The sequence below is a fragment of the Brassica napus genome, chromosome C3 (assembly GCF_020379485.1).
Source record: "Brassica napus cultivar Da-Ae chromosome C3, Da-Ae, whole genome shotgun sequence".
Taxonomy (NCBI): domain Eukaryota; kingdom Viridiplantae; phylum Streptophyta; class Magnoliopsida; order Brassicales; family Brassicaceae; genus Brassica; species Brassica napus.
The window spans coordinates 28738918-28797193 of NC_063446.1; the positions used below are offsets into that span (position 1 = coordinate 28738918).

The 58276-nt window shown below is 35.7% G+C and overlaps 6 protein-coding genes and 1 non-coding gene across 8 annotated transcripts; 2 read left to right on the forward strand and 5 right to left on the reverse strand.

Annotated features, from left to right (window-relative positions):
• The first annotated feature begins 5299 nt into the window (after nucleotides 1-5299).
• LOC125584676 lies at nucleotides 5300-5406 on the forward strand. Its single transcript, XR_007321586.1, has one exon. It is a non-coding gene; the product is annotated as a small nucleolar RNA R71 (small nucleolar RNA).
• A 1358-nt stretch (nucleotides 5407-6764) lies between these two features.
• LOC106387381 lies at nucleotides 6765-11792 on the reverse strand. The gene is made up of 5 exons (XM_022699568.2): nucleotides 10794-11792; nucleotides 10534-10684; nucleotides 10341-10445; nucleotides 10225-10271; nucleotides 6765-10131 (listed from the first exon to the last, which is right to left on the reverse strand). Exon 5 carries the CDS (start codon nucleotides 9402-9404, stop codon nucleotides 8037-8039), a length of 1368 nt encoding a protein of 455 aa, XP_022555289.2. The 5' UTR covers nucleotides 9405-10131; nucleotides 10225-10271; nucleotides 10341-10445; nucleotides 10534-10684; nucleotides 10794-11792; the 3' UTR covers nucleotides 6765-8036.
• Nucleotides 9958-10910, reverse strand: LOC125575477 (50S ribosomal protein L3-2, mitochondrial-like). Its single transcript, XM_048749522.1, has 4 exons — nucleotides 10794-10910; nucleotides 10534-10722; nucleotides 10341-10445; nucleotides 9958-10131 (listed from the first exon to the last, which is right to left on the reverse strand). Exons 1-4 carry the CDS (start codon nucleotides 10908-10910, stop codon nucleotides 9958-9960), a joined length of 585 nt encoding a protein of 194 aa, XP_048605479.1.
• A 659-nt stretch (nucleotides 11793-12451) lies between the features above and the next one.
• On the reverse strand, nucleotides 12452-16467 carry LOC106384338 (peroxidase 1). Its single transcript, XM_013824319.2, has 4 exons — nucleotides 13941-16467; nucleotides 13665-13850; nucleotides 13415-13574; nucleotides 12452-13332 (listed from the first exon to the last, which is right to left on the reverse strand). The coding sequence occupies exons 1-4, from the start codon at nucleotides 14145-14147 to the stop codon at nucleotides 12911-12913; spliced, it is 975 nt and encodes a 324-aa protein (XP_013679773.1). The 5' UTR covers nucleotides 14148-16467; the 3' UTR covers nucleotides 12452-12910.
• Nucleotides 16468-20870: 4403 nt separating this feature from the next.
• LOC106389210 (probable GTP diphosphokinase CRSH, chloroplastic) lies at nucleotides 20871-23606 on the forward strand. Its single transcript, XM_048753141.1, has 3 exons — nucleotides 20871-21399; nucleotides 22026-23237; nucleotides 23333-23606. Exons 1-3 carry the CDS (start codon nucleotides 21016-21018, stop codon nucleotides 23477-23479), a joined length of 1743 nt encoding a protein of 580 aa, XP_048609098.1. The 5' UTR covers nucleotides 20871-21015; the 3' UTR covers nucleotides 23480-23606.
• Nucleotides 23607-24044: 438 nt separating this feature from the next.
• LOC106389209 (CBL-interacting serine/threonine-protein kinase 1-like) lies at nucleotides 24045-27784 on the reverse strand. 2 transcript variants are annotated; one of them, XM_013829417.3, is made up of 12 exons: nucleotides 27599-27774; nucleotides 27401-27463; nucleotides 26197-26298; nucleotides 25995-26102; nucleotides 25832-25912; nucleotides 25326-25505; nucleotides 25024-25245; nucleotides 24844-24948; nucleotides 24635-24751; nucleotides 24481-24543; nucleotides 24306-24380; nucleotides 24045-24219 (listed from the first exon to the last, which is right to left on the reverse strand). In XM_013829417.3, the coding sequence occupies exons 3-12, from the start codon at nucleotides 26275-26277 to the stop codon at nucleotides 24157-24159; spliced, it is 1095 nt and encodes a 364-aa protein (XP_013684871.1). In that variant the 5' UTR covers nucleotides 26278-26298; nucleotides 27401-27463; nucleotides 27599-27774; the 3' UTR covers nucleotides 24045-24156.
• Nucleotides 27785-48982: 21198 nt separating this feature from the next.
• On the reverse strand, nucleotides 48983-50147 carry LOC106385814 (late embryogenesis abundant protein, group 3-like). Its single transcript, XM_013825712.3, has one exon. It carries the CDS (start codon nucleotides 50020-50022, stop codon nucleotides 49162-49164), a length of 861 nt encoding a protein of 286 aa, XP_013681166.1. The 5' UTR covers nucleotides 50023-50147; the 3' UTR covers nucleotides 48983-49161.
• Between the last annotated feature and the right edge of the window lie 8129 nt (nucleotides 50148-58276).

Genomic DNA, 58276 nt, shown 5'->3' on the forward strand with positions numbered 1-58276 from the left:
ATTTCCATCAGATTCATGATGCTCTATATTGTCGTTCGATTCACAATTCGCTTCTTCCAAAATATTTTCCGCTATTTTGGGAGTATCATGCTTTTCACATTCCTTACGTTTTCTAGGAAGTTTATCCTTTGAACCAATAGGTCTACCGCGCTTTAAACGTGTTCCTGATTCACGTGTATCAACTGCCGTTCCACCATTTTGTGGTATTTCAATACGAGCAGGAGTATTTGCAGCGGGTATATGTGATTTAGTTACCATTTTGGTATCAGCAAATGCATCTGGTAGCTGATTTGCTATATTTTGTAAATGCATGATACGTCGAACTTCTAGTTCTGACTGTTTCGTAGGAGGATCAAGGTGTAATAACGATGGTACACTCCATTTGATCTCTTTTCCTACTTGTTTATTGTCTCCCCCTAGAGTTGGGAATTCTTTCTCATTGAAATGACAATCGGCAAATCGTGCCGTAAACACATCACCAGTTTGTGGTTCTAGGTATCTTATTATTGATGGAGAATCATAGCCAATATATATTCCCAACCGTCTTTGCGGTCCCATCTTTGTACGTTGTGGTGGTGCTATTGGAATATAAACCGCACAACCAAAGATTTTTAGATGAGAGATATTTGGTTCTTTTCCAAATGCTAACTGTAATGGGGAATATCTATGGTATGCACTTGGTCTTATCCGAATTAGTGCTTCTGCATGCAAAATAGCATGTCCCCATACAGAGGTTGGGAGTTTTGATCTCATGATCAATGGCCTTGCAATTAGTTGCAGCCGTTTAATTAATGATTCTGCCAAACCATTTTGTGTATGAACATGAGCAACAGAATGCTCTACTTCAATCCCTGATACCATACAATAATCATTAAAAGCTTGGGATGTGAATTCACCAGCGTTATCTAATCTAACTCTTTTAATTGGATAATCTGAGAACTGTGCTCTTAATTTGATTATCTGAGTTAGAAATCTCGCAAATGCCATATTTCGAGATGATAACAAACAAACATGTGACCATCTACTCGATGCATCGATTAATACCATAAAGTAGTAGAATGGTCCACACGGTGGATGTATTGGTCCACAAATATCACCTTGGATTCTTTCCAAAAACTTTGGTGATTCTTTGTCAACTTTGGTTGGTGATGGTCTTATGATTAATTTCCCAAGAGCACACGCATCACATGTCATTTTATTACTTTGGTATATATCTTGGGTTTTTATTGAATGACCATGTGAGCTTTCAATGATTTTTCGCATCATTGTAGTGCCTGGATGACCAAGGCGATCATGCCATAATGTAACATCTTCTGGATTTCTTTTTATCACAAGATGTGATTCTATAGCATCAATATAAGTGTGATGCAATCCAGAAGGAAGTTCTGGAAATTTTTCCAGTACAAGGCCTTTGCCTGATTTTTCAGAAGTTATATACAAATACTTCTTTCCATTCTCAGTTGCAGACTGAGTGTTATACCCTTGACGGTATATATCTTTGAAACTCAACAAATTTCTCTTAGAATTTGGAGAATATAAGGCATTATCTATGGAAAACTTTGTTCCATTAGGCAACATAAAGTTGCCTTGCCAATTCCTTCGATCAGGTCTGTAGGACCTGATATTGTGTTTATAGTCATTTTTACTGACTTTAAAGTAGAGAAATATCTCTTATCCTTCAGTATAGTGTGCGTTGTGCCACTATCTGGTATGCAAACTTCTCTACCAATTTGTTTAGTTGTTGTTCCATTTGCTTTCTTATCCATTTCTGTAACACACAGTTAATATTAATAAAGAAAATAAACTTTCATAAGTAAACATATTATTCATCAATAACAAGTACACAATAATTATACATTATATATTTTGAAATACAACATTATTTTGAAAGTGAAATACATAATATTTTATGGCATCACTAGGCATTATTAAGCTTGATCAGTACAAGCACTTCAATTATTTTGATGAGTGGCCTCGTCGAAATCTCCCATAAAGTCAGAGGATTCGAGGTATGTCGATGTTGTACCCACAAGGTGTTCATTGAGATTTACTTCCTTTGCCTTGCCTTTAATAGATTCTTGGTACAATTGGCATAGATGCCGAGGAGTTCGACATACTTGAGACCAGTGTCCCTTCGATCCACATCTGTAACAGACGTTCTCATTTTTATGAGTAGGGTTTTCTTGGGTTTCTTTCCCTTTTACCCGATCAGATCGATTCCATGTGTTGGATCCCCTTCCTCTTGGGTTGTTACTCCTTTCATGGTTGCGGTTAAATCGATAACCACGACCACGACCAAAACCACGATTGTGACCACGGCCACGACCACGCCCACGATAGGAATAATTTCCTTTTTCCGGATTTTTTATATCCGTTGCATTTACCTCAGGAAATGCTTTGGTTCCCGTGGGTCGGGCATTGTGGTTTTTAATGAGGAGTTCATTATTTCTCTCCGCTATTATAAGCGCCACAGCGAGTTCAGAGAACCTCGTATACCCACAATTTCTATATTGTTCTTGTAGAACATAATGATTTTTGTGGAACGTTTGGTAAGTTTTCTCGAGCATTTCTGCTTCCGAGACAGGCTTACCGCAATAATCTAATTGCGCCGCTATTCTCAATATAGCGGAATTGTACGTTTCCACTTTTTCAAAATCTTGAAATCGTAGATTTTTTCCACTCATCGAGTGCATGGGGAGAGTAATTTTCTTTTGGTTATCAAACCTCTCCTTCAGAGCTTTCCAAAGATCTAAGGGATCTTTGGTTCTCGCATAATCATGCGTAAGATTTTCATCTAGATGCCTTCTCAGAAATATCACGGCCTTAGCCTTTTCATGAGAGGTTGATATATTGCCGTCTTTTATTGTTCCGAGTATTTCCTCGGAATCTAGATGAAGCTCCATGTTTGTAACCCATGCCGTGTAGTTTGTCCCAGTTACTTCCAATGCCGGAAACTGAAGTTTCTCGATTTTTGCCATTTGTATTTCTAAAGCACATAAATAAAAATTATTAGAATATTATTAATATTAAAAGAAACCGTTTACATTGATCATGCAAGCAATTACAAGGAGAAGCGATGTAAAGAAAATTAAACCGATATTCATCTTAAATTCACTTGGAGTAAATTCTCCAACGAATAAACCATAAATAGAAACACAAATAAAAATGGCACATAAAAACAAAAGTGCGCGAATCATCTTTCTTGAAATGAAAAATCGGAGGAGAGCGATTTGAAATTTTTGAGAGAAGATGAAATGTTTTGGATGATGAAATGAAGTGAAAATGAGTTGTATTTATAGATGAAAATTACTGTTCATGACCGTTGGAGAAAGGGGAAATTTTTTAAAAATTTTCTTTGTGACCGTTGGGGTTAAATCGAGTGCACCAAAAATTAGTCTGAAAATATCGTATTAAACGGTCAATCAAATCTATAAAATTTCATAAAAGTGAAAAATTATGACAATGAAATATTTATGTTATATGACAACAAATCATGCGACGGCTCAGCCGATCAATGCAGAATAATAAATAAATTATACGGCGGCTCGGCCGACCAATTAATAATAAACAGAATATAAGGCGGCTCGGCCGACCAATAAATAATAAACAGGATATAAGGCGGTTCGGCCGACCAATAAATAATAAACAGGATATAAGGCGGCTCGGCCGACCAATAAATAAATTAAATTACTAGTAAATAATATAGGCGGTATTCCGGCCATTATAACATGATAGAAATAATAGTAGAGGCGGTATACCGACCATTATAACATGGTATAAATGATACAAATAAATTTTACCGAATCGCAGAGTGATCGTGCTGATAACGTGTTATAAAAAGAACTGGAATTTATTTGTATCGCAGGAATTTAAATAAGGGCAATATTTTATACCCGTAGAAATCTTAACACTGATAGAAAGATTATTATTAGAGAGAAGAGAAGAGTGAAATGGTGTGTTTCTAAACGATCGAACTCGATCGTATATATAGAAAAAAAATCTACTGTGCAAATTGTGCAACGAGACCCACATCTTTAATTATTTCAACATTTTCGGTGGCCGCTGCTTTTGACTTTCATAACAATTCTTTTATTGTTGTTTATTAATTTATTTTAAGTTATCAGTTTATTTTGGTATTGTTTTCATTATTATGTATTTAAACTACAAATTCATCAATAATATAGTGATCAATGTTGAAACTTTTGAGATGACAAATTAATAATTAATTAAGCCAAAAGTTTGATGATAAATTAGCGACGAAATATAAAAATTAATATGAATTAGTGACAATTATTTAGTAATAAAATGTTACAAAGTTTAAGGGCACGAATAGTTACAATGAAGATGGATTAGTAATTATTTTTTGTATTTTTTTGCGACGGTTTGAAACTTTATTTTAGTGGTAACTAGAGACGAAATTAAGACATGTAGACTGGTCACGTAATATGACAATTTTGTGATGTTAACTGTAGTTGGTAATTGTAACGTTTTTCTTACTTTTGTAAATAGTAGCTATCTGTGGCGAAATAGTTACAATATATATCGTCATAAACAGAGTGACGTTTTTTGTTACCAACAAAATTTGTGACGATCATATTGTCACTGTTTTAAGAACGTCACAAACCGGTCACAATATTTTTATTGTTACGAATTATTCTTTATTGTGATAAAAAAGATCGTAACAATATGACTATTTTTTTGTAGTGTATAACCAACATGCTTCTCACTTCTAGTCTGAGATTCCAAGATTTGTTTCAGTAAGGGATTAGTGCTGCTCTCTTGAGGAGCAGAGGAACCAGACGAGGGGTTTTGCTAAGGCTGATAGCTGTCTTGCTGGTTGTTTCTAGGCGGATAACCACTCTGTCGGTTGTTGGGATATGATTTATGTTGGTAGTTGTTGTACTGAAAGTTGGGCTCTTTTTTGTACCAGCTACCATTGTTGTTGATGAAACACAGCTCTTCCTGACCTTCCAAACCCTCAACCTCATGGACAACAGGTGGTGTCTCTTGGCTTGGGTTACCAACAAAGTGCAGCTGCTCTTGGGTGGCTTTATCAGCAGTGAGGATGTCTATCTTATCCTGTAGAGCTTTCAACTCCTTCCTCGTCTGCTTATCATCTGTTCGACTGCTTCTGCCGTGGTCTCCACTGTAGACTGCATCACTCTTTACCATGTTATCAACCAGCTCCTCTGCATCTTCCTCAGTTCTCCCAAAGAAGAACCCATTAGCTGTATCCAGTCTGGCCCTGTACTTAGGAAGAGCACCACGGTAGAATGTGCTCAGCAAACTCTCCTTAGAGAAACCATGGTGTGGGCATTGAGCTTGGTAGCCTTTAAATCTCTCACAGGCTTCACTGAAGCCTTCCAAGTTCTTCTGTTGAAAGCTGGAAATCTCATTTCTCAGCTTAGCAGTTCTTGAAGTAGAGAAGAACTTCTCCAAGAATGCTTTCTTGCAGTCATCCCAAGTGGTGATAGAGTCGCTGGGTAGAGACTTCTCCCACTGATGTGCCTTATCCTCCAAAGAGAAAGGGAATAACTTGAGCTTTAAGGCATCTTCGGACACACCATTGGTTTTTGACAACCCACAGTAGCTGTCGAACTTGTCCAAGTGATCAAATGGTTCCTCTAGAGCCAAGCCATGATACTTGTTGTTCTCGATCACGTTGAGGAGTCCTGATTTGATCTCAAAGTTGTTGGAGGCCACAGCGGGTGCTCGGATTCCCAATCTATGACCATGAATGTTGGGGCGGTCATAAGTGCCAATGGGTCGAGCTGCTCGCTGTGGTGGAACGTTGTTAGCTCCATTGGCGTTCGCATCATTTTGAGGTATGTCTCCCATATCAGTATTCAATCTTTGCAAGTGAGCATGTTGCTCTTCTTCTCTTCTCTTTCTAGCACTCTCTCTCTCTAAAGCTCTGATGTCTGCTGCTCTTGGAAGTAGGTTTGATGGACCCCTGCTCCGCAAGTTCATACACCTGTAGATGAAAAGGGAGGTGAAGAAGGAGAATCAGTAACAAAATAAAATAAAAATGACTTAGTCTCAAGTAAGTGACTAAATCTCAATGTTCAAATCTACTCAGAATTTGGCAACGACGCCAATTTGATGTTAGGAGTTTTCAAGGCTCCTAAGACAAATGTTGTAGTATAAAAGATTGTCGAACCAGTTCTGAGGGATATCAAAGCACCGAGAATGCAAGTTCTCACTTAATATAAGTGCAACCAATGATTTAGATGGGTTTTAAACTACTACTAATACTAGAAAGCAATTACAGAATGATACTTTCTTGACTAAGGGAAAAGAGAACTCATGGGCATAGGGATTAGACCTTGGGTGATCAAGTATCGAACTAAGGATGGCAAATGATCAATCAAACTATCGATCTTAAGCCTAGACACAATTCTAACAAGTCTATTAGCTAACATATCTCAAACATCAAATGTCTTTGGTTGAATAATGTGAAAGCAATCATTACTAACAAGTCTATTAGCTATCTTAGCACCTTTAACAAGAAATGTCTTTGGCAAAGTATACTAAAACCCTAGGAGAGTTGTCTCAGACATTTCATCAAACACCTTTTGGGTGGGAAATGCCTATTGATCAACTTTTGAGTGGCCAACTCAGAAGATGCATTATGAATACTCTGCTAGCAAGGAACAAGAATGATCTACACTAAAACATCCTAGAACTAACTTAATCACCCTTAATCTCCCTAACCCATGAATTCAAAAGGTGATTACTCACTAATCTCCATGATTCCTCTTAAACTCATATTGGATTTCAGATTAATCATGTAGAGAAATAGATAAGAAATCAACAAGAACACAAGATGAAAGCAATGAAATCTGAATCAAAAGAAGTTTTACTAGTTGTTCTCCAGAAAGGAGATTCCTGCCTCGGTGGCTACAAAAGGTCCTTAAAACATAGGTTTAGAAAGTGTAAAACTTGCATAATAAAATGACCAAAAAGCCCTTGATAAATCATAAATTCGACCAAATAGACGACGCGGAGTGACCTCGGCACGTCGCTGCAAGAGGTCGCTCCCGGGTCGTTTCTTCGCGAGCGACCTGGCTGTATCGCTCCGAAGACGTCGCTCCCGGGTCGTCTCCTCGCGAGCGACCTGGCTGTGTCGCTCTGAAGACGTCGCTCCCGGCTTGCTCAGAAACCATAGACGCGAGCGACCTTAGGGTGTCGCTCTAGGAGGTCGCTTCCGGCTTGTTCGTCGCTCTCAAATCGACACAACCCGAGCGACTTCTGGGTGTCACTGTGGTGAGGTCGCTCTAGGAGCTGGAGCGACTTCGCCTTGTCGCTCTAGGAGGTCGCTCCAAAGCGTAAATGGCGAGCGAGTTCATGGCGTCGCTCCGGTAGGTCGCTCCCATGCATTGCTCGTCCAATGATCACCTTAATCACCTCTTTTGAGCTCCAAACGCATCCAAATATCTCCAAGAACTCCATGTGGTACTCCAATACCTAATAGAGACATATGTATGCAAAATGCAACCTAGACATGGCTAAATCCTAATCTATATGATGAAAATGCACATGAATAAATGGATAAAATAATGTAAATATGCAAGATATCAGAGTTTAACTCTGATTCATGGAAATTTTTTCATGACAATGTTATTAATCGGGGAAGAATATCATCTCTTGGAGTGTCTTTAAAGGGAAATACCTACTGGTTAGGTTCAGATGATGAAGACTTAAAAGGAAATAGTTACTGGTTAGATTCAGATGTCTTCAATCCCGAGTCAGAGCACTATCTGGTTAATTTTATTCTCAGATTTGATTTCACAACAGAGAGATTTGAACGTCTGTCTCTTCCTTCTCAGAGTGATGATTCTGAAGCGGGTGAAGTTATATCCCACTGGGTTCTATCAGTTGTCAGAGAAGAGAAACTTGCCTTGTTATCTCAGAACTTTGTTTATTATAGTCCATTAGAGATGAAGATATGGATGACCAATACTAAGGCTGATGAGGTCAAAGATTTGTCGTGGAGCAAATTCTTTTTTTTTTGTCACAGAACTTTCATTAAAAACTCAGAAATAGAGAATGGACCCAAAGATGGCCCAACTCATGAAGTCCATTACAAAGATAAGAAGACTTGAAGAGCTTTTTTTCGCTACAACTGCGGGTAAAGTAGAAAAATGATAAACGTAGATTGATGCAAAACCAGAGGAGATCGATCGGATGTCTTTCACAATTCCGATGATTTCTTTAAACTGGAGTTTGCCGGAAATAGCTCTGACGAGCGTTGAAATAGCGGAGAAAACCTTGAGCTTTTGGAACTCGAGGGTTAGCACCATGGGCGATCGCATCGCCAAGAACCAAAGTCCAACATGACTTGATTTGACATTGAAGAACAAAGAAGATGGTCCAGAAGCTGAATAATAAAGCAAGAAACCATGTAGCCCCGTTAAGAACCAATTCTGTACTTGGGCTATGTGAACCCGGATGAAAGGACGTGAAAGGCTCTCAACAGCCATAAAATGGGCCAGGCCCATTGGAGACAAAGTATTGGTCTTTCTGATTAGGTCACGGCTCTTGAATATGACGAGGAAGTACGGATAACGGCGGCGTGACGGAGAGGAACTAAACTCAGGCAAATACCTTACGGTGGTGAAGAGGTTGTGGGATGCAACAAACATACCCGACAGAATTGTTGTCCTGGCGGTGGAGGATGTACTGCAGTAGGGTTGAAGCGGCGGAGAGTAGACTTCTCGTCCAGAAACAATTTGTATGAGTTTGATACGGTGCTGAAGAGGCTGAGGTTGTGTTGACTTTGGATGAGTCACGGGGGCGGCGGTTTGAATTCGTACTGATTGAACAGACCTGGACCTTGCATCCGCTTGTGAGGAGGGAGTGGTGGCTAGGATGGTAGCAGGGGTTGCAGTGACGACGAGTGAAGCGGAAGGAGCGGTGGTACTGGCGAGGATGGTAGAGGACGCGGTGGCAGAAGAGTAGGTCTGACGGATTGAGACGAACCAAGAAGCAGAGTAACCTATGAATTGAGATCTGGCTTGTAGCCGCTGACTCGATTTCAACCCTTGTCGTGACACTAAATCTCGTCGGTGGCGGGAGAGTGGAGATCCATGAGACCAAGTCACCAACTCGTCAGAGTATGCTGATGTGCGGTACGGTTTCGGTGAGAGGGTGAGGTGCTGTCGGAGAGTGTCTTTATACATAGATGTAAGCGTTGATGTTTTTGACAGAGAGCAATCCACAGCTCTAGAAGCCGACCTAGGAGAGGTGGTTCTCGGAACTGCAGATTTGATGGAGCTCAAAACACGACGGAAGACGGTCAACGTCTCGTCAAACACTGGTGGGAGGAGAGACGAACCGGTGAGCCTTAGACGGTCCGAAGGAGTCGGACGAGAATCCAAGAGAAACAAAAAAGGAAGAAGCATGGTTGCGGCGGAACGGAGGCGACGCCGGCAAGCTCTCAAGCCGCCGGCATCGATTTTGAAACTCAGATATGGGCACAGATATATCTGTGCCCGAGAGTGTCCGCTTTGTTTCGTGGAGCAAATTCTTAGTAGTGGATTTGAGTAATATATATCTTATGATGAGGGTGGTGAGTTTTTTGGTGGACGAGGAGAATGAAAAGGTCATGTGTTTGTCATCAAGAGGATGACGATCAAGAGAGTACCAGAATATACGTTGCTGGACAAGATATATATAAACCAGTCTATAGTGATTTTAAGGAAACTCACTATGACAGGAGAAGGAAACCCCTTAGTCCACTTCTCCTCAGTTATGTTCCGAGTTTGGTCCAAATTCCGGCAAAGCAAAGAATATATGATCCATTTTAACAAATGCTGAGACTAAATTCCTCTCTGTTCATCCTTTTGAATTTCATGCATCCAAACAACTAAATAAATAAATATATAAAAAGGCTTTAGCTCTGTGACTCTACAAATAAAGCCAAAATCAAGATCAAGATCATGACCTTTTTCATCATCATTCTGCCAACATAAAAGGGTCAACTTCTCCGAGATCTGCGACCAATGGTTCTAATTCTGGCTGGTCCTCGTCTTCTGGTACTAAGTACGTTGGAAAGGGAAGCTTCGAGATGTCTGGTTTCTTGTAATACGCGTCTTTTATGAATACAAAGTTTCCTTCTGCACCAGGAACCTGCAAACAAACACCAATTCACAATCTTGACCTACTAAGAAGTAGACCCAGTGACACTCACATAGACACCCACTCGCAGATTGAGATACTTACTTCTCCTCTGCACCCATTCTCCCAGGCATCTTTTGTCCCTTGAACACCTGCCTCAGCGTGTTCAACAAGTCAGTTCTTGTGAATATGCTTCATTAGGAAGCAGTTTCGACACATACCTTTCCCGGAGCATCTCTTTGACCTGTGGAACCAATTGTTCGTTGCGCCTTTGAACAACCATGTGATGCATCCCCTCCAGCCGCATCAAATCTCTTCATGACTCGCTGCAAAATCACATAACAAAAAAAAAAGACATCAATAACACATCCATTGCTCAGACATTGTGACACATTGTTACTTAAAAGGATTCACCTGAAAACCTTTCCGACGAGTGATCCCCGTGACATCGGCATACTGTCCCGGAACAAAATGTTGGACACCGAGTGAAGTCCCAACGGGAAGCATAGCGTCTTCCGTCACAGGAAACTCTCTCAACTTCCTTTTCAACGCCACACCTTGAGCTCTGAAATGACCCAACACAGGCATTGTCAAATGTTTAGCCTTCTTGTGCCCACATCAGATCTAAACCAGCCACACTTATCTTCATAACTAAACTAGAGAATGAAAACTACCTGTAACGCAAAGATTCCTTCTTTCTCAACAGTTTTGACCTGAGAGACGATGTTGTAATCGACCCAGAGGATAGAAATAGGAACCCTAGCTCCCCATTTGTCCCAGAGTGCAGTCATCCCCCCACTTGGACGGCGATTATCCCTGTCCTTTTAGAGCTCCGGGACATTTCACCGGGTTTCGCCTAGATGATCCGACTCGGAGCCCCGGTTATATCGGATTCCCTAACGTCGAGCAACCCAGCATCGGAGCTGAATCGTTTGAGGAGAAAGAAGCTACAATGAAAAAGAGATTGGGAGGATGAAGGGGTTATAGACCGGGTTGATAGAGACTGACTGATCCGAGAAATGAAGCCTCTTGGTATGACCTTCATGGCTTCGACCGAAGTAAAGTAACCTTCAATGTCGGAATAAGGAGCAGAGATGCAGAAACCGGAACTCGTAGGGTTTTAGTTGCTACGTAATAACAAACCCTCTAACCGGAAAAGAGGCTCCAGAATGCTACTTGTAACAACCTCGCTAACCGAAAGAGAGCGTCCAAAACGCTACTAGTGACAAACCCCCTAAGCGAAAGAGTAATGTTGATTTATTTACTCACTTGAGCTATATTGTTGAATCAAAATATAGCCAAACCAAACCATGCATCTTAGAACATCATTATCCCACCAACCGTGAAAGGTTGCTTAATATATATATTTTTTTTGTCAGAATAAAAAAAAAAAAAATTTAAAACGCACCGATCGTAGGCCGCCACGTGTTGGTGGAGCCCGCGAACAGTACAAGCAACGAAAAAAGCTCGGTGCTTATTTTGCATGCGGAAACGACGATGCTTGTGTTTTTGGTGGGCTCCAGGCCATAAGCAATATTTTTTTGCTCGCGATAAAAATGCTCTTAAACAGGTGTCAAACAGAGTTTTTTTTTTCTTTTTTCTTTGAAAAAATGGCATTCAATTAAAAATAAAAATATAATGGTTTTGTAACCATAAAGTTTTAGAAAGTATGATAAGATAAGCCTCATATCTAGCCAACCAATAGCTTAGAAAAAGAGAAACTTATAATACATAAGCTTAACGAAACAAGACAAGGAGCAAACACAAGGGAGTTTGGTATCCGCGCCTCGACGACCTCGTTTACCTTTCTCTCATATTGTTCCAATCCATATCTTGATATTTTTGAAGTGGTTTTATTGGCCTTCCACCTCTTGACATGCTGAAATTTGCCGTAGCATCACTCAAAAACCCATCTCGATTATCCTGCTCAGTTTGCTGATCAGTTTGGCTATGAGAGAGGCTGTCATGTATAGGTGAATGCATAAAGGCCAATGAATTTTTCCTTGAAACCAAATTGGTCTCAGAAACAATAATAGGTGATGGAATTTCTTCCGTAATAGGATTTTGAGTTGGAGCAGGTAAGGTCCCTGCTAATGGTGATGAAGTAGACTGAAAGTTGGAGCTGGCTACTGTTACCTTAGAGTAAGTGGGGAAGTTTGCTGGCGTTGTAGGATCATTCGGTTCAACACCCTCTTGTGTTTGCATCTCTTCAAACTCTGTTTCAGTAGTGCCTTTTACACTAGAATGACCTTGTGCTTTTTCAGCTGAAACCAAATTAGCTTCTGAATTTTCTTCTTGTACCACCATATGACCTGATGCAATATTGATCTGAGTTTGTCACACAGAGTTGGCTTTAACCTTTTATTTGCATCGGAAACGAAGGACATAACTCAAGTGACATTCTACACAGCCTTCACAGGAATTCTTAGCATGGATTGTACCCATATGAGTTTATTTTTATGCCTCATTTCTTTGAAGGAATGTTAGAATTTGGGAACTCATAAGGAAGATCCTTATTTACTAGATGCATGTATCGCTAAACTCATAAGGATAAAACGTTGACGTCTATTAGATGTATCGCTAAAATATAAGAAAACGAACATGTGAACAAACAACAACGAGGAGAATTGTTAAAGAAACGAAATATTACATTTCAAAACGTCATACAAAGGAAAATGAAATAGTCTTTGTCTGAAAACAGACTTGAAGGAAGGAAAGAAAGAAAACATTCAAACTGAAGGACAAATGTGAAACTGCTGAATCAATCATCCAAAGAGAGAGAGAGCTTATATTATACTGATGAATCTTTGTTTACGGAGGAGCACCTCTTCCTGATCTCACCCTTGTTCCCGGTGAGGATTTCAACGAAGCCAAGGTTAACCATTGACTCAGAGAAATCTTCGTTGAAAGAAGATCCAGCAGTAGCAACTTGTGTGTCAATGTAACTTTTGGTCTCAGGGTCATCAAGAAGTGCTGAGTCAGATGAGAACAAACCCTTCCTCTGAGCCACAATATTGAAGTAATTAGAGTCAAACGTCTTGACATTGCCTGGGTCCATCTCAACCGAGGACGTGAAATCAGTTGGCTTGCACCTTCTCTTCAATTCCCTAACGTAGCTAGGTTTCATCGAAGTGTCAAAATCGCCTTTCCCAGTGAAGTTGTAGATACGGCGGTTGATGAGACCACAATTAGAGATTCCAATGGTGTGACCCGCTGCGCAGGAAACCGTTCTAATTCAGCTTATATGGTAACATCTAATTATTGTCAACTTTCAGAAAGAAAAAATTGTACATACCTGAGAGAACGACAAGGTCTTTACTGGTAAGACCCTTGTCCGAGAAATTCTGTTTCAGTGCAGCTATTCCGGTGAATGGGGATGGTAAATTAACCTCAGATTTTCTTGAGAAACGTCCATCCCTCCGGCCCAGTGGTACCGCCCACCCGGGTCCGTTGATCTATAAAAAACCATTACAAAGTTATATATTAATCTGATTTCAAAGGTTCTCTTAGAACGAAAAGAAGTCAGTGCAGTGCTAAAATGATACCGCTAAGACAGCGTCTCTGGCGACCAAGGCAAGTACATCAGCGCATGAAACCACACCAGGACACTTCTTCTCTAACGCTGTCTTGGCAGCATCGACCACTTGGTAGCCTCTAAGAGACAAACTAGGGAGAGCGTCTCTTTCTGCATCCTTGTTTGGAGATTTCAGAAGAACGGAACCATCACATCCCTATATGGATCATAACAAGTGTTAATATTGTTCTTCATATATCTATTGCTATAGTTTAAGAAAAGAAATAGAGAAGTGAAGTAAGTTTACTCTGACGAAACAATCATGAAAATGCAACCTTAGAAGCGCGGCGGCAAGACTAGGTTGGTGAGAAACATACTGATCAGTGATACGACGGACAATGGCTTCTGCATCCGGACACCTGTTTTTGTAGAAGTTAAGGTCAAGATTCTGAGAAACTGAAACTCCAAGAACGCTCATAAGAACCACAAGGACAAGAAGGTTCTTGTTCGTCATCACTCTCTCTCTCTCCCCTTTCTTAGGTCGTTTGCTTTTGTTGAGTATTACCAAAGAAAAGTAAGAACAAGCTTGGAGATGATATTGAAGAGAGTCTTAGGCCTTTTATAGATCATCCAGAGACATGAAAACGTCCATGGAGAAGTGTCAAGTGGGAGTTAGATAAAAGCCCATTTGCAGTATTCCTCTCTTTCTTAATTTTAGTTTTAAAAATAGGAGGAGGAGGTAAACATTGCGAGTACTCCACTATCTTTACTAGGTGAATAGTCTCCGCGCAAGCACGGGGTCGGCTACATTATAGGTGCATTGTATAGTTTTGTTTACGGAATTTTATTGTTTTTTTGTCTATAATGTGATGGATGAGACTTTGGAAATTACATAGGTTGATGAGTTTGATATAAGAATGAATGACGAAGTCATATGTTGATATTTTTATATCTTATATGTTCAAAGTTGAGGGTGATGGAACTTGTTAGTGTTTACTTAGTTAGTTGTTTGTATATAAATCAAATAGGGCATGAAAAAAGATAATAAATTTAGATTTAAAAATTTAACAATTTAAATAACAATAAAATAAAATTTTCCTCTTATTTCACCAATTGTTTTTAGAAAAAAATAGAATTGTAATATATTTTAAAAAAAATTATAACATTTTTAGAATTACATACTTAGAAAATTATTTTATTTATATATTTTTTTTCTGGACTTTGTTATAGATGATTTGGGGGTGACAAAAAAGTCTGAAATATGGCCAAATATAATTTTTTTTAAAAGCATGACTTTAAAATGTTAGGGTTTCAAAATAGATGAGCCCTGAATCTGTGGTTTAGTCTGATACTGAGAAAACTGTTAGGACTTCAACTCATTTTTTTCTCTATGTTGGGAATGTGGGCACTAATTTCCCGATTCATGTAGGTAAAATTGTTTCTTAGTTTGTGAAATTGAAAAACGTAGATTGATTTTAAGCATGATTGATGAGAGGTTTACTTGCATCAGCTTCGTCTGCCGTGGGTGTTGAGTTTCGTCGGCGCCAGATGTTAGACATGTAAGAGAGAATGTCTGAATATGTTAATTTCTTGTTTTGTTTTTTCTTCTCTTGTGTTTTGTAGGTTCCACTCTTTGCTCAGGTTGTACAAAAGATGAAGTCTGGCTAGACCGTCTCACTTCTCTGAAGTATTCCTTTGATCAACCTCCCACTAACATATATCTTCTGATTTGTCTTGAAGTCAAGGAGCTTCCAGAAAAATTAGCTTCCATCTGCAGTTCCGCTTGGAATGGAGAAATTAGTTCTGAAATACCGCATAAAAAACATATTGGCAAATGACTAATGATTGTCAACAACTATTACTATACTAAATAGAAAAGAAATCAAGGTTTTTTGTTCTGCGCAAACTAAAATCTTACAACAGGGTTGTCACAGTCTTTTTTTCAGGAGCAAGATCTTTTTCTTCCCAGAAACCATAGTCAATGCAATCCTTGGGAGATAGCTATCCATGACAGAGGCTAAAATTGCGTAGATGAAAAAATAGATCAGAAACATAGTGGATTTTTTAGGAATAAGGAAAATATGGGATAAGTTGTTGACTAATTACCAGTTTCAGTTGTTGGTATGTCATTACACTTGAATTTGTCTGATTGTAATCTTGCTTTGAGCTGCCAAATATGCTATGTTTACCAGTTTCTAGGTTTGTGTTCGCAATCACTTGGCAATTGTCGAACATTCTAATCTTGACTGGAGATTGATCTCAGGAGCACCTGTGATGACTTCACCAATAATGGTTAGTGAGATGAAACGAATGAGAAATGGATAATCAGTTGTCGTGTACATCCTTGAGCACCTAGCAACCTCAAAATGATCGACTTTCACAATGGAACCTTCTTTCAAAGATGTCATGTAATGATTAGCACGTCTGACGGGAGTAAACCCATAAATCACGGAATCTGCAAATAATATTATTCAACAAAGAATTAGAAAATCAATTAAAATAATTATGTTAAATAAGTGTGATAGATCGAAGATTAACTTACTTTTTCATCAAGAAAGAGAACCGTGATTCCCACAAACTCCTTGTCTTTCTTGAAGTTCAGGGAATCCCAGAAGCGGAGGAAGCCAAAGGCTATGCTTTGACTACTACGACCAAGACGGAGAGACTCGAAGGTTGAGTTACGGACGCCGGGACGCCGGTTTGAGAAACTGGAGAGGCAGAGAGAAACATTTTCTAGAAGATGAAGATTGGATTCATCAAAGATGAGAATCATATATATAGGGTTTACAAAGGGGCTACAAATCAGGAACATTTATGATAAAGCGATTTAAGATGGGGACATGAAGAGTTCACCGGTGAAAAAATAGATTACGAACACACACGGCGCAACTCTGTAACTCAGACTTGTTTGAGACAATGATGAAAAGAACCTGAATTCATGTTAAACGACAACAGTTTACAATATAGGAAAACCATAATTGTTGCAAACTTGAGTTTTTTTCATATAACGTGATGAATCCCATTAAAAAATGAAACCCATAATACACTTGTAGGTCCGATCCTCAGAGGAAGCCGAAGAAACAAGGGCTTCCGACCTTCATAAATATATATTAGGTTCGGCCATCAATGTACAAAGTATCAGTTAGTTTAGTGGTATAAATGTTGGTGTTTATATCTCAATAACCCGGGTTCGAGCCATGAGCTTGATATTTTTTCACACTTTTTAAAAGTGGGGTCATCGAAATGCTGACGTGGCGCGCTGAGGAGTGAACAAAAAATCAACTATTATAATATAGATTTTTTGTGTTTGAGTATAAACTTTTCGGAGCATGTTTATTGTAGGTCTCTTAAGTTGAGTTTCTTATCGTAATATAAGATACGTCTTTTAATATAAGAGACATCTCTTAGTTTTTTTAGTTAAAATCTAAGAGACCATATCTTATATCTTATATTATGCTAACAGACCTAACCTAAGAGACCTGTAATAAACATGTTTTCATAGACAAGAACAACTCAAAATCATGCAACGACTAAGAAAGCTTCAAACCCTCTTTTGCTCTTTGAAAAGCTATTGACATTGGGCAACCTGTAGTTTAGGGCTGCACTTTTATTAGTACTAAGCTCTATAAACTGTTATCGTATGTGGAATTCACGTTCTAGTATTATCTTAGAAAATGATCCAAGTTGCTAATATACTGCACTCTCCTGTGCGGCAACTAGCGGCGAATCAAATGCTAAGATACTTCTACCGTTCTACACATAAAAAATATGCTCAAAGAACAATAATTTATGTATTTATTTATTTATCTTTGATGTTAAAAATAATGAAAAGTCTTGTTAACCTTTGATGAATTCAATTTTCCTAAATCCATACTTACTCATTTCTCATTCACTTCTCTTTCTTCTTGCATTTTTTTCTTCAATAATTTTCTTTATTTTTCTTCTTTTATATATCGTCTCTTCTCATCTTTTTTTTTTAATTCTCTTTTTATTCTTTTGTTTCCTTCTCTTCCCTTATAAATTCACTTTGATTCGCCATTTTCTTCCTTCGAATTGCAGATATTATTATTTTCCTTATTTTAACATTATTAGGGTTCACTTTTTGTATTTCTTCTTCTTAGTTTTTTTTAATCAATTTCTTCATTAATTTTTATTTTTTTTTCGTTCTATATATTCCCATCTACAGATCTGTACAGTTACAATAACATATGGAAAATGAAGTAAAAATACAATCCAAAATATAATTTTACCAAGCTGTAGGATCTTTTTTTTTGAGCAACTACCAAGTTGTATGATCAACGAATATAACTTGGTATAATTGTATAAATTAGTATGACTAGGTTATAGTTTTACCAAGAGAAAACAATTAAATAATTATTGGACTTCGTATAACTGAACTTTTATTTTTATTAATTCTACTTCAAAACTTAAAATTATATAAAAAAAAATCATATCTGAAGTTTAAAATTTTTATTTCGAAATATAAAACCAAAAATTCTCTTAATTTGTTAAGAGTATGCCAGATTAATTTTCCATTAAGAACACTAGTTCCTTTTGATCTTGTTTTTATCTGTTCAAGACCACCCCCTAGATGTTTAGGCTTCGAATGGTGATGAATCGCCCCGAACCGCACCGCTGCTAATATTAACAAAAATTTCTACATATACATATGTACCCTGTTCGAAACTACGCTAGGCGTGAGTCGGGCGCTCGGTTGGCGCCTAGCGAGTTAACGAAAAATCGGAGATTAATCGGGGAGTATTCGGGGCCTAGTTTAATTTATTTTTTATTTAATTTAATATTTTTATTTAAATATATATGGTTAAAATGATAAAAATATGATAATATTGTAATATTTTATATAATTATTAAAATTTATATTACTACTTATTTCTAATAAAATTAATTGTATATTTATTTGATACAATACAAATATTTAAACTCAAGAAACGTGAGACCTATGTTGTTTTATTTAAATCATTCATAATATATTTATAAAAGCTGATGAAATGTTACACATCATCCAAATCTAAAAGGTCCAGCAATAAATCTTGGACAGTAAATAACGATAAAGAAGAAAAATATAAAAGGTTAATAAGAAAGTCCCACATCGACAACAATGGAAAAGCTGATACCTCATGTACTCTATAAATAGAGGCACTTTGTCCACATTTAGCTTGCAAGGTGGGCTTTTATTTATTTATTAAAAAACGGTAACTTGCCAAAGTAATAAAAAAATTGCCTATTTGGCGCTTAAAAATCGGCGTAGAGACGATTTTTTACTCTAGGCGGCCGATTACATGGTTGGCCGAGTAGGTGCTCCGATTTGGGCTAAATCGCCACAGAACATTCACGCTGAGCGTCTAGCCGGCCGATTATGCGGCTAGACGCCCGCGTTTTTGAACAGGGCATATGTATCTATATGTTTTGTTACTATTACAACCACACCGCAGTTGTTCCGCACGTCACCATTCGCATATTGGATGATCAAATGACGATGACGATATGTTTTCTTAAGGGTTTAGAATTGTTTCTAAAAGGTTCATAATTGTTTCTGGAGGATTCAGAATTGTTTTTAATGATTCAAAAAAATAAAATTTAACCATAATTTTTAATTTATTTCAAAAAGCATCCTTTTTCCACACCAAAAATTAGCTAAATTCCAAAACAAATTCTGCCAATTTGATATGATATTTCAGTGAGGAAAAAAAAACAGGAACATTGACATGGGGTTATTTCCTCTTATTTGCAAGAGAGATTTTACATTTTATTGTTTGTTTCTTTGTTTGTTTTAACAAGATTTTGGAGGATCAAGACTTGTGAAGCCGTTTTAAAATTTTATAAGTGATATGTCGCCCAACTAGTGACGACGAAACAATGCAAAATCCGTTTTGTTTGTCCTTTTTTTTTAAAAAAAAACTGAAAGACGGGTATATTTTTTGTTTTACAATTTTTATAGAAATTTAATTTCATATTTGTGTTTTTATTTATAATTATATTTATATGTTTATTTGTAATTCTATTTAGTAAATAAATGGGTTTTGTAAATTTTGAACCAATGTAAATAAAAATCACGTTACCTTTGAAAGCGCGGCATTAATTTTTGACGATAACCTTTTTTGTTTAAAAAAATTATGAATATTTCTATGCATTGGTTGATTTAATTTATAACAAAGTCTCACCTTTTGATGCGTATATGATTTTACTTATACACGAAAAGTATGTATTTTAGAAATTTTCTATGTATAGAAATATTCCTCATTTTGAAATTATTAATTCTGATATACTTAAATTATCTTTCTTTTTTATGTTTAGAATATATTGATTAAAATACTAAATATATTGATTAGATATTATTTGGAGTAATGTAAATGAAACAAATATATTGAAAAAAAACAAAAATCTTAAGATTAATATTTGATGTATTAGGCATACTAGATATCTTTATATATTAGTTTAGTATAATAAAAGAATTTGTTAGTATATTTGTTTATATATCCAAATTTATTTATTTTTGTTGTATTGAAGATTTCATATTGTAATTTTAGAACTTAAAATATTAATCAAAACCTGTTCTAATGACTTTTGTTATTTAGATCTCATTTTCAAAATTCTCACAAAACGAATAGTTAACTACTTATAATATTGCAGTTCTAATAATAATCTATAAAAATTTAACCCCTCTGTAAAAAATACATAATACGAAATCTCTCAAGTGTCCACAATGTCTGATATAGTTTGTTTTTAATAGTGTTGATATTTGATATAGTACGTGAATTAATGGTAGAAGTCAACCTATTATAATTTTTTGCTCTGATATACTTCATCCGTTTCTTAAAGATACATATTTTATAGAAAAAAATTTATTTCTAAATGATTCATTTTTTACATTTTCAACGCATGTTTTATTAATTAATTGTAAACTTTAAAAATCTTAATTGCATTAATTGATTTTTTATTAACTTTAAATTGTGGAAAAAAATAAACACAAAAAATTATGTAAATTTAATGTATTTTATTAAAATGCGTAAAAAATATAAAATATGGGTTTTTTTAGGAATGCTCCTTTTAACGTAGGGTCATTGGGTTAGTTTACAAAAAAAAAAAGAATATACATTAGTGGATTACCGTTATATTATTTGCTTACAATTAATATGGATGTTCACTTATATAAAGAGAATAATAAGTGACTTTTTTTAATTAAAAAAACTGAATAGTTAGACATAATATTTATTTATCTTATTATTAATAGAATAGATAAAATATGTGGACGACAACACAAAATCCTACGTGGCTTATCCATAACTGCAAATTAAATAAAGGTAATGGTAGATTATAAATTCAAATAATTATTTTCTTCTTTTTTCACAAAATGTACTTGAATGTCTGCGATTCGTCCATCTCCGATTCCAATCCCGAGATGCAGATCCCAGACGCTGTACCTTCGCCTTCACTCGATCCACTTTATTCATCAACGCCGACGTCGACGGTGGAATCCGAGGTCCGAAGCGGAGGACACCGCGGTTGAATCGACAGCTCGGTCTCCGGAGGCAGCGGGAGGGAAAATGGTGGTGGAGCTAGTCGGAGCTTTCAATGAAGTGACGGAGAGGATGAATTCGGTTTGGTTGTCTACGTCTTCGTCTAGGTTGCTCTTTAAGGCTCTGAAGCTCTCGATCCCGATCTTGCAGTCTCTCCCTCTCGCCTCTGATGGTCGCTCTCCCCTATCCAAGGCTCTTTCCCTTTCTATCCTCCTCGCTGATCTCCAGGTTCCCCTCTCCTTGGATTTAGGATTGGGTATTCGGATAATTGGGTCGGGTTTTTGGGTTCAATCTCATTACCCTCACTCGGATCTTATAGTATTTATGTTCGGTCCAGTTTGGTTAATAATATTTCAGGTTTCAAACAAATTTTATTACTACTTAATATCTATTTTGGATCCGAAATTGAGTTCGGTTAATGATATTCCTGAGTAGAATATTTTGCAATTGAATCAAAATAAACATGTAACTAAATATTTGAATTAGTTATTTAAGCTTCACAATTCAAATCTTCTTACATTTATTGGGTTTGGTCTTTTATGGTTGTTTATGATTTTCGGGTATCCATTCGGGTCGGGTCGGGTCTACCCAAAATTCCACTTTAGAAGATTCGTTCGGTTATTTTTATATATTGAATCGGGTGCGGATTTAGGTTTTTGGGTATGGTTTCGAGACGAATCTCGGATTCAGTTACAAATGCTCGGACATAGTTTTATGTTCGGATGCTTAGGTTCTGTTATTGCTTCTGTGGCAAGAATTGGAGGTCAATTTGTTAGGAAACATAGAATGTGTTACTCATCAGAATACATCTCTGTTCACTAATACTTTGAGTTACTATCCTACTATAATGTCAGATGGATGCTGAAGTTATCTCAGCGAGCATATTGAGTGAAGCCGTGGAGGCCAATGCGATATCCATACACGAAGTCAGAGACCAGATCGGTACAGGAACTGCTCATCTGCTTCACGAGATCTTCCGCGTCAAAAACATCCCTTTCAAAGTCGATGTCCTGGACGACGAAACAGCTGCTTCCCTTAGAAAATTCTACCTCACCTACTACGACATCAGAGCTGTGATCATGGACCTCGTTTCGAAGCTCGATGAGATGAGGCATTTAGACCACTTGCCGAGGTATCGCCAGCAGATTCTCTCCCTCCAAGTGTTGAAGATCTACTCTCCTCTGGCTCATGCAGTGGGAGCTAATCACCTCTCGCTTGAGCTTGAGGACATCTCTTTCCGTTACCTTTTCCCGTGCTCGTACCTCTACTTAGACTCTTGGTTAAGAGGCCATGAAAACGGGTCTAAACCGTTGATAGACGTGTACAAAGAGCAGCTTCTTTGCTCTTTGAAAGGTGATTTGGTTTTGTCTGGAATGGTAGATGATGTATACGTGAAAGGGAGGTATAAAAGCCGGTACAGCATGATGAAGAAGCTTCTTAGAGATGGGCGTAAACCGGAGGAAGTGAACGACGTTCTCGGTCTCCGTGTCATACTGATGCCTAACGATGATGAAGTCGGCGAAAAGGCTTGTTACAGGACGAGCGAGATTGTTCGGTCTATATGGAAAGAGATCCCACGTAGAACGAAAGACTACATCGCTAAGCCGAAAGCGAATGGGTATAGGAGTTTGCATATGGCGGTTGATGTTAGCGATAGTGATCAGACGAGGCCTTTGATGGAGATTCAGATACGGACAGTGGATATGGATGGGTCTGCTAACGCTGGAACAGCGTCGCATTCTTTGTACAAAGGCGGTTTAACGGATCCAAAAGAGGCGAAGCGGCTTAAGGCGATTATGATGGCAGCAGCGGATTTAGCAGCTATTCGTCTTAAGGATCTCTCGTGTAATAAACAGCAAAGTCTGAAGACGACAACGAACCAGAGAGACAGAGTGTTTTGTCTTTTGGATAAAAACGGCGACGGGATGATCAGCATAGAGGAATTAATGGAAGTGATGGAGGAGCTTGGAGCTCCGGGTGAGGATGCAGAGGAGATGATGCAGCTTCTTGACTCTAACAGTGATGGATCTCTTAGCTCAGACGAGTTCGATACGTTTCAGAAACAAGTCGGTGTTCAGTTTTTTTGTTCTCATCGCATAATCTTATACTTCTGTTTTTGTCTGTAATAATTAATGATTGATGTGGTTTGTGTGTGTTTCAGGTGGAGTTTATGCGTAAATGGGAAGATAGAGATAACGAGTATAAGAGTATTTTAGATGAGAAGCTTCATGATCTCCCACATCAAGATGCGACCGGTTTGATTCAGTTATACAACAAAGAGCTTGAGGATCGGCTCTCTAGCCATTGAATACCAAACCATTTTGTCGACAATGTGTATGATTTATCAATATATTTAACGTAAATCTTTTATATTTGTTTGTCAGAAGTTTCTTGTGTTATTCCCAATGGTGATTTAAATGTTGCGTTCCAGTAAATGGTCACTTTCATTAGGTGATCTTGAGAAAAAACCGGGAAGGTGGAGCTGGTTAACGATGTTGGATCAGTTGAAGACTTGTTGATATTAACCAGTCTTGGTTTAACAGTCGGTTCAATGAAGATTCTTGTTAAACACGGAACCAAGTCGTTAAGAGTTTATCTTTGCATTACACTCAAATTTCAACTAAACCAAAATAAAACCAGTTTGTAATAAATTGACTAATTGTTCTCAAGGACATAAGACCAACCAAAACGTGAGACGTACTATGATACTAGCATACATGTATATTAACACGTGATTTTGTAATGTGCATCCCAAATGGAAATGAATTTTATATAGTGCATACATATTTACAAACTTATATACATGTATATTAACAGGTGATTTTCCGCTAACTTTTTCTATATACTAAGGCAAACTTTTGGCACCAATTGTATAAACTGAACTCTTTGTATATTTTTATAAATGAAAAAAAAGTTATAAACAATCGATGATGTAACCAACCATAAACAATTCGACTATTTATCTTCAGCCGAAAACACCAACACCTATGTTACTAGTCCTTGTTCCGGCGAGGAAGTGCCGACGTCTTTTAATAGTCTCTCGCACAACTGCACCAACACACAAAACTAAAGTTAAGTTTTGTCTTTGATATCTCTTAATATTTCAAGTTTGCATATTACAAAACTGAACATACCTGTCTATACAAACATGAATCTCCATAAGATTTTCTTAGCTCAACCACGTTCAGTGACGGCTTTATCTCGAAAACCTGTTTTTACATATGATTGTATCTTTTGATTAGTTCACCTTGATCACTAAATTGACTAAAATAGTTTATATATAATTATTTAATATTTTCATCAATATACCTCAGCTGTTACTAATAAACCAACTTGCCCTTTGTGGTTTGTTTCTTCTTGTTTTACTTTTAACTGAAAAATACAGTTTAAAGATTTAAAAACTCAACAATACCAACATTCCAAAGTAGCAAAGAAAGAGGAAGAGCATGTTGTGAAGACTCACCTTGGCATGTTTCTTTTGTACACTGAATCCCATTTCTGTAACTGCGGTTTCAATTTTCTCCAGTAAATATCTTGCTGAGCTATTTGAAGTGAATCTTATTCTCCTCTCTGATACATCCTGAGAATTGGATAGTATAGTTTTACTTTTATTATACATTGTAAAAAGAAGAGGACAAATCTTTGAAACAGAGTTTAAAACCATCTCTTCACCTCTTGTTCAAAGAAACCAGACAGGTCAAGAAAGGAAGACATTCCGATTAACTGAAACGCATTAATGATAGTTGGTGACTCACTGCCCTTCCCTTCTTCAGATCCCTACACCATTCATAAAAGTAAGCACACATTTGTACTTGAATCACATGCAAAAAGAGCGAAGTGACAGATTCTTACGAGTTCTTGGACTGAGAAAGAATCATCATCTGTGTCAACTTCTTCTTCTTCGTCATCATCATCATCTGGAACCGAAGGAGTGTAGTCTTGCTTGAACCATTCACTGGCTTTAATACCTGTGACTGTGATCCTCGTGGCTGGATTTGGATCGAGCATTCTCTTGACCATGGTTCTTGCACCTGGTGATAACCATCTTGGTATCGGTGGGTCTCCTTTGCATATCTGTAACAAAGAAACCAAATATTTTATCAAGACTGTGTGTTTAATTAATGATATCGAAGAGAAGAGGCGGTTTGGTTTACCTTCTGGTAAAGAACTGCAAGGTTTCTATCGTCAAAAGGGAGACATCCGGTTAAAATCACATAGAGGATTACACCACACGACCATATATCAGATGCTGCACCATCATAGCCTCTGTTGGCTAAAACCTCAGGGGCAACGTAGTTAGGACTTCCACAAGTTGTATGTAGCAATCCATCATCCTAAAAATGCCAAATCACAACATTAGTGGGAACATCGATTCAACTCAACATTTCTGTTATTTCTCAAAAATAAACTATACATTTATTTATTTATTTTTAATGTCTAGAGGTTCTGAGGCCGAAAATACGTACATAGACGAGATCCAAACCATTTTAAACTAACTCTAATTAGGAGAACAAACATCTCCCAGCGGAAATTAAACTCATGACCCTTATTTTACCAAGTAATCCAAAAGTTATAGCTATTAGTTCAATTCTTCATTGGTCAACATTTCTCTTTCTGGTTATGTTAATCATGTGTATTTAAGATTGATATTTCCAAGTACCCTAAAATGCTGAGGCAGAGCACTGAGGCCAAAGTCAGTGATCTTGATATGTCCATTTGCATCAAGAAGAACGTTCTCTAGCTGCAATATAGAGAAAGTTGGAGACATGAGTAAAATATTTTCATTATTAATATTTTTTTTGTAAGACGTGAGGAGCACGGACCTTAAGATCCCTGTGGAAAACACCTTTGCTGTGACAGTAGCTGATTCCATCGATGAGCTGCTGAAACATTTTTCTTCCTTCGGTTTCTGATAGCTTTCCTTTAGAAACCTGAGAGAGAGAGATATCATCAGTGTGAGTTTGGCTTCGAGATATACTTAAAGAATTACAGTTTTTGCTTGCAAAGAAGCTAATGGAGTCTTACAATTCTGTCGAATAATTCTCCTCCCATAACACATTCCATGACCATATAAATCTTTGTTTTGCTAGCCAAGACCTGTGTCATGAGTTAATGACCATAAGGAAGCTGTCCATTTAAAAAAAAAAAAGGAATTTGAATTTTGAGACAAGATGTTTGAATATTCAAAAATCTGGTCCTAATTAAAAAAAATGAATAAAATTCTAGAAATATAATCTCAATCATATCCAAAAGATCTTCCCTAATAAACCCTTAGGTGTCAAAAACGTGCTAGAACACATAAAAATAATAGGTTAACCACTGCACGACATAGTCGCGACCTCAAACGTGGACTACGTGTATCCATTCTGTGAAATCCATAATTGGTTGCTTGACTATAAAGTCAAAGATTGATCCGTGTTACAAGGCAAAGAAGATAATTTAGAAGTCAACAATAAACGTCTACCACTTTTATAACCCAAATGTACAGCAACACCCAAATAATAATAATAACAATGCATAAAAATTCGATATCATAAGAAGAATTAAGTAACGTATGCATAATATTATGAAAGTAGGTTCATATGATAAAAAAATTATAAAGGTGCTAAGATTAGGCAATTATTATGATCATTCATCAACGCCATATCCTGTAAGGCTGTAACTTTCACGACATAAATTGGGACCCCACCTTGAATTGAAAAGGTTCATATTGTTTTCAGAGTTACCGGCTAAGAGTAAGCCACCGTTACGATAATAATGGAATGAATAGTTAAGAAAATAATGGCTAACTAGTAACGTGAAAAACAAGCTAAAGGAACATGCTTTTGGTACGAAACTGATTACCTATTTTAAAAAGCGATTAAACCGAATGAGTTGTAAGATATTCCTAAAGTAAACAACAAGTGTCACAGAATTTGATGTCTAATCCTCTTCAGTAAGTTCTAATCTGTTTGAGAAGATAAGATAAGATAAACTAGACTAAAAATAGTGAATAATGAATATGCACAAGATCTAATCCGAATAACAACAACGAAATGGATCAAATTTTTTATTCAGAAATTATTGTTTCACGTTCTGTCATACTCAGGTACTAAATAACAACAGAGCAGAAGAACCTACACCACAAGCAAACAAACAAACGAAGAGAATCTAGATTGCTGTACTAATCACATAATCAAAATAATCATTCCATAATAAAAGTAATAATGAAGAATAGTGGGATACGCACCTCATGTAATCTAACAATGTTGGGATGTTTAACCATTTTCAGCGTCCGTATCTCTCTTTTTATCTGCACGATTAACGAGATCTTTTAAATAACTAATTCCAACAATTTTTTCCGGCGATCTTTCCGCCTGTAAACACGAAGAAGTTACTGGAAAAAAAAACTAATTTTTAATAAAAACGAAAATGTAATAAGAAAAACCTGCAAGGAGAAGTTGAGATGGGAGATACGAGACTTGTCGATGATCTTAACGGCGAACGGTTGACCGGAGACGGTGTCTTTAGCGAATTTGACTTTACCGAAATTACCCTCGCCGAGCGTCCTCCCGAGCTCGTATTTCCCCAGTCGCATTTCTTTCCTCACCTCCTCTTCATGCTTTCTCACCATCCAATCACTATTTAGAAAATCTTTGAAATGACAGAACCGTTTCGATAGATTAAGATACTTATGGATGTGGCTTTAGCTGTGTAGCTATGTCTGAAGGAGATATCTCTATATATATAGGTGTAAGTAAATTGGAAAAAGACAGAAGATTGGGAGGAGGAGGAAGAAGAAGAAGAGAATGAAGAGAGGACGCCACTTCTCATCGTTTCCTCTCTTCCTTTTATATTCCCTTTTTTTATTTTATTTCTGTATTTTCCTTCATTACATAACTAATATTTTAATGCTTTTTGTTTTGTTTATTTTATTGTTAAACAGATTGTTATTGGATAACAGTGACCACATTGGTCTTTTCCTTTTTTTGTCAAAACCATATTTATCAGAATAATAATTTTTGTAAATGATACTCAAGAAAAATCTTACTAATAAAAGAAGTAAAACATTTTCCAAGGATAATAACACCTCTAAATATGTTAAGAACTTTTGAGGGAAAATAATATTTTTTGTCAACTTGAAACACCTTAAGTTGAATTTAACTACATATAAAGTATATACATTAGTTTTTTTAGTTTTTGCTGGAGCCTAAACAATATTGGTTGCTTGATGTCAAAAAGAAAACAAATTTCGGTTGTAGACTTCTTTAGTATTTTTTTATTTGCGAGATAGGGGCGTTTAATTAAATTATAAAAGCATGTTTAACTATATAATTTAGATACAAATTTATATGTGAACATACATACCATGAGCAACAAGGAAATGGTTATTTTAAAATCTCTTGTGCATTTTTGTCAACTCGCAATTAAATCTCGTCGTGTGATTCTTCCGGAATGAGATTAGATTATTGATCAGAGAGGTTACAACGTGGTGATAAATGTTATTATTTACCCAGGACCACGTAGTCCAGTGGTATCCTCCTTGGGAAGGGGAGGTGACCGGTTCGACTCGCGGAGAGAAGGAGACGTGTCCAGAACCCGTAAAAAGGTACAGACAAAGGCTGGCGCCGGGCCTAGGTGGTGGGCCGCAAAGTCAACACTATGAGAAACTTTCTTTTCAAAAAAAAAAAAAAAACTATGAGAAACTTTACCATGGCTAATTAATCTTTCTGCTTAGTTTGTGAATTATAAACATATAAAAGTTAATAATTTCTACAGAATTATTTTAATTTGATAAATGTTAGAGAGAAAAAACTACCCGTTAACGGAACCCCTCAATTCTTTTAGAAATGAATGGCTCTTAGTTTGTATTTCTCAAATCGTCATTTTTCTTTGGTGATGAAAAAGTCATATATGTTAATGTGTCACATGTTCCTCGAGGTATATTTCCCTATGATTTCTATATAAAAAGAAGTTGCCGTTATTAAATAATGTAGCTGAGATCAACAATGCATCTAGAAGGAGGAAACTAAACAAATACTAAAAGTTAATAGTCTCAGAACGTGTCGAAATGGCCGGTGATAACACTGCTGCCGGCTGCGGCCAGTGCTGCTCATTGTCCGGTTATATTTTATTTTCCTAATATACTGATTAATGAATATGTATGAATCCGTGGTTAATACTTGACTTTCCAACTTATACCATGGTTTTCTATTGTTCCATTTTTGTGTGTGTTTGCAAGTTAATGTTATTGAACAGTACAAAACCTAATCTAAACTAATTAAATAGATGTTGACCAATATTTTCTGGAAACATAGATTTAAACTGTGGGCCTTAATGTACAAACCGATCCAAGACTATTGTGCCCATGATATGAGCTAAGCCCATATGGACTAAGTCCAAATAGAGACGGCGTCGTTATGTCAGTTACAAGCTATATCTTCAGCTCGTTTAGCTCTGTGAGAGTTGTTCCGTTGAAGTCGAAGCAGAGTAGAAAAGATCGTCTTCTCCGGTGAAGTCTCTCTCGACGGTTGAAGATACAGAGGTTGTTCTTCAAAGACGCATCATCGAGCGTTCTTCATTGCGAGATCTAGTCGCATCCTGAAACAACAAGATTCAAGGTTATAGTTTGATAGAATCTTGTATAAGCTTGTAACTCTCACTTGATCATCGAACAGAAGATAAGTTCGGTGATCTCAAGCTCAGTGGATTAGGGAGCAAGAGCCTCCTCCCAGATGTAGCGCAAGCAAACTGGGCAAACAAACTTCTCTGTGCAATTTACTTTCATCGCTAAGTCAAACGATCGATAACTCATCCGTAATCAATTGAGAAGTATGCGAGTTCAATCCGTAACAAGTGGTATCAGAGCGCAAGGTTAAAGCTATTACTCGTGATACTTATCAAGATTCAAGGTTCTCTCAACAAGTCAAGACTCCGGATCTACGAGGAAGAAAGATCAGCATAAGGTTCGAAACTTATCTGATTCTTTGAAGTGTAGAAGTTGTAGCTTGACTCTTGAAGTGGTTGTTGGTGTAAGTGTTTGTTCCGGATCTGATCAATCTGCAACATGAGTATGGAACCAACAAAAGGCCGGTTCGAAGTCGAGAAGTTTGATGGATCTGGTGATTTTGGTATATGGAAGCACAAAATGTTGTGTGCTCTTGAGATTCTGGATCTAGATTGTGTACTAGAGGAAGTTAAAGAAGGCGATGGAGAGAAGATTGAGCCAAGCACTAAGGCTAAAGTTGATCCTAAGAAAGCAATGAAGGACAAGAGGGTTCGAAGCTTGATTCAAATGAGTCTGAGTGATCAGATCATAAGGAAAGTTATGAAGGAGACCTCAGCTCTTGGGATATGGAAGGCGCTGGAAAGAGATTATCAAACTAAATCTCTTCCAAATAGGATCTACCTAAAGCAGAGATTCGCAAGCTACAGGATGGATGAGCAAAAGTCAATTGAGCAGAATCTGGACGGGTTCTTGAAGCTGGTAAATGACCTAGAGAGTTTAGAAATTAAGATTTCTGACGAAGACCAGGCTATTCAGATTCTTACTGGTTTACCTCCTAAGTATGAACCATTGGTTCACACCTTGAAGTATGGGAGTGGTAAGGACACTCTTACGGTCAGTGATGTTGTCTCTGCAACATACTCGAAGGAGACTGAGCTAAGAGAGAAAGGTGTCTTAGGTAAGTCCAAATCTGATGCAGAAGGACTGTATGTAGGAGATCGGGGAAGATCAGATAGGATAAGTAATTTTTCACTAGGAAGGTCGAGGTCTAAAGGTAAAGACTACGCAAAGTCTAAGTCCAGCAAGAGTAATAAAGGCTGTTTCATTTGTGGCAAAGAAGACCATTGGAAAAGAGAGTGTCCAGATAAGGGAAAGAGCAAAGGTTCAAACTCGAGCTCTGTGAACGTTGCATCAGCAAAAGTTATAAAAAGGGAACCTCTAATACTCACTGCGAGTGTTCAAGATACCAGAGATGAATGGGTTTTGGACTCTGGGGCAAGCTTTCATATTACTCCAAACAAGGAGGTTTTGTTTGATCTTAAGGAAGCAAGTGGAGGAAAGGTGTTGATGGGGAATAACACGTTCAGTGAAATAGAAGGAGTTGGGAAGGTTCGTATAAAAACGAGAGATGACTCGATTGTGATTCTCACTGATGTGAAGTTTATGCCTACATTGGGCAAAAACTTGATATCATTTGGTTGTTTGGAGAAAGCTGGCTGCACTTATGAGGGAGGAGGATACAGAGTAAAGTTCCTCAAAAATTGGAAATGAAGTTATAACTGGAAAGTATGCAGATGGTTTGTATTACTTGGAAGGAACAGTGCTAAAAGGAGAGAGTCACTCAGCAGTTTCAACAGTCAATGTGACCAGAAAGTGGCACTCTATATTGGGGCATTTAAGTCAGAAAGGGCTTGACTTGCTTGTCAAGGAAGGATATCTAGAATCTAAGGTCATTGATACGTTAGAGTTCTGCGAAGATTGTGTATTGGGAAAGGCTCAAAAACAGAGTTTTAAGAAAGGTAAACACACGTCAAAGGGAACTCTGGATTACGTACACTCGGATCTCTGGGGAGCTCCTACGGTGGTTCCAAGTTTGGCAGAGAAACAATACTTCATTACCTTTATTGACGACTATTCAAGGAAAGTTTGGATCTACTTTCAAAGGACTAAAGATGACGAGATTTATATGGATCAACCTGAAGGATATGTTACTAAAGGAAAGGAAGATTTGATTTGTGTGTTAAAGAAGTCTTTGTATGGTCTTAAGCAGTCACCAAGGCAGTGGAATAAAAGATTTGATGGGTTCATGAAGGAACATGGATTCAGAAGCAGTCCTTATGATCAGTGTGTTTACATCAGTGGAGTAGAAATGTCTTCAAGAGTCTACCTACTGCTATACGTTGATGATATGCTGGTGGTTTCTAAAGATATGGAAGTGATTAGGGAATTGAAAGCAAGATTGAGTAGTGAGTTCGAGATGAAGGATCTTGGAGCTGCTACGAGAATTTTAGGAATGTATATAGTCAGAGATAGAAAAGCTGGTACTCTAAAGCTGTCTCAGGGAAAATACCTTGAACAGGTACACTCAACCTTCAATATGACAGATTGCAAAGCTGTAACAACTCCTATGGGTTCTCAGTTCAGATTGAAGAGTTTAGAAGAAGATGAAACAGAAAAAGAGAAAAAATTCATGGTCGATGTTCCTTATGCAAGCGCTGTTGGCAGCTTGATGTATGCTATGGTAGGAACACGTCCTGATATAGCTCATGCTGTTGGAGTTGTTAGCAGATTTATGGGAAATCCAGGAAGGGAGCACTGGGAAGCCGTGAAATGGATTTTGAGATACGTGAAAGGAACTACTGACTACGGGTTGTGGTTCACTAAGGGTACAGAGTTCAAGGTGGAGGGTTACTGCGATGCAGATTTTGCATCTGATCGAGATAGAAGTAGGTCAGTTACATGGTATTTGTTTCAAGTAGGTGGCAACACTATCAGTTGGAGATCTGGTCTCCAACCTATTGTGGCCTTATCAACTACTGAATCAGAATACATGTCGTTGACAGAAGGAGCTAAAGAAGCGTTGTGGCTTAAGGGAGTGTGTGAAGACCTAAACTATGATCAAGGAGCAGTAAAGATAAATTGCGATTCACAATCAGCAATATTTCTAGCTAAGAACGGCGGATATCATGAAAGAACAAAACACATTCACAGGAAATTCAATTTCATCAGAGATGTTATTGGAGATGGAAGTGTATCAGTTGTGAAGGTTCACACTAGCCTAAATCTAGCTGATATCCTAACGAAGAGCATACCTGGGAAGACATTAGAGAAGGCTCTGGTGTCGGTCAAGGTCCGCAGGTGAAGCAAACATCTTTGTGGTTGCCGCTGAGGAGTTGTTGATTCGTTATCTCGCAGCAAAGACCAGAAAAATTTGGGTTAATCAAGGAAGTTTGAGTTAATCTACGAAAATGAATCAGGAAAAGAAAGAGGGAGATTCTTTTACCTTGACTATGAGGATTGGAGGTAGAAGATGGTTGAAAAAAAAGGAAATCAAACGAGTGTTAGATAAATCTCGTTATGAGAAGATCTGAGTAAATTTTGGCTAATTCGGGTGTTACCTGAGTTATGTCTACAGATTGATCAAATCAGAAGTCTTCGGCATCTGGAAAGGTCAGAGAGGTCAGAAGCAGGAACAATGATAGTTTGAGTCGAGGACGTAGGGTTAGTCGGCTCAGCAATCTCTAAAACTAAGGTTGAAATCAAGAGAGGATAAGGCTACTTTCAGGGTGGAGTGATCCCAAAGTTTGGTTCGGAGGTTGAGGTGATCGAAGAGTTAGAGAGAAGACAGAGCTTCTGTAGAAGAGAGAGGTGAAGACGTTTCGGCAGAGCTTTGCTAGGGTTTCGAGCAGCTGTCTGAAAGAGAGTTGTGTCGGTTTATACAAGGTGGAGATTTGTGGGCCTTAATGTACAAATCGATCCAAGACTATTGGGCCGATGATTTGAGCTAAGCCCATCTGGACTAAGTCCAAATAGAGACGGCGTCGTTCTGTTAGTTACAAGCTATATCTTCAGCTCGTTTAGGTCTGTGAGGGTTGTTCTGTTGAAGTCGAAGCAGAGTAGAAAAGATCATCTTCTCCGGTGAAGTCTCTCTCGACGGTTGAAGATACAGAGGGTGTTCTTCAGAGACGCATCATCGAGCGTTCTTCATTGCGAGATCCAGTCGCATCCTGAAACAACAAGATTCAAGGTTATAGTTTGATAGAATCTTGTATAAGCTTGTAACTCTCACTTGATCATCGAACAGAAGATAAGTTCGGTGATCTCAAGCTTAGTGGATTAGGGAGCAAGAGCCTCCTCTCAGATGTAGCGCAAGCGAACTGGGCAAACAAATTTCTCTGTGCAATTTACTTTCATCGCTAAGTCAAACGATCGATAACTCATCCGTAATCAATCGAGAAGTATGCGAGTTCAATCTGTAACATAAACCATTAATTAAGGATCATTGACCATTGATAAAAGTATTTGATTCGACGTAGTATGATTCTACATTTTAGCTTCCTGTCTCTAGTCTTTTCGCTGGAATAATTACATTAGGTTTTCTATTGTCCCTATTATATATACTGATAAGGTGCCAAGTTTTGAACCCAATCAGAGCCAAGGATTCATAACACAACACAAGTTTTTTAAGCTACTTTTACTCATAAATTCATAGAAGAGAGTACAAAAAGCAAATTGCTGTGGATTCACCCACGAACTTACAACTTAAGAAATGAAAATAATAGAGAAACTGTTTCCTTGAGACCAAATAATTTATACTTCCTACTATATCCAAAAGAATAACTGAACGTACCGTTCGATTTTCTCTCTCTCTCTCGACAAGTTCCTTCATTCCTCCGCGTAATCCCCAGTTCTCACTTCTCATCATATACGAGGCCACTTACTCTGTTACATATTAACTATAAATGCTAATCTAAAACTGAACACGACCATATTCTACTCAACAACTATATACTGTTAACAATATTTACACCTTTAAACACTTGGAAAAAAAATTACACCTTTAAACCTTTGAGTTAAGAGATTAAGTATGTTTATCCAAGAAAAAAATTAATCATATTAAAACTTAGATTTTGGAATGCTTTTACGTTTGTTTTAGTTCTATAACAATTAGAATTCTATACCGACATTCAAGCTAATCTCCGCAATCTTAGAATTTTTTATCATTAGAAGCGTCTAAGTTCCAATTGATACTGTTATAAACCAAATGATGATCGACCATGGACCATCCCGTACTGCAGGCCCAATCCGGGACATGCTAAAGACAACCAGAGACTATGTGTTTATCTAGTATATATTCCATGTATATCTGTAACATAGTGTTTATCCTTATCCTTATCTTGTTAGGATAAACATGACCTTATGACGGTCTAATACCTTGTATATATATGGACCTTCTGGTCGACAGTAATGATAACAGAAGTATTTCCCCAACACTTCATTTACAACATGTTATCAGCACGACGTTGCTCTCATAAACCCTAACCCTAAAAACCAGAAATAAATCCGAGCAGTAAAAACCCTAATTCCCGAAAAACTTCAAACAGCTCTATCCCTCAACTCCGCTGGATCCAGACGACGAGCCAGATACCAAATTAAAGCTCTTGACGAGACGAAGCCAACGCCGCTAACCCCGCATCAATCAGAGTTCGGACGCGCCCCCACGCTCAGCTACAATACAGGCGGAAAATTTGTTCCAGAAACCAAAATCTCTCTCAACCATATACCAGTCTCCTATTCCAACAAGCAGCAACAAAAACAATAATTCCGAGCAATCCATCATCTAACCAGGAAGATCTCTAACTGATAGACCGATCAACCCATCAAAAGTTTTCAGGTATCATCGAAAACTCATCTAAAACCCATAAAGTATTAAATACCCCCATCCGCAGCCATGTAGCTATATTTAGCAACATGTCTCTGCAAATAAAATAAAACCAGAAACCATAAACTCTTTAAAATCTCGAACCTGAACTTGTTTTGAACTTGTTCTTAATCTGAAACTGATTTTAAAATTGTTTAAAACTTTTCCTGATGATAGTTTCACATTAGAACTGTTTAGGATTGAAACTTAAACAATTTTTTTTAAAAAAATCTGACTGCTATATGTTGAAAGAAACCGACTGTTACTTGCTTAAACTTATCATTATTGTCCTGTTTAATGTTCTTATCTGATCTGAATCAACTAGAACTGTTAAGGACTGCATGTTACATAATTTTTTTTTTGAAAATCTGATCATGGTTTCATAAATTAATCCGAGGTTTTACCTCATGTTCTTGTCTGAGAAATTTGTTTTCCTGATGATTGATAACGACTATAACTTGATTAGGATTGAATTTTTTTTTTTTAATATTTAAAATCGAAATGTCAGAGATATATCTGAGAAAATATGTTTATTTTTAAATCGAAAAGTATATAATAAATTGCTTGAATAAATCAAATCTTCCTGATTTTTTTTTTAAGTCACAATAATTTCTGATTTGATTATTTTTCGAAAAAAATAATAATAAATATATGGTATATTTTTCGAAAACCCTAACCTGATTTCATGATTGAATTGGTTTGCTTGATTGCATATTGTTTGCATACTAATATTGCATACTGAACATGAAATCTCGACTGTTAGGGATATAGATCATTCATAGTTTTCAAGCAATCTGATCTGAACTGAAAAAAAAAATCATTATACTAAATGATCCGATCCAATGGGATAAAGAAAATATGGAACATTTTCCTGATCATCTAAGATAGAATCCCTAAAGGCCTTGAAACCTTGTGTTTGAAATAAGAGGACCTTAAATCTGAAAAATACACTGATCCACACCTTAAACCGTATGGTTTTAAGAAAATGCATCATTTAGAAAAAAAATTTCTGGTCCGTGTGTGGCATTGATATGAAGCATGAAAAATTTCAAAAAGATTACTTGATTAAGACCTGTTTTGAATAATGATTTCAGATGTCAAGTTTCATACCCTCAGATTACAAAGCCCTTGATCTCTCTGGAGATAATTATCTTGATTGGGCTATAAACACTTCAGCCGTCTTGAAGTCTAGAGGACTTGGGAAGTGCATCAAGTATGGCAATGACACCCTTGCGTGTGAAAGACACAGAGCCATAATGATTATGCGACACCATCTCTGTGAGGACCTAAGAGACGAGTTTGGATATGTTAATGATCCTCATAATCTCTGGTCATTTTTGAATTCTAGATTCTGTGAGCCATTGTTGCACGAATCCAAGAAAAAATGGGAAGCTCTAAGGTTCCAGGATTATGAATCCGTGGACAATTATCACTCTGATCTTATGAGAATCACCTATAGTCTTAGACTATGTGGTGAATTGGTAACAAACGAGGATTTGTTAAATAAAACTCGTGACACATTCCATTCAGAGGAAGTGTTGTTATCACATCAGGCCAAAGGTTTCACCACCTATTATGACCTGTTCTCATATTTATTAGACATTGAGCAAAAGAAGCAGAAAAGGATGGATAACATCAGACGTTTTAATGACATCATGGAGATATATTATGAAGTACTAGACAGTGAGATGAAAATCCCTAAAGCTAATAAAGCCACATTTGATAAGAAGAGATCTGAGGAGGATTTCGAGTGGACACTCATGGACCATGAGGTCGGATTATACATTGAATAATTTTCCGACATTCTGATTTTATGTTTTCATATCTGATTTGATTTATTTGTTATTCATTTATCTTATTGAAATAATAAAAACGATTTTGTTTTTATATATTATCTTGCTTGGTCTTGCTTGATGATTCTTGATTAAATAACAAATAAAACCTTAATAAAAGGATAATCAGTCCACTGATAGTTGATTTCATGCATGGTTTAACTTTACCTTGATTGTATAGGTTTAACTTTACCTTCCTGCAATCACATAAAATCAATTGTTGGGTGTAGACTAATGAGTCAGTTCACTGATAGATTGATTTCTCGCATAGATTTAACTTCATCTTGATTGTATAGGTTCAACTTTACCTTCCTACAATCACTTGAAATCAATTAATTGGTACTGACAATGGCAAAAGACACGACATTATTCAGACCCATTGAGTTATAAAGATTTATAACATTCTACATTGAACCAGAGAGCAAAGAAAATACGATTCCTTTCAGATTTTTGAAAAATCGCCTAAAAGCATTATGAATGCCTATACCCATATTTTCTACTGATTTATTCTATGCTAAGGATCAGTATGAAAGAGGCATAAAGCCATGGTAACCAGTATGGTTCACCACGAAATAAACACTTATGGCATGACCAGATTAGTCATCTTGATCCAAAACATGATGAAAAATTAATTAAGGCACAAAAGTGATCCCATAAAATCTCACAATGTATTATAAGTACACAAAAGGGAAAATCACTAAAATAATTAAGGCTCCACTGTCCTAAGCACTACGAAATTATGAGTATGTTCATGAGGGGGAGAGAGGACTAAAACCCACAGTCCATGATCATATCATAAATTCGGATTCCATGGTTTACAACCATAATATACACGGCTGGAAAGCTTTAAAGCCCTCACTAATGGTACATCACCCACGTCCAGCCTAAAGCTTAAGGACATTATGTATATAAATATTGATTTACATCAGGCCATACATGTAAGCATAGACATTCCCACCTCTGAATGATTAAGGGTCATAAACCAGACATATACACAAACCATCTTAAGAAAATACGAATATTCCACCACATATATGTGTGCCATTTAAGATGGAAACTCAGATGAGGATTGAGAATATATATTAGATAAATAAGACTTCCTCCACGAAACTATAATGTATCTTGTGCCAAACATGGATGATTTAATCAAGTGGCCAAGAACACAGATTGCAAAAGATAGTAATCTGATTATCCAACTTTGAAAGGAGAAAGTTATCAGGCTGATAAAGAGTAAAGAGTAAAAGAGAAATATAATGGTATCAACCATAGTTGTCTTGGCAAGATCCTCAGACCAAAGATTATGATCTAGACGTTCTAAAAGAATATGATCAAAAGATATAAAAGCTAGCAGAAATATATGCCAGACACACTGACCCAAAAAGAAAAAATGACTATGTCATACCAGCTTAAGCACCACGAATTAGATGTCTAAGAGACACAATCAAGTTGCTACAATGTCTATTAGAGATAGACAAATAAGTTCCAAATAATAAGGAACCTCGGAAAGTAATGAAAGGTGCTCAAAATCGTACAAATCCGAGTTCATAAGAGAAACCAGTTCAGACAGAGAAATAAGGTTGCGCAACCACACATCTAAGGTACCAGACCATGTAGTTTGGGACGCAAAACTGCAAGGTATAAAGGTCTTGGATAATAAGATCTCAAAATCTAATTAGATCATGTCTGGAACAGTATGAAACTAAAGATAAAGAGTGTTAACACCAAAGATGTATTTACATACATAAGAGCTCATAAAAGATATTAGTACTTGGGATTTGAAAGATATAACCTGAGGATCATGAACCCACGTAGAGTACTCATAAAACCTATATAGGGACGTGGGGTGTTCAAAGAATTCAAAGTAATTATAAGACAGATGGGCGTAGTAACCATGTACATACAGAAAAGCCACCTAAGAAAGAAACCAGTGAATGAATCTTGTGAGATAAGAAATTCCGTGAGGTTAAAGGACATGACCACATGGTATAGTGTGTCCATGTTCCTTCTAAATAACGTTCAAGTATAGCTTGATTACACAAGGATACTCACAAGGACCAAGGAACAATTTATAAAGAGATATGCTCCTATATGGTGGATGCTACTACAGAAAATCAAGTTTGATTGGTTACAATGGATAAAGTCATTGACACATACGAAGAGATATAAGTCCGAATGAACGAAAGATATGAAGTAAAGTTGTTCGTATGTGTTCTGGGTCTATGACTCAATATATATTGAATGTCCACGTTTTGGGAAAGCCATATAACCAAAGAGAATCCGTGGGACATGAAAAAGGACATGTAAGTAAAGTTTTATTGCAGATTATAAAGTCCATCCGAGCACCGTTTGAAGCACCATCAGTTCAATCAAGACATGGAGTGATCAGCAGCAAAGATCTACCTGACCACATCTTAATGGAGTTTCAAAAGACATACCAACGTCCAAGACTTACAAGTTCATTCAAGGAGAATCCAGCTGATCATCTTCACCAAGTCATAGGCAACTTCAACGTTCAAGAAGACTCGGATACCAGATGGGAATGCGTCTACTACAGTGATGCATTCATCTGGGGGAGTTCATGTGTTATACTCTTTTTCCTGTCCTTGGTTTCCCATTTTGCCACATTGGTTTTGGGGGTTTTAAGGAGAGGTTTTAATGAGGCAACATTAAGCATGCAACGAACCTGTACCGGATGTGTCGATCAAGGGAGAGTGTTATAAACCAAATGATGATCGACCATGGACCAACCCGTACTGCAGGCCCAATCCGGGACATAATAAAGACAACCAGAGACTATGTGTTTATCTAGTATATATTCCATGTATATCTGTAACATAGTGTTTATCTTTATCTTTATCTTGTTAGGATAAACATGACCTTATGACAGTCTAATACCTTGTATATATATGGACCTTCTGGTCGACAGTAATGATAACAGAAGTATTTCTCCAACACTTCATTTACAACAGATACAAAGTTTTTTATATATCTATCTAAGCTCCAATGCATATAGATACTGTTGATTATCAATCCGACTATAGAAAGCAAAATTAGACCATTTGAATTATATGTCTGTCTTACAAATAGTGCCAGTTCTAAGCATGAATAATTTTTCTATTTAATACTTTTAATGCTAGCAATGAACTAAAATAAAAAGATATGGTTCGTCCAAGTATATCAAAGCAAAATATACAAGATATTAAATCAACGTACCATACTGCTCGATCCACACAAAATCAATCATATAAATGGTGGAAGAAAAGAATGGTGTCCACACGAAAATACAATCTTGATGGTCAAGTGGTTATCGGGAATAACTTAAATGGTCCATACATAATAAAAACGAAATTTAATACGGTTTCGATTTTTTCTAAGAGTTAGAATACATTATTTTATAAATTATGCATAGCTACATGATGATGTGGCAGGCCGAGAAAGGGTAAACAAAATTAAGATATCTGAGAATGAAGGATCGGGCAGTAGCACGTGCTTTAACCAACCAACTGATGACTGACTGGTGTGACCATTGCAGCCATGTGGTTTACTCTCTTCTTCATTTTTCTAACCACAGAAATCGTTTTTCTGGAAAATTGAAGCAATTATTGTATCTTTGCATAATGGACAAAGCCATATCTTAGGTTATCTCAACATGATTTACGTAGTTATAAAATAACTCAACAGTAATATATTCTTATCACTAACGGCGAAAATTATATAGTTAAGACTTCTAAATTATTATTTTTTTGTTGGGATTCAAAATCTGTCATAGACTGCGTCAAGATTTGGTGATAGAAATCAAACAAAATTGAGTAACTTAAACCAAGACAAAGATGTCGTGTTAGGAAAAGAAAATGTCAATTTTATGGAGATATGGAAGCCAGCAGTATCCTGAAAATATTACTTTTATGGAATTATGGAAGTTGCAAGTATTTTAGAATATTTCCTAATAGGTTTATGGAAAGGGGTGAATGTCCTAATCTGACTAGGTTAACCTAATAAACTCTTACTATATAAGAGGAGCTCGTGTGTACTCTTTCTCCTTTGTCCAACAAAAGACCTAGCATGGTTTGTCAGCTTTGGTTGTGAGAGAAAGAGATGTTCTATATTCTTTGTACTTGAGATTATAGTGGATTGCCTCTTCCAGACCTCAGTGGACGTAAACCATTCTAGGTGAACCACTGGGTAAACAATTTCTTGTGTCCATCTTTTATCTTTTCCGTATTCTTCTTCATATCTCTATATTCTACAAACTCAACTTTCTTACTTACGTCGTCGAGTTCGTCGGAGAGTGTATCATCGAGTTTGTGTGTTTGATTCTGGTTCTTTAGTCAAACAGCTTTGTCGTTGTGGTATCAACATTTTTCTTTCTAAAATTAACATATCATCCAATTTGTTTCTTATTATTTAGGGAAAATTTGGAAAATACACTTATTTGAGATTTTAATTTGAAAACTACTCTATTGTTTAAATTTTTTGAAAACTACACTTCTGAAAATATAAAATGATTAAATTATCAAAACTGAATATCGGAAATTATTATAATATATTTTTGTCACCATAATTATTTAAATATTTAAATTAATAATTTCAACAAGAATAAGATTAATTTTGTTTTGTTTTAAAACAATGTTGTTAGTGTCTTATCCAATATCTTAGTAAAATATATCTGAAACTTATTTATTTTTAAAGAAAGCAAACGTCTCATGTATCTTCTCTTTAATCGTTTTAGTTCTCCATTTTTGTCAAGCATCTTCTCCTTCCTCTATTCACAAGTTTGTATATCTTCATTAATGTCCTTAGATTATCTCTATAAATTTAGAAATGGGTTCTCTCGTGATATGAAACTTAGATTTACTGTGTGTAACTATGCTTGTTGTTTTTTTCGGAAATTAGTTTTGCTTTTGTGTTCAAGTTATAGAACAAGAGGCTCTGGTTTTCTTAATTTTACAACTTATTTCGGCATTTGAGTTTCCCGTAAACATATGCAATGATATCAGAGAAAACACAAAAATCACACGAGTTCATCAAATGATGAACTAGACAGAGAATTAGTGATAAATATAAGAAATCTTTTGTGATTCATCTGCACGTTAAGTTCCTGGTTGTATTTAGATTTTAACAACTCTAAACGGAAACAACCTAAAAATATATAGTAATTTATGAGTTAACTAAAAATAGAAATACTACTAAATAGAAAGATGAACCGAAGAATATTCCATTGAAAAAAAAACTATAATCTTAGATTTATCTTAAACATGCATATTATTATTTTATTATGTTTTTGAATTTATATTTTATTTATCAAAGTAATTAATCTGGTGAAAAATGTATTTTCGCATTTAATAAAGTGTAGTTTTCAAAAAGTAAAAAGTGAAGTGTATTTTTCAAATTTAAAACTATAAATAATGTATTTTTCAAATTATCCCTATTATTTAGCTCTAAATTTAAAAAAATAGTAAGAGGTTTTAGATAAAACTTTCATTTGCCATGTTCATTGGTTACTTGTGCCTAAAAAATAATGGAACTCAACCTCCCCCTATCAAGCCACCGCCCCATTACCTTTCCTTTCACTATAACTAACCTAATAAATATTTTTAGCATAATTATTTCTCATCAACCAATGGGTTACCGTATTTACTTCTGGCATCGTATTCGAGTGCAACTTCTTGTCCCTTAAGAAACCATTTTGGCCTCACAAAGGATGTGTTGGTGTGTCCCTTTTTGTGGTTTGGTGTTTGTGGACTATATTGTCCATAGATTTAGATTTGCTTCAACTCTGTTCTGTTAATGACCCATTAACTTAATATTGTTATTTTTTCTGCAAAAGAATTAATATTGTTAGTCTAACAATATTAAATTTTTTTAAAAAATCTAATCTATTAATTTAGAGTCCTATTTTTTATCTACCGTTGGAAATTGTCATTTCAATTTAAAATAGTCCAACAAGAGATGTAATAATATTTGAAGCATTATAAATAATTCAAACTGATTGATAACTCAATGTATTTTTCTAAATAAAAACTGATTAAATAATTCAAAGACTAAACCGGTTCATAGTTTTATATTTGTGATTCGTCAACCCACTGTCTATTTTTATTCTAAAATTTTTAATATTCTAAGTTAACATGATATCCACTTAATACCAAATATTGCTCACGATTATTGTAAACTAATTTTCACAATAGTAGGTTATCACATACTATGATAGGCCATTAATTAAAACTATGCACATAGTGTAATCTTCATTGACAATGGATGATATGCATGGCTTCTTCTATGTATAGGTATGCATATATTTTTTTAAAAATGAGTAAGCACATATTTACGTATTCCATTAATGTATATTTTTTTCAGGAAAAATATTAATGTATAATTTTGTTGTCGTATTCCTATACTATGTCAGATTTGTATTAATAAGAATCATGTTTTCATATATTATAATGAAAATTTATAATCTGATACTACATCATGCATATGTCATACAAAGTAATATATATATATATATATACGTTTTTTAAACCAAAATATTATAATATATTTAAACCAATTTTAATTATATATTTATAAAAATATTCCTAATTTATTTACTAATGAAGTTATTTGGAATATCTATATTATTAAAACAAAATCATTACGTTGAACCTAACATTTATTTTGTAATTTTTTAAATAAACACCATTCTATTTTATAGTTAAACCTACATTAAATCACAACAAATATTTCTTTATTTATACTAACTACTATCCATGTTTCCAAACAATATACCTCTTTCTTTATAATACTATTCATGTTTCCTAACAACACTATAATTAATATCGTGCCAAACAATATAAAATATTATAACGCATCTTTTTAATAATTTCTCACAATTTTCTTTCAAATTATTTAAATAAATTAAATAATAGAAAATTCAAATAATTTATAAAACAATGAAAATAAATAGAATTTATTTTTACATATTTAAATACTACAAAAACATTTTAATCAATAATAAATCAATTAAATTAACATATTATTTTATTTATATTTACTAAATAATAGTTATATCATTTATTTAAATAACATAAGAATTAAATAATAGCCATTACATAAAAAATATAAACATTATACATTGTACAATAAATATAATAACAAAAATAATTATGAAAATGTTCAAAATATATTTTAATAAATAGAAAAATGCTTAACACTAATTGTTAACAACAAATTTGAACTGATCATAATATAAATTATTAACAAGATATATTACACAAAAAATTATAATAAAATAAGTTAAGCTATATAAAAAGGAGTAATATGATCAAGACATATTTATAGTTGTTAATTATTTTTATATCTATCATTTTCTCTATAAAAATTGTTTAGAAACGTCCTAATTTCACACAATTGCAAAACAATGAACTTTAAAATTTGGTTTAAAAGGTGAAAAATTATGGAACTATAACAATTTAAATCAAATTGCATTACATATCGGTCATCCATTGGTTTCAATCGGTTAGTTTATGGTTTTAGTAATTTTTTAAAATATGGATATTTTAAAAAGTCTAAATCAAATTATCGGATCACCGGATTAACCAGTGACGCGGGTTCATGTTGAATTAAAAACAATTGTTTAAATCCAAAAATATTTTAAATACAATTTTTTTTTACAAATTAACAATATATTTAGTAAATTATTTGTGAAATTTTTCATCATAGGATAAAGATCTAGTAACAAAATTAAAGATGAACACTATCAAAATTGTAACTTCGAACAAAAAACAATATTAGAAATGTACCAAAAAACGTTGCATAGAGAAGGCAACAATAAAAATTAAAATTACACCAAAGGACGGGAAACAAAAAAAAGACATGACATGTAATGAGAGTAGCCACATTGTGACATTCTTGACCTCAGAAGAGTCAGGCGAACTCATAAAATGTGTGTGCCCATCGGTCCCATGTGAGACAGTGAGAGTGATCTATAAAAACAAATAGCATGGCGCGGGTAAAAAATCTAGTTGCTATTATAAGTTTTTGATGTGAAGTGAGCAACCACTTCTTCTCATCAGCTACTACTCGACCACTGGAAGGGAAAATAGCCAAGCCAACCGATTAGAAGCGAAAATTTAGTTAATAAATCATCTACGTGTTTTATCTTATGTTAATCCATGTGGCCACATATTCCAATTAGTATCATATTTAACTAACATGATAGCAATTGGGCGGCTTAATTATACAAATATCTAATCGATAAATTTGTTTGATCCTTTAACAAGGTAACAAGTCTTTCTCCAAATAGTGAAGTTACCAACATGCTACTCAGACGGTGTTGTTTGGAGACGCTGGCAGTCAATCTAACAATAATAAAAGTTGGATTTACTCAACAGAGAAGGTGTCCACGTCACCTTAAAAAAAATCTGTCAATGAGAAAGTGTCGTTTTGCCACGTCAATCATGTTACTCAAAAACTGCATTAAAACATTTCGATTGAACCCATCAAAAAAGTTGCATTAAAACATTTCGATTGAACCCATAGTAACTAGACTAATCTCTATTGGTCCTCAAAACCTAATAAAAAATAATTTAGTACGGCCCTAGAAATAAATCTATATGGGCCCATATGAACTCCATTGCATTTTAACCTAATTTCGTCGCAAGCCTCCTCCGTCTCTTTCGCTTCTTCTTCATTGTTACAACTTACAACTTTCTGCATTTTCTTCCGTTTCTCCACTTTTGATCATTCATTCGTCTTCTTTAATCCTATCTGCGTGAGCAATGATATCCTTTCAACTTCCTCTCTTTCTCCAACTACATAAACCCATCTGTTGAAGTTTTAAACCAAATTCTACAACCTCCGTTCACCAAAAACAATCGATGGGCATGAAATTGGTTCAAACCTCCGGCAAGTCTCCGGTTGCTTTATGTGTCAACGACGTTGGATAATGGGAGTCATATTAATCTCAACGGGTCCATCGGCGTTGGCCGGAACCGGTTCGAAAGGTGGAGCTCTTATTGGCTTAGAGCTATCGACGAACAGGTGAGTGTTTTCCTCCACAATTTCATTTTCAATTGATAAAGTTACAGTAAAAAAATTATCATAGTTATGCAGATTACTTGACAAAATCGTATACCTTCTCAAGTATAATTTCAGGTTGGTTTAATAAACGTATAAAATACCAAAACTATAAAGCCTAGAACCAGCTCAATGCTTCTCTTAACATTCAGTGTTTCATAATTTATTTGAAATTATTTTTCCATCTGATTCCACGTTTTGATGTCTGACCCATAAACAACAGGGACCCTTGCCTTCAGCTCAATGTCATCATCACGTGTTTTCATCGACAAAGATTTCAACCCACAATCGACTACTTCAATTGTCAGTATTTAATGAGGCAACATGTTCATATCTTATTCGTTTGTATTTGGTATGACCACAAGTACCCTTTTTGGTTTGCTTATTGTGTCAGGTTGAATTCTAACCCAGAGATTGCTAAGGAAGTGAATGCATTGGAGGAGGTGACTAAAGCTGGGTCGGTGACAATTGGAAAAAATATTTGCTTATATCAAGCAAGGATCGGCCAAGGTAAAATAAAATATGTATATAGCCACAAAAACCAAATCACTTAACAATGTAAATCCCTATGTTTTTGACAAATGCAGGAGGCTTTCTTGAGTGCATAGTGACAATTGATGATGTTTAACCATGATTCTCCTTGGTATTATATCGTTTGCAGTGATTGCAAAACAGAGGCCAACAGAAGGCCCTTCTTTGTTTGTGCTCTAAATGCAGCAATGAAAACGTAACCGGGGTCAAAAAATAATGAACTTAATGCCTCAGTATTCAATGAATCGTTGGCTTGGATTGCTATTTGTTTTCTCTTAAGCACTGGTATCTTGATAAGATCCCTGTCTACGACAATTACGACCAGGCTGTGTTCATTTTACTTGGTGATGCAGGCCGTGAACTAACTGGAAAGCATGCCTCCGGATTGGTTGATAAATACTTTATAAAACCTTTGTAAAATATATACAGTCTCTTATAACTAATAGACTTTTAGCAAATAATCTTATAAACACTTCTAGCTAGGGATGGGCGTTTGGATACCCGTTCGGGTTCGGATCAGATATTTTGGATTTTCGGGTATAGAACCCGTTCGAGTATTTCTATATTTCTGGTCGGGTTTAGATAATTTTAGTTTGGATTCGGTTATTTCAGGCCGGATTCGAATATTTAGATTTTGAAGAAAATCTAAATTCTTTATTGCTTATGTTTCTTAAATTTAAAATATATCTTTAACTTAGCTGATTTTTATTTTAATAGATAGAATGATTTAGATTTGGAGATAAAATTATATGTATATTAAAATACATTAATTTGGTTATTGTTTTGAAATTTTAGAAGCAATGTTTGTTAATGGATGAAACAAGAAGCTTGACATGCATTTAAAGTGAGTAGCAAATCATTTTGTCTGTAATTATATGTATGTTATCTGATCTTAAACTATGTGTAGCATTAATATAAATATTTTTAAACAAAATGTATATATTAGAAATATAGTGTCAAGTATACATATGTTCGGTAATTTTCGGATATCCATTTAGTTTTAGATATCAAATTTCTCCTAATTTAATACCAGTTTTGGTATTTTGTTACTTCGGTTCGGATTTCTATTTGGATTTTTTGGGTCAGGTTCAGATATGGGTTCGGATATCGGGTAAAATACTCAACCCTATTTTGAGATTTCCTATTTCTCTGTATTATTGCCAATCAGTTTTCAAATAGTTGATAACTAATCTCAAAAGATTATATATTACTGCCAAAATAGTGATTAGTGGAAGTGTATATATCTAAAGTATCAAAAAAAAAAGAGAAATTCCTTAAACAATCAGACTCTTAATATCATTTTCATGTTTGATTTAACTATACTTACCTTTAGTTTTAAAGAGTTAAATAAGCACTTATATTCTTAGGGTTGACTAATATAGATTCAAAGTTTATATTTGAGGGGTAGAATTTTGGAGTGTATAGTTTAGGATTTTTAAAAATAAATAAAATTTTAAAAATAGTTTCAAAAAGACTTTTTGAATTGCAACATAAAATTTTGGAAAAAAAACAAAAGTTTTATAAAGATTTTGAATTTGAAAACGTATAATTCGAAAACTATATAAAATTTTTAATCATTTCTTTAAATAATTATTTATATTTATATAATATAAAGTAAGGATAGAATAGTATTTTGGATTTTAATTGAAACTTCATACTTTACGTATTTGCGAAAATATCCATTTAATAAAAGTAAACATAAATAATAGTTTTCTAAAAAAAAACATAAATAACAGTACCATAAATTGATAAAACAGAATTCTCCCAAAAACATAGGACCGATTTCTTTAAATTGAGAATATTATTCATCTGTCTAACAAAAATTAAGTAAATTATCCGGCTGCGGAAAAACACTAGTATGATTAACAACGAGTTGTATTATCGCGTACACTACGGTAAGGTGCTGTAGTCACGCAAGTGATTATGCTCCTAATCTCAAATGGGCCGGTTAAACCCACTAACTAACCCGCGTAATTACAACCAGCCTTTTCACTCGAAACGTAAGATGTGTGCATACCAGAAGAGATCAACACATACATTACGAAACCATTTTTAAAAAAAAATAGAGAAAAAAGAAACATGAAAAGAAAGATTCAGACACGATACACATACTATCCATCTAACAAACCGTTCAAACTCCTCTTTGAAATTTGTTCCACCACATTCTAGAGCTCATCCTCCTCATTGAAGCTAGTATCCTTAACTCGTTTTGACTTGTGCGACAAGTTATCTCTAGCTTGCTCTGATTCCTTAGCAGCTGAGTCATAGCTTTGAGACGCTTTATCTTTCGCAGACTCCAAAGTCTCCTCAGCTTTGGATCTTGCAGTCTCGTAGTGTTCTTTAGTCTTTTCCTTTGCATTCTTACTCTCACTTTCCGCTTCTTCCTTCAACTTCTCGGCCTTCTCCTTGGCCGCACTCGTCAGATCGCTAGCCTTCTCCTTAGCCGCCTCAACCGTTTCTTCCAACCTCTCCTTAGCGTCTCCCGCTTTGCGTGTGGCTGCGTCCTTTGCTTCTTTAGCCTTCTCTGACACCGTGTCCCCCATGTTAGGGTAGTTTTCGTTGTGTTTGATTCCGATTTTCTCTTTAGCCCAATCAGTCCATGACTTATCGCTATTATCTCCCGAGAAACTGTCTTTAACTTGTTTTGACTTGCGAGGCAAGTCATCTTTAACTTGACCTACTGAATCATAGCTCTGCCATGCCTTGTCTTTCAAGGAACCAATAGTTTCGCCTGCTTTCGATTTTGCTGTCTCGTAAGTAGCTCCAACGGCTTCCTCTGCCTTGCGTTTGGCGGCGTCCTTAGCGTCCTTGGCCTTATCAGTCGCTTCCCAAGCGTTGTCTTCGACCGTTGAGGTGGTGTGAGTGGTGGGGATGTTCTCTTCATGCTTCAGACCGATCTTCTCCTTGGCCCAATCAGTCCATGATTTACTCTTAGCCACGTCTTCTGCAATGGTGGCTTTGACACAACAATTCGTTACAATAGCCATAAGTACCAAAGATACGATAACTCTCTTCCCTAAACCCATTTTTACCTAACGCTTACCGATTACAAAATCACGTTTTATAATTTAATAATCTAAACTCTTTCTCCTCGAAGTTATGAAATAAACAACATGAAAAGCTATGTGTGGTTTTCTCCGAGGATCTGTGAGGTGATGGCTCTGTTATATATGTGGAATACGAGAAAGGGTTGATGACACTTGTCCAACTACGTGGCGTGTACCTACTTCTTATGTCGTTTTGATCTTGGATTCGTGTTAGGCGGTTCTTTACACGTGTTATATATGTTATCGAAGATCGATTTTGCTGGAAAATACTCAACCGACTCACGATGTTAAAAAGAATAGAGAAAGGCTTCTCAAATCTTTATCTATCTCATTGTTCCGTAACACATAGTCCATGTCTTACCAAAAAAATATTTCTCCTCCAGCAACCTTCACTTAACAGTTATATAGATTGCAACTTGCATACAAACAAGATGCAAGTTGTTTTTACACATCAGGCATGATATCGATCAGGCTAATAAAGCTAGCCCCATCAATAAGCATATACTTGTTGGCATAGCTGGCCCATACATTATAACTTGTTCAAGAAAAATAAACAGATTTTTAGAGGTTTGATTTGTTTACTCTTTTTTTTTTTTCTACTTTGTGTAAATTGCGTGTTTATGTATTTCCACGGGGATCTCAGCCCTCAGAGCTAAACAGTCATTATATTTGTCAATCTTTTTACAAGCAACACAAAAGTTTTATGATAAAACACATCATTTTTGTGAGTTTATGAGCCGGTGTAGTTATCAAACACATAAAGATTGTGTATTCATACTTACACATTGCCTATGCTGTTCAAGGTTTGACATTATCTCTCCAAACATGAGCATCTAACTAAACCGAATATATCTTGTTTCATGAGTTACAAAGAACAACGATTCATTGAAGATGGAATGTACTATATGAAATTAATATTAGGGACCAATAGAATTTAAAGGGTTTTTGTAACATCAAAATAAAAACAGCTTTACAAATCCAACATTATAATCCTTATAAACCTCTGATGGCATATAGAATAATTTTGTAAACTCATATCAATATCATAAAAGAATTTAGTATGAAAAAGACATGTATCTTAATAATAAAGTATATAGTGATTTATTATATTTAAATCACGTCATTTAACAACAAGGAATTTTTTTTATATAAATTTAATTTCTTAAAATTTGCCTTAATGAATAAACTATTTTACTAATTTCTATTACTAATATTATCTATTTTATTTTCGTTTTTCTAGATAAATTTTATAAAATCATATCAATATCATAAAAAGAAGAATTTAGTATCAAAAAGAAAATATCTAAAAATAAAAATATATAGTGATTTCTAATATTTAAAACATGTGATTTAACAAGAAGGAAATTCCTTTTGGAATTTTATTATTTAAGAATTTCTGAAGTAATATTTAATTTTAGTTTTGAATAACTATTCAATTTCTTAATTAATTTTTTTTAATGATTTCATGTTATTTTTTTTTCCTAATTACAGATTATCAAGCTTAATACTATTTGATGTCTTAACATCTATATAAATAAATAAGTAATTATCTCAAATCCAAATCTAATGTAAATTCCATTAAGAAATTGTTTTCCCTATGTTTTTTTAATTATGTAACACAACTTATCTGATATCATATTTTCTAGAATTAAATATTTTGGAAAAATGAATAATGATAATAAAGAGAGTATTTTTGAAAATGTCACTTTAGTGATGGTAACACGAAAGTGGTAAACATGAAATTTTCCCAATTATTTTTATAGAATTTTTTTTTGCTTGATTAATATTTAATTCTAAATTGTTTTATATCTTAATTTTATAAATTTATAATAAAAATATTACTTCTAGATAACAAGACACTATATGTAAAAATTATCTTCTTTTTTTTTAATATGTTTTATTTTGAATTTTTTTATCATATTAATTTATAATCAATTATCTAATATAATATATGAATTTAATATTATTAACATAAAATTCAATTTTAGTTATATAATAAATTATATATACCATTCATTAAGATAACAACAACATTAACCACTCTAATTTTTAACGCGAGAGCTCATGATGGAAAAATCACTTTGCAAATAATAGCATAGATAGTAATATCATTTCATACTAAGACCAACTTAATATCTGATAAACACTTTAAAGTATTGATGTGATACAAACCATATATTCTCAAACTTTTGAAATAGAACATTGGATTTTGGTTATTATTAGTTTCTAAAATTCTAATGATCAATGCATTTTTAAAAGATTGCATGTTTGATTCACTTATACAACTCCCGATCAACAATTCAATATTTATCCCATAAGTTTAACCCAAAACAACATATATCAGATTCTCAGGAACCATATGTCTCTACACATGCCCCTATGGAATTCCAAGATATTCAGGTCTCAAAGATCACCACTAGTTCCGCTACCCCACAGGTTCAAGAGGATAACCAAATAGCATCGCCAACTTTAGCCAAGCCTTTATCACCATTAGTAGATATTGAATCTACTCCCATTTCAGCATCTATTATGAAGACTTCTCCTTCCAACATTATCAACAAGGAAGTCCAAAAAACTTCGATTGTTGATCCTTTAAACACATCGGCTCAAGCAAGTGGATTTGAGAGTCCTTCTCGGTTCACTGCGTTAGGTGATGTGGAAGAGGCCCCTGATAAACCAATAAGCTCGCTCGGTTTGACAACGGATTTGAGAGAGATTAGACCTCCTATAAAGTACCAAGATTTGGAATGGAAAAATGTACGAGGGAGAGGTAAGTGTGGCTGTCGCGGCCGTGGTAACACTTGCTAGTTGCTCTTTTTTTCATTTATTTTTTTGTTTCGACTCTCTCATGCCTTGAATGTTTCCTAGGTTTGAGATGTTATTCATCATGGATTGTATTCATGCAATTTTTTTCTTATTATAAGGTTTGCAACCTTATTATGTAAATGTTTCTATTTTAATTGAAAGCCTTTTGTCAAAAAAAAAAAAACAAAAAAACAAATATCAGTCTATACATAATAGGAAGATGTCTTACATTTATGGAATTATTTCTAAACATTTTTTAAGCACAGTCGATTCCCAAACAAAAGTTCAAAAAATTGCTAAAAGAATACTTTTGAATTTTATTAATATTTATGAATTTTAAATATTTAATAAATAATTAAGTAAAGTTATAAATAAGGTACAATTTTCATTACTCTCTTAATAAAACAAAATTTGCCTTGATCCTTAAAGACTATTTTAGAAAAAAATAGAAGTAACTATTTAAAAGAACTGTTCTATTTTTATAGATTTAAATTATATAGTTAACCAGTACACTACAAGAAAACACGCTATATTTCGACGGACGTTCCGACGGACAACAAAGTCGTCGGACACATTTGACGACTTTCCGACGAAAACAAAAAATATTACTTCGTCGGAAATTCGTCTGAATATACCGACAACTTTCCGACCAAAGAGTGTGCGTCGGTATATACCGACGCAATTCCGACGACATTCCGATTAAATATATAACCGTTACGTTCGTCGGAAATTCGTCGGTATATACAGACGACTTTCCGACGACATTGCGATCAATAATATAACCGTCGCTGTCGTCGGAAGTTTGTCGGTATATACCGACGAATTTCTGACGAACCTTTTGACCGTTGCCGACAAATACATATGACCGTTTTATAGCCGTTGAGATAGGAAAATATCGACGGAATTCCGACGGATATGACCGTTAAATTTCTGACGAACCTTTTGACCGTTGCCGACAAATACCTATGACCGTTTTATAGCCGTTGAGATAGGAAAATACCGACGGATATGACCGTTAGGGTCGTCGGAATTCCGTCGGAATGTCGTCGGACTGCCGTAAGCAATTTCCTATAAATACAACCTCTCCTCATTCAACTCATTCACTCCTCATTCTCTCTTCACTCTCTCTAATCACAACAATTCCGAGAAAATCATGTCTTCAGGAGTTTATTATCGTTCGTGGATGGATAAACCTCATATGGATCCCAACACCAATTTACTTACGGAAGAATACGTTCAAGGGATTGGAGAATTCATGAAGCTTGTTGAACAGCAACCAGATGCAAAAACCGGTATGTTAAGATGTCCCTGCTCTACTTGCAATAATAATAGGATTATAAGAGAATTTGATGTTTGGACTCATTTTTATATGAGAAGATTTTCACGTAATTATAAAGTTTGGTATCTTCATGGAGAAACTGGTTATGAATATGGTAGTACTAGCGAAGCTCAGCCTGTTAGCGAACCTCAGCCTGATATTAGGTTCGAAGAACCTAGAACGGATATAGATTATGGTGTAGGTACTGTGCAGATGGTACATGATCATTATAGAGGGGAAGAACCAAATCCCGAATCTAGGAGATTTTTTGACATGTTGGATGCCGAAAAACAACTTTTGTATAAAGGTTGTAGAGATGGTCATTCACCCTTATCATCTGCAACTAGATTGATGGGTATTAAGACAGACTATAATTTGGCTGAAGAATGTGTGGATGCGATTACTGATTTTGTCAAAGGTATTCTACCTGAGGATAATCTTGCACCGGGTTCATACTACGAGGTTCAGAAACTTGTTGCGGGTCTTCAACTACCGTACGAAGTGATAGATGTATGTATTGACAACTGCATGATCTACTGGGGAGCGGATAAGGAACGGGATAACTGCAAATTTTGTAGGAAACCTCGTTATCAGGAGACGAGGGGAAGAGTTCCGATCCCGTTCAAAAGGATGTGGTATTTGCCTTTGACGAAAAGATTGCAGAGGTTGTATCAGTGTGAGCGCACAACAAAAGCAATGAGATGGCATGCAGAGAATTCCACAAATGGTGAGATTAGACATCCTTCAGATGCGAAGGCTTGGAAACATATCCAGTCAACATATCCAAAATTTGCGGAAGAGAGAAGAAATGTTCATCTTGGATTATGTACTGATGGTTTCAGCTCATTTGGAAAGAGTAGAAGACAATATTCTCTATGGTCAGTTATTGTGACACCTTACAACTTACTACCAAGCTTGTGCATGCGACGAGAGTTTTTGTTCCTCTCAATTCTCGTCTCCGGGCCAGAGCATCCAAAGTGATCACTAGACGTGTTTCTTCAACCACTGATATATGAGTTGCAACAACTATGGGCGCATGGTTTTCAGACATACGATGTTTCGTGCAAAGAAAACTTTTATATGCGGGCAGTACTTATGTGGACAATAAGTGACTTTCCAGCATATGGTATATTATCCGGATGGACAACACATGGGAGACTATCATGTCCATATTGTCAAGATGACACATATGCTTTCCAACTAAAGCACGGAAGGAAAACGTGTTAGTTTGACTGTCACAGAAGATTTCTACCACCTGATCATCCATACCATAGGAGTAAGACTTTGTTTACGAAGAACAAGCAGGTGTTTGATGGTCCACCTGAGGAAGTTAGTGGGGAAGATTTGTGGAAGCAGTTGAGGGATTTTGGTGTAGATAGGACGCCAGACGTAGGTGGACATGAAAACATTCGAGTCGATGCGGTTGGAGAGCTACATAACTGGCACAAAAAGAGTATTTTCTGGAATCTGCCATATTGGAAGGATCATCATAAAACTTGGTTAGTATTTTTATTTTATTTGTAGTGTTTTTTCATTAATTAACTTTCTAACATGCATTTTTTTTAAGGTTCGACAAGTCGAGCAATGGCATTAGCAGGAGCATCAACAATATGATGTATTCCATGCTCCATACCGGATATTCGAAGTGGAGTGTGATTCCTCGCGAGGACCGGGAGTTGTGGTTTCGTCAGTTTGCAGTAACTCTTCAGGTTTTTTAAAGCATTTTTCAATTTTTTTTTATATATATCTACTAATTAAATTATGTGTGTTTTGTAGCAAGAGTTCACTTGGGAGTCCGGTCTCACGGAAACAGTCCGTCCGAAATTCAACGAAAAGGCCATGGACTCTTATACGAAGCAGATCAACGCTTGGAAGACAGTATGACAGAAGAACAAGAGGCCACGGTACATCAACGGGACGGTGTGGGAGCAGTTGATAATCCATTGAGAGAAGGACGACACTGCAGCGACGTCTCGTAAGAACTCCAACAACCGGAAGAGCGATCGTGGCGGGAAAGGTATGTATGTGCACAACCTCGGTGCTTGCTCTATGTCTTCTAAGGAGGATCAACTTGTAAGTTCTATTTTTTTTTTTAATCTTTATATTTATTTAGATAAATATTTTTATATATTCTTTTGCAAATGACTGTTTTTTAGATTGAAGCAAATGACGGTAATCCCGTTGATTATCTTCAACTTATTAAGGAGGCTCACACTAACAAGAAGACAGGTTAAATTCAGAACGTCGTGATCAGATCCGTCGTTGACTTGGTGGAAACTCAAAAGGAAGCTCTTCTATCTTCTCAGCCTCTCTCTGATGACGGCGATTCTATGGGAGCTTCAACCAACATGTTCTGATTGCAAATAAATGAGATGGTCGAAAAGGTAATTTTTTATTAATATATTTATTTTATAATGTAGTTTACTAACTTTAAATATTTTTGTAGGCGGTTCCTAAAAGGAAAGGAGGACGTTTAGTTGGGTTGGCCCGCCGTGCTTCTTCGTATCCGGCGTCTTCTTCGCAAGTTCCGTATACCGATCCCATGATTCTGGAGCAGCTACAGAACAAAGATGAACGGATTGTGGCATTGGAGGAGCAGAACGCCACTATCCTTTCTGAGAATGCCACTATCCTTGCTCAGCTGGAATCCCAAAAGAAGACCAACGCCGAGATATTGGAAAAGCTAGATCGTTTGTTGTCTTCGGGTTCTTAGTTTTTTATGAATTTTAAAACTTGATGAATGTTTTTTTTTTCTTTTTAAGTTTCTATGAATTTAAATTCTATAATATTATTAGTTTTAAATTTCAGATTTTGTGTATTTATTAATTTTTAATAAAAAAAATATTTATAAATGCAAAATTTATTCATATTTAAAAATGGTATATTCTGACGAATCTGAGTCGTCAGAATATACCGACAAACCGGTTCGTCGAAATGTACTGACGAATGATAGTCGTCGGAATATACCGACGAGTACAAGTCGTCAGAATATACTGACGAATTTGTGTCGTCGGAATATTCTGACGAACATGCTTGTCGCTATATTCCGACGACTCTGATTCGTCAGTATATTCTGACGACCTAATTCGTCGGAATATAGTGTTTCCGATGAATTCTGTTCTTGGAATATGTTATCGGAGTGTCGTCGGAAATTCGTCAGAATGTGGTTTATCGGTATTCGTTAGAGACAAAAAAAATTTTCCGACGAAATGATACCGACACTACAAGAAAACAGGGGGATTCTGATGGCCGAAATCGTCGGAAATTCGTCGGAATAGACCGATTCCGACGAATTTCCGACGAACCCGTCCGTCGGTATCGTTTCGTCGGAAAAAAAAAATTCGTCGGAATTTCGTCAGAACTTCCGACGACTTTCTGACGAATACCGAGAAACGTCATTCTGACGAACTTCCGACGATATTACGATGCGGATACACGAGACCAGAGTTCATCGGAAAACTACGTACCGACGAAGAACGTTCGTCGGACAATTCCGACGTAGAGTGTTCCTCGGTTTATTCCGACGAACTTTGGGCGTCGGAAATTACCGACGGACAACGTTCGTCGGAATATACCGACGAACCACGTTCGTCGGTATATTCTGACGGAAATGTGGTTTGTCGGTAAATTCTGACGGATATATGTCCGTCGGTATATTCCGACGATTATTGTCCGTCGGTATATACCTTTTTTTTTTTACAAATTAATTTTGCATTTTTATATATTTTTTGATATTAATAAATTTAAAAAATCGGAAATTTAACACTAATAATATTATAAAATTTAAATTCATAAAAACCGAAATAGGAAAAAAACATTCATAAAGTTTAAAATTCATACAAACCGAAATAGAAAAAAAAAACATTCCGAAAGTTTTAAAAAGCCGAAATAAACTAAGATGAACTCGAAGACATCAAACGATCTAGCTTCTGCATAATCTCGGTGTTGAACTTCTTCTGGGATGCCAACTCAGCAAGGATAGTGGCATTCTCCGAACGGATAGTGGCATTCTCCGAAAGGATAGTGGTGTTCTGCTCCTCCAATGCCCCAATCCGTTCATCTTTGTCATGTAGCTCCTCGAGAATCATGGGATCGGCATACGGAGCTTGC

Excerpts from the sequence above, each read along its gene's own strand:
- LOC106389209 (XM_013829417.3), bottom strand. The coding sequence starts at position 26,277 with ATGACACAGGTCTTGGCTAGCAAAACAAAGATTTATATGGTCATGGAA. Across the intron at positions 25,246-25,325 it reads TTGCAGTTCTTTACCAGAAG|ATATGCAAAGGAGACCCACC; the intron begins GTAAACCAAACC and ends TCTTTGTTACAG. Across the intron at positions 24,752-24,843 it reads CTGGTTTCTTTGAACAAGAG|GATGTATCAGAGAGGAGAAT; the intron begins GTGAAGAGATGG and ends TCCAATTCTCAG.
- LOC125575477 (XM_048749522.1), bottom strand. The coding sequence starts at position 10,910 with ATGACTGCACTCTGGGACAAATGGGGAGCTAGGGTTCCTATTTCTATC. Across the intron at positions 10,723-10,793 it reads AAGGAATCTTTGCGTTACAG|GCTAAACATTTGACAATGCC; the intron begins GTAGTTTTCATT and ends GGGCACAAGAAG. Across the intron at positions 10,132-10,340 it reads AAAGAGATGCTCCGGGAAAG|GTTCCTGGTGCAGAAGGAAA; the intron begins GTATGTGTCGAA and ends GTTTGTTTGCAG.
- LOC106385814 (XM_013825712.3), bottom strand. The coding sequence starts at position 50,022 with ATGGGTTTAGGGAAGAGAGTTATCGTATCTTTGGTACTTATGGCTATT.
- LOC106387381 (XM_022699568.2), bottom strand. The coding sequence starts at position 9,404 with ATGCTTCTTCCTTTTTTGTTTCTCTTGGATTCTCGTCCGACTCCTTCG.
- LOC106389210 (XM_048753141.1), top strand. The coding sequence starts at position 21,016 with ATGTCTGCGATTCGTCCATCTCCGATTCCAATCCCGAGATGCAGATCC. Across the intron at positions 21,400-22,025 it reads TCCTCCTCGCTGATCTCCAG|ATGGATGCTGAAGTTATCTC; the intron begins GTTCCCCTCTCC and ends CTATAATGTCAG. Across the intron at positions 23,238-23,332 it reads TCGATACGTTTCAGAAACAA|GTGGAGTTTATGCGTAAATG; the intron begins GTCGGTGTTCAG and ends TGTGTGTTTCAG.
- LOC106384338 (XM_013824319.2), bottom strand. The coding sequence starts at position 14,147 with ATGACGAACAAGAACCTTCTTGTCCTTGTGGTTCTTATGAGCGTTCTT. Across the intron at positions 13,851-13,940 it reads TTCATGATTGTTTCGTCAGA|GGATGTGATGGTTCCGTTCT; the intron begins GTAAACTTACTT and ends TGATCCATATAG. Across the intron at positions 13,575-13,664 it reads CCAGAGACGCTGTCTTAGCG|ATCAACGGACCCGGGTGGGC; the intron begins GTATCATTTTAG and ends GGTTTTTTATAG.